We start from the raw sequence: 72089 nt of genomic DNA, 5'->3' as shown, positions 1-72089 counted from the left end.
AAGCAAACTCTGCCCATGGCAGCAAGGATGACCAGTTGTCATGCATGGCAGACACAAAATGCCATAGATAAGTGACCAGTGTCTGATTGGTCCTTTCCACCAGCCCATTTGTCTCAGGATGATACTCAAAAGATAAATTGAGCTCTATACTGAGCAGGCGGCAAAGCTCCCTCCAAAAACAAGATGCATACTGCGGATCCCGGTCACTGCCAATCATGTCAGGCATCCTATAAAGGTGGAATACATGCTGACAAATAGTACTGCCAGAGCCCTTGTGGACGGTATACGAGGAAGCGGAACCAAGTGTACCATCTTTAAAAAATTATCAGAGATGACCTAAATGACCTTATTATTATGGGACTTAGGCATGTCTACTATAAAGTCAATCCTGACCATCTCCCAAGTCCTATCTGCCACAGGCAAGGGAAAGAGCAAGCCCGTGGGTCTCTGCCTGGATGTTGTCCAACTGCCTAGTAGTACAGTTGTCCTCTTGATACCGAAATGAACACGCAATTTGTAGGTGTGTGCCCATGAGAGAACCTCCGGCTGCACATATTTAGTATCGCCGCATCCATAACTACCCGCCCTATAAAACTGTCCCACTAGTTAACCCCTTTAGTTAACCCCTTCAAAAAAAATGAAGCAAAATACAATGCTTTATCATCATACCGCCAAACAAAAAGTGCAATAACGCGAGATCAAAAAGACGAATATAAATAAACATGGTACCGCTGAAAATGTCATCTTGTCCTGCAAAAAATCTGCCGCCACTCAGCATCATCAGCGAAAAAATAAAAAAGTTATAGCTCGCAGAATAAAGTGCTGCAAAAATAATCATTTTTTATATGAAATTATTTTCAATGCATAAAAGCGCCAAAACATAAAAAACAACATAAATGAGGTTTCGCTGTAATCGTACTGACCCGAAGTATAAAACTGCTTTATCAATTGCACCACTCGCGGAACGGTGTAAACACATCCCCCAAAAGAAATTCATGAAATGCTGTTTTTTATTCAAAAATCGAAATAAAAAGCGATCAAAAAATAGCACGTGCCCGAAAATGGTGCCAATAAAAACATCAACTCGTCCCGCAAAAAATAAGACCTCACATGACTCGGTGGGTCAAAATATGGAAAAATTGTAACTCTCAAAATGTGCTAATTATGCAAATTGTCTCTTCAGAGAGGAAGAGGACTAGAACTCTAGTGCCACCTATTGGAGGTAGCAATCCTAAAAGTCAATGTTGACCCTTTAACGAGCCTAGTTACATGACTTAGGATAAAAGCCAAGCCAGAATCTCCTTTTGCAGACACTGTGTTTCAGGGTACTGCCCCTCATCAGTGCAAAGTGGGAGATCTAGCTTGGCTGTGAGAGAGGCGTCTGACCGATATCCAAGAAGTATCATTTCTCCTTGCGGAGAATGACATGCTAAGCATGTCGAGGTGAGGAGACTTAAAGCCACAATGCTCTTCTGGGAAATATGCAAATTGTCTCTTCAGAGAGGAAGAGGACTAGAACTCTAGTGCCACCTATTGGAGGCAGCAATCCTAAAAGTCAATGTTGACCCTTTAACGAGCCTAGTTACATGACTTAGGATAAAAGCCAAGCCAGAATCTCCATTTGCAGACACTGTGTTTCGGGGTACTGCCCCTCATCAGTGCAAAGTGGGAGATCTGGTTTGGCTGTGAGAGAGGCATCTGACCGATATCCAAGAAGTATCATTTCTCCTTGCGGAGAATGACATGCTAAGCATGTCGAGGTGAGGAGACTTAAAGCCACAATGCTCCTCTGGGAAATATGCCAATTATGCAAATTGTCTCTTCAGAGAGGAAGAGGAAATGTGGGGTCTCAAAATGTGGTGATGCAAAAACATTTTTTTTCCAATAAAAAGCATCTTTTAGCGACAGCTGCCAAACATAAAAACCCACCATAAATAGTAAATCAAACCCCCCTTTATCACCCCCTTAGTTGGGAAAAATAATAAAATTAAAAAAATGTATTTATTTCCATTTTCCCATTAGGCTTAGCGCTAGGCCAAAGGTTAGGGCTAGGGTTAGGGCTAGGGTTAGAGCTAGGGTTAGGGCTAGGGTTAGAGCTAGGGTTAGGGCTAGGGTAAGGCTGTGTGCACACGATGCGTATTCTGCTGCGGATTTTTCTGCGCCAATTTGGCTAAATCCGCAGATAAATATGTGGGTCAAATGACCTGCGTTCTACCTGTGGATTAGCCTGTGGTTTTCCCCTGCGTTTTTACACCTGGTAATGGAGCAGGTGTCAAACTGCTGCGGATTCCGCGCAAAGAAGTGACAGTCTGTGGATTTAAAACCGCAGCAAATCCGCATGGAAAATCCACAGCATGTGCACTGCATTTTTCATTTGCCATTGAATATAAAGATACTGTACAATGCAGCAGCCACTGCTGTGGATCCGCAGGGCCAAATCTGCTGCAGATCCGCAGCAGAATCCACAACGTGTGCACACATCGTTAGGGTTAAGGTATAGGGTTAGGGCTGAGATTAGGGTTAGGAGTGTGTTGGGGTTAGGGTTAAAGTTAGAATTGGGGGGTTTCCACTGTTTGCGCACATCACGGGCTTTCCAAATGCAACATGGCATCTTATCTCAATTCCAGCCATTTCTGCGTTCAAAAAGTCAAACATTGCTCCTTCCCTTCCAAGCTCTGCCATGTGCCCAAACAGTGGTTTACCCCCATATATGTCCAACTCAGGACAAATTGCACAGCAAATTTTGGGGTCCAATTTCTCCTGATACCCATGGGAAAATAAAAAAATTGGGGGCAAAAATATCATTTTTAAGGAAAAAATATGATTTTTTATTTTTATGGCTCTCCGTTTTAAACTTCTGTGAAGCACTTGGGGGTTAAAAGTGCTCACCACACATCTAGATAAGTTCCTTGGGGGGTTCATTTTCCAAAATGGCACATTAGGGGCTCTCCAAAGGCAACATGACATCCGCAGACCATTCCATCAAAGTCTGCATTCCAAAACGTCACTACTTCCCTTCCAAGCACCGACGTGTGCCCATACAGTAGTTTTCTTCCACATACAGGGTATCAGCGTACTCAGGACAAATTGGACACCAACTTTTGGTGTCTAATTTCTCCTGTTACCCTTGGTAAAATTAAAAAATTGGGGACAAAAAGATCATGTTTGTGCAAAAAATATGATTTTTTTTATTTTCATGCCTGGGCTTTATAAACTTCTATAAAGCACTTTGGGGCTCAAAGTGCTCACCACACATCTAGATAAGTTCCTTGGGGGGTCTAGTTTCCAAAATGGGGTCATTTGTGTGGGGTTTCCACTGTTTTGGCACATCAGGGGCTTTCCAAACGCCACATGGCCTCCGATCTCAATTCCAGCCAAAAAAGTCAATTAGCGCTGCTTCCCTTCTGAGCTCTGCCATGCGTAGAAATAGTTGTTTACCCCCACATATGGGGTATCAGCATACTCAAGACAATTTTCACAATAACTTTTGGTGTCCTGTTGCCCTTGGGAAAATAAAAATTGGGGGTAAAAAGATCATTTTTGTGGAAAAAATATGATTTTTTTAATTGTACGGCTGTATGTTATAAACTTTTGTGAAACCCTTGGGAGTTCAAAGTTCTCAACACATATCTAGATAAGTTCCTGCGGGGTCTAGCTTACAAAATGGTGTCATTTGTGGGGGTTTTCCACTGTTTAGGCACATCAGGGGCTCTCCAAACGTGATGTGGCGTCCGACCTGAATTCCAGCCAATTTTGCGTTGAAAAAGTCAAACGGTGCTCCTTCCCTTCTGAGCTCTACCATGCCCCAAAACAGTGGTTCCCACCACATATCAGGTACCAGCGTACTTAGGACAAATTGGGCAGCAACTTTTGGAGTCCAATTTCTCCTGTTACCCTTGGTAAAATAAAAAAAATTTGACCTGAAGTAATTTTTTTGTGAAAAAAAGTTAAATGTTCATTTTTTTTAAACATTCAAAAAATTCCTGTGAAGCACCTGAAGGGTTAATAAACTTATTGAATGTGGTTTTGAGCACCTTGAGGGGTGCAGTTATTAGAAAGGTGTCAATTTTGGGTGTTTTCTATCATATAGACCCCTCAAAGTGACTTCAAATGTAATGTGGTCTTTAAAAATGAAATGGTGTTGTAAAAAAGAGAAATTGCTGGTCAAATTTTAACCCTTATAACTTTCTAAAAAAAATTTGGTTCCCAAATTGTGCTGATGTAAAGTAAACATGTGGGAAATGTTGTGTATTAAGTTTTTTGTGTGCCATATCTCTGTGATTTAAGGGCATAAAAGGGGCATTTAAGGGCATAAAAATTCAAAGTTGGAAAATTGCGAAATTTCTGTTTTTTTCACAAATAAATGCAAGTTATATGAATGAAATTTTACCACTAACATGAAGTACAATATGTCCTGAGAAAACAATGTCAGAATCACCGAGATCCATGGAAGCGTTCCAGAGTTATTACCTCATAAAGGGACAGAGGTCAGAATTGTAAAACTTGGCCAGGTCATTAACGTGCAAACCACCCTTGGGGGTTAAGGGGTTAAGGGAACGAGACTACTGCCAGTTCAACACCGACTCCAGCTTGGCAGGGTCCATAGCTAAACCCTTGGCCGAAGCATTGTATCCGAGAAATGGTAGGGACTCCTGCTCAAACAGTACTTCTCCAGTTTGGCCAAAAGAGAATTGGTGCATAAGAGCTCAAAGACTCTACACACATCTTTATGGTGAGTGTCAATGTCTGGGGAATAGATGAGTATATCATCTAGATATACTACCACAGACATGGATAACAACTCCTGAAAGATGTCACCTACAAAGTCTTGAAAGACTGCAGGAGCATTACAAAGACTGAATGGCATGACCAAGTACTCATAATGACCGCCCCGAGTATTAAAGGTGGTCTTCCATTCGTCCCCTTCACGTATATGGATAAGAATATCCTAGCACCCCGCAGCCTATCAAAGAGCTCGGAGATTAATGGCAGAGGATATTCTGTATAATGCTTGCATTCAAACCCCTATAGTCTTATCAAGGATGTAATTCTCCATTCTTCTTTTGAACAAAGAAGGAACCAGCCCCAGCAGGAGACACAGACTTCCTGATAAACCCCTTCGCCAAATTCTCCCTGATGTATTCAGACATAACTTCAGTCTCTGGGAGAGACAAATGGATAGACATGCCCACGAGGAGGCTCTGACCCCAGAATGAGATCTATAGGGCAGTCATAGGGAAGATGGGAGGAAGAGTCTCCGTGGCCTTTTTGGATAATACATCCTGTGAAGAAACCAGATTGTATCTTAACCCCTTACCTACAATTGACGTAATATTCCGTCCATGTGTCCATGGACCTAATTAACATGGACGGAATATTACGTCATCGCGATCAGCGGCGCCCACGTGGTGAGCGCCGCTGATCGCGGCCGAGTGTCAGCTAATTATCATAGCTGACACCCGGCACAATGTGTCAGGGGCGGTCACGGACCGCCCCCGACACATTAACCCCTTGCACACCACGATCAAACGTGATCGCGGTGTACCGGGGGTTAAAGGGAAGCATCGGCAGGGAGGGGACTCCCTCCGTGCTTCCCTGAGCCCCCCATGGCAGCGCAATGTGCAGCGCTGCTGCGGGGGGCTCTTTCCCTACAGGCCCCCGGATCCAAGATGGCGACGGGGGCCTGCAGGGAGCTGACTTCCTCACTGCCTGCAAAGCGCAGGCATGAGGAAGTCTGCAGCAGTGCCTGTGACAGATCGCTGATCTGTCACAGTGATCTGTGATGTGACAGATCAGCGATCTGTCACAGGACAGTGATGTCCCACCTGGGACAAGGTAATAAAGTAAAAAAAAAAAAAAAAAAAAGTGTTAAAAATAATTAAAAAAAAATCGCTAAATAAATCAGTAAAAAAAAAAAAATATTCCCCAATAAATCCATTTTTTCAAAATAAAAAAAACAAAAACAATAAAAGTACACATATTTGGTATCGCCGCGTCCGCAATGACCTGCCCTATAAAACTGTCCCATTAGTTAACCCCTTTAGCGAACCCCTTAAAAAATAAAAATAAAAAACGAAGCAAAAAATAATGATTTATTATCATACCACCGAACAAAAAGTGCAATAACGCGCGATCAAAAAGACGCATATAAATATGCATGGTACCGCTGAAAACGTCATCTTGTCCCGCAAAAAACGATCCACCATACAGCATCATCCGCAAAAAAATAAAAAAGTTATAGCTCGCAGAATAAAGCGATACAAAATAATTATTTTTTATATAAAATAGTTTTCATTGCAAAAAACCGACAAAACATAAAAAAACAACCTAAATGAGGTATCGCTGTAACAGTACTGACCCGAAGAATAAAACCGCTTTATCAATTTTACCGCACGCGGAACGGTGTAAACGCACCCCCCCAAAAGAAATTCATGAAACGCTGGTTTTTGTTCATTCTGCGTCCCAAAAATCGGAATAAAAAGCGATCAAAAAATGTCACGTGCCCGAAAATGGTACCAATAAAAACGTCAACTCGTCCCGCAAAAAATAAGACCTCACATGACTCGGTGGGTCAAAATACGGAAAAATTATAGCTCACAATATGTGGTGATGCAAAAACTATGTTTACAATAAAAAGCGTCTTTTAGCGTGCGACAGCCGCCAAACATAAAAACCGCCATAAATCGTAAATCAAACCCCCCGTTATCACCCCCTTAGTTAGGGAAAAATAATAAAACTAAAAGAAAATGTATTTATTTCCATTTTCCCGGTAGGGTTAGGGCTAGGGTTAGGGTTAGGGCTAGGGTTAGGGCTAGGGTTAGGGTTAGGGTTAGGGCTAGGGTTAGGGCTAGGGTTAGGGCTAGGGCTCAGATTAGGGTTAGGGGTGTGTTGAGGTTCGGGTTGGAGTTATAATTGGGGGTTTCCACTGTTTGGGCACATCAGGTGCTCTCCAAAGGCAACATGGCGTCTGATCTCAATTCCAGCCAATTCTGCGTTGAAAAAGTCAAATGGTGCTCCTTCCCTTCCAAGCTCTGCCATGTGCCCAAACAGTGTTTTACCCCCACATGTAGGGTATCAGCCTACTAAGGACAAATTACAAAACAACTTTTGGGGTCCAATTTCTCCTGTTACCCTTAGGAAAATAAAAAATTGGGGGCAAAAATATAATTTTGCGGAAAAAAATGTTTTTTTTATTTTCACGCCCAGGCGTTATAAACTTCTGTGAAGCACTTGGGGGTTCAAAGTGCTCTCCACACATCTAGATAAGCTCGGTGGGGGGTCTAGTTTCCAAAATGGGGTCACTTGTGGGGAGTTTCAATAGTTTAGGTACATTAGGGGCTCTCCAAACGCATATGACACCCGCATACCAATCCATCAAAGTCTGCATTCCAAAACGTCACTACTTCCCTTCCGAGCCCCGACGTGTGCCCATACAGTAGTTTTCTCCCACATATGAGGTATCAGCGTACTCAGGACAAATTGGACAACAACTTTTGGGGTCCAATTTCTCCTGTTACCCTTGGGAAAATAAAAAAAATGGGGACTAAAAGATGATGTTTGTTGAAAAAATACGATATTTTTATTTTCACGCCCGGTCGTTATAAACTTCTGTGAAGCACTGGGGGGTTCAAAGTGCTCACCACACATCTAGATAAGTTCATTAGGGGGTCTAGTTTCCAAAATGGGGTCACTTGTGGGGGTTTCCACTGTTTAGGTACATCAGGGGCTCTCCAAACGCAACATGACACCCGCAGACCATTCCATCAAAGTCTGCATTCCAAAACGTCACTACTTCCCTTCCGAGCCCCGACGTGTGCCCATACAGTAGTTTTCTCCCACATATGAGGTATCAGCATACTCAGGACAAATTGGACAACAACTTTTGGGGTCCAATTTCTCCTTGTACCCTTGGGAAAATAAAAAATGGGGACTAAAAGATGATGTTTGTTGAAAAAATACGATATTTTTATTTTCACGCCCGGTCGTTATAAACTTCTGTGAAGCACTGGGGGGTTCAAAGTGCTCACCACACATCTAGATAAGTTCATTAGGGGGTCTAGTTTCCAAAATGGGGTCACTTGTGGGGGGTTTCCACTATTTAGGTACATCAGGGGCTCTCCAAACGCAACATGACACCCGCAGACCATTCCATCAAAGTCTGCATTCCAAAACGTCACTACTTCCCTTCCGAGCCCCGACGTGTGCCCATACAGTAGTTTTCTCCCACATATGAGGTATCAGCGTACTCAGGACAAATTGGACAACAACTTTTGGGGTCCAATTTCTCCTGTTACCCTTGGGAAAATAAAAAAATGGGGACTAAAAGATCATGTTTGTGGAAAAAATACGATTTTTTTATTTTCACGCCCGGACGTTATAAACTTCAGTGAAGCACTGGGGGGTTCAAAGTGCTCACCACACATCTAGATAAGTTCCTTGGGGGGTCTAGTTTCCAAAATGGTGTCATTTGTGGGGGGTTTCTACTGTTTTGGTACATCAGGGGCTTTCCTAACGCGACATGGTGTCCGATCTCAATTCCAGCCAAAAACGTCAAATGGCGCTGCTTCCCTTCCGAGCTCTGCCATACGCCCAAATAGTGGTTTACCCCCACATGTGGGGTATCAGCGTACTCAGGATAAATTGCACAATATCTTTTAGGGTCCTGTTACTTTTGGAAAAATAAGAATTGAGGGTGAAAAGATCATTTTTGTGGAAAAAATATGATTTTTTAATTGTACTGCTGTACGTTATAAACTTCTGTGAAGCCCTTGGGGGTTCAAAGTTCTCACCACACATCTAGATAAGTTCCTTGGGGGGTCTAGATTCCAAAATGGTGTCATTTGTGGGGGGTTTCCACTGTTTTGGTACATCAGGGGTTTTCCAATCGCGACATGGTGTCCGATCTCAATTCTAGCCAAAAACGTCAAATGGCGCTGCTTCCCTTCCGAGCTCTGCTATGCGCCCAAATAGTCATTTACACCCACATATGGGGTATCAGCGTACTCAGGACAAATTGCACAATAACTTTTAGGGTCCTGTTACCCTTGGAAAAATAAAAATTGGGGGTGAAAAGATCATTTTTGTGGAAAAAATATGATTTTTTAATTGTACCGCTGTACGTTATAAACTTCTGTGAAGCCCTTGTGGGTTCAAAGTTCTCACCACATATCTAGATAAGTTCCTTGGGGGGTCTAGTTTCCAAAATGGGGTCACTTGGGGGGGTTTCCACTGTTTAGGTACATCAGGGGCTCGCCAAACGTGACATGGCGTCCGATCTGAATTCCAGCCAATTTTGCATTGAAAAAGTCAAACGGCGCTCCTTCCATTCTGAGCTCTGCCATGCGCCGAAACAGTGGTTCCCCCCCACATATCAGGTATCAGCGTACTCAGGACAAATTGCACAATAAGTCTTGCAGTCAAATTTCTCCTGTTACCCTTGGTAAAATAAAGAAAATTGAACCTGAAGTATTTTTTTTGTGAAAAAAAGTTAAATGTTCATTTTTTTTTTAATATTCAAAAAATTCCTGTGACGCACCTAAAGGGTTAATAAACTTCTTGAATGTGGTTTTAAGCACCTTAAGGGGTGCAGTTTTTAGAATGGTGTCACTTTTGGGTATTTTCTATCATATAGACCCCTCAAAGTGGCTTCAAATGTGAAGTGGTCCCTAAAAATAAAATGGTGTTGCAAAAATGAGAAATCGCTGGTCAATTTTTAACCCTTATAACTTCCTAACAAAAAAAAATTTTGGTTCCAAAACTGTGCTGATGTAAAGTAAACATGTGGGAAATGTTATGTATTAAGTTTTTTGTGTGCCGTATCGCTGTGATTTAAGGGCATAAAAATTCAAAGTTGGAAAATTGAGAAATTTTCAAAATTTTCGCCAAATTTCCGTTTTTTTCACAAATAAACGCAAGTTATTTGAATGCAATTTTACCACTAACATGAAGTACAATATGTCACGAGAAAACAATGTCAGAATCACCGGGATCCATAGAAGCGTTCCAGAGTTATGACCTCATAAAGGTACAGTGGTCAGAATTGTAAAAATTGGCCCGGTAGTTAACGTGCAAACCACCCTTGGTAGTGAAGGGGTTAATTTCCCAGTTGACTAAGTTTTTGCAAACCAAAAAAATTGACTTTTTATCTGTATATTTGCTTGTGGATTTAAGGGTTTTTTTTCAGGTGGGTCAAGAAGATAGACTTGCAAACTGATATACTATTTAACATACTGTGTAAATCTGTAATAATCACTTGTACATAGTGTGTGTTTATCTTTGTTTATTGATCTGTGCTGATATGCTAATTATGCATATCTACTTCTAAAGTAGATAGGGAAAGGCTGGGAGGGTGGACTGAAGGACATTGGGTAATTCTAGAAATATCTTACATGCCTCGGGTATAAAAAGACTCAGAGATTTCATCACTCCAACTGAAGTTTCTGAGAGCTACCAGTTGGACATTCCGCAAAACACGGAATGGACGAGAGACAGTACTGCAGCCAATTCATGTCATCATCACGAGGGACACAAATCTATGATTCTATAGGAAACAACCTAGAGGTTTTCGACTCCTATTGGAAGGACACAGATCTGATCCATTGACCATCTTTGAATCATGGATATGTTTGGAGAAAGCCAGGCTTTGGGACCCGCTGGTCACCTGGTTCCATGGAGATGGTCAGATAAGCCAGGTGGTGACTCTCGTGTCAACTGGCTTTGGACCTTGCATGGGCTCTATGGACCTCTTCTCTGTGTGTGTTTGTCACAGGTGGAATAGCAACCCTGGAGCTCTGATGTGTCAACTGGCTATGGACCTTGTACTGAGTCTATGGACTATCTTGGTCATCTTCCTATGCTTGTCGATATCTTTTCTCTTTGTGTATATCACAGGTGGAGTAGCATCCCTAGAAGCTCGGACATAACATCTACCATTATCCCGGCAAGTCAGCGGAAGGATGAGACTCTGTAAGGTGCACCATCTTGGGGTAATCGCTGGTATTGTTCTGTTTGCCCTTGGGTGTTGTGGTTCAGTAAAATATTGCCACACTGTTTTACCCTAACCCTGTGTTGTCTGTGTAGTGTATTGCCCACAGGGAGATAGAGCGAGGTTCAGTGGTATGTGCCCTGGTCCATGCACTCTTGCTAAAGGCAGCCGGGCCAGTGGACGAGAGCACCCACTGACCCCATTTCTCCACACATCCGCGTACTGCCAGTAGTGCCTAGGTAAGGAGGTTAGGTCAGTTGTGACCTCAGTCTACCCAATCTTAACTGGAGCTCCAATACATTGTCCCTCACATGAGCTACTCTATCTCTGTAGGCTCCTTGCTGCCCAATCGATACAAGGTGAATGGCAGAGTAGTGAAGGTATGCCCAGAAGTACCTCATCCATGCCCTCAGAGATTACTAGGAAAGAGATTATCTCCTGGTGTTTGGAGAAATCATGAGGGTAAGAGGCATAGTCTGATGAGTAATTTGATTTGGAAGGATGGACCCATTTACCACCCGGATGGTGGCTGGCTTTGGAGGCATCACTAAGGGGATTGCATGCCATTGGGTGAAGGTGGAAGACAAAATTTTGCCCTCAGCCCCGGATTCTACACAGACCTCTGAAGTGAGAGTAGTCAACCCATAAGACAGGATAACCTTAAAAGTTAGCTTGGAGGACAAATCTATCATGTCTATTGAACCTCCTCCGACAGCCACTAGACATGATTATTCCTGACGCCTGGGACACTTATTGGCATAATGACCAAGCCTACCTACAGAAAAAGCAGGTCAGTTGTTAATGCACAGAACGGGAGTAAGATTCTGCCGCAGAGACCTCCGTGAACCTCACCTTATTGCTCGTCTGAGCCAGAGATTTCAAAGGAATAAAGAAGTTTGGGGCTAACCAAATCCTTCATCTACAGTGGAGTCACTCTAATCCTCGCTCAGCAAGAGGACACAAATTTTAAGTCCTCCCAAAAAGTAGCTCTCTAGTGGCTAAAGCATCCTTTACATGGTTAGCAAGGTCCCTCCAAAATACGGGGATCAGGACCTTATCTGACCACTTCAACTCAGAAGGAAGAGTCCGGAACTGGATGGCAAACTGAATGGTCATTTAAGAGCCTTGGGTTACCGCCAAGAGTTGGAGTGTGGCATCATGGGTAACCCGAGGTCCCAGAAAGACCTGTCCCACAGCACCCAGAAAACGAGAGGTGTTCTGAACCACCAGATCATTATTTTCCCATAACTGCGTAGCCCACTCCAACGCCCTGTCTTTCAAAAGTGATACTACAAATCCCACCTTGGCCAGTTTAGATGGGAATTGTGATGCCAGTAGCTCCAGCTGAATAGAGCACTGTTTCACGAATCCCCTACAAGATTTGCTGTTACCTGTGAACTTATTTGGTAACGGGTAATGGGAAAGTGATGGGAAAGGAGTTGCAGCAGAAACCATAGTAGCTGCTTTGCTGGCTGCTTGATCTGCCACTGCAGCAAGATCCACAGCTGAAATCTTGAAAGTGGACAACCCTGCCCTCAAGCTGCTGGATGTACCATTGGAATCGCTGCTCATCCACCATTACTAGCCAGACCCTGGCACTAGTGTACTATTAGGTTTGGCGGATTGCACTAAATAAAATAAAGTGCAATTGCATTCCGGGGTCCACCGTGCAGAGATGTAACCTGCTGCTACTGTGAACAATCATGGAGCCAAGCAGTGATCATTTTCCTTAGACACGATTAGTTAATGCTACATAGTGTGATAGGAATACTGAGTACCAAACTCTGTTGCTACACAGAGAGGTACTGCACTAAGTATGCTAAGTGCTTTACCCTTTTGACATCACAGGAAAGTTAGCATGTGAGTAGAGCTCGCTCTGCGACTAAGCTGTGCTAACCGTACACAAGAATGAAGCAGATGCTGAGCCAAAAGAAAGAACTCTTAAGACACTGGATACAAAATCCTGTTGCCTTCATAGAGAGGTATAGAAAAAGGGTTGAGCTTGCTCTGTAACTGAACTGTGCCAACCGCACACAAAAATCGAAACAGTTGCTAAGCCAAATTGCTGGTAACCCTTAGTCCTGATAATACAGTACCTGTGTCTAACCAGCACCCTAAGCATGTAGCAAACTAGAGACTCTGGCGTTGAGCCATGGGAATGAAACCACACAAGTGTGCAACCTGCCTGCCAGCGTGTACTGTCTCAGAGCATAAACAGTCACAAACATAAGTAAACGTGCAGAGTGGTAGAGTATCCACACACACACACCAACCATAAATGACACTAGCGTGCCTGCGTGCGCCACTGAGATCCTTTTATGCGCTAGGCTCCACCCCAAACACTCATACCCAGTCAGCTGAGGCATCATCCGTGGGCCAATCTGGAGCTGCCACATCACGGACATGCTAAATAAGGTGATCTCTGGACTTCGACTCTGGAGCACAAGGCTGCACCTGTATATCACTGGTTACCATAGACTTGCCTGGAGAACCAGCAGTAATCAAACGAATAGTACAATCCTGAGCAAGACACTGGGACTGACGTCTGTGCTGAGCAGCACCCGCAGTGGCTGTACCTGAATGGGAGACGACAGTACCAGAAAATGCTTGGGATCCAACACGCACAGTGGGAGAATCCTGAAGCCTTACGCTGGTACTATTAAAAAATTAGTTACGTAAATCTTTTTGGGATTAAGATGGACTTAAAATCAACTCTCAAACCTTCTGCCAGTTTTTAGAACAAACTTTCTTCAAGCAGTGGAATAGGAAAATGTTTGCATTTTAAAGAAAAGCTTGATTTTATGCAGGACAATGCTCCATCACATACATCAAAGTCTGCACTGCTTGGCTGTGAGTAAAGGCCTTAAAGATTATAGAAAATTGTCATGGCCCATTACTCACCTGAACTAAAAACCATTGAGAGCCATTGGGCCCTTATAAAATGGGATATATACAGGGATGGTGTCATCCTCACACCCGGACTGGTGGTCATGAGCCAGGAGGTTGTGGCCCCACTGTGCCACAAACCAGACTACCCTGGAAGGGGCGTGACTAGGACAGCTACCTTGGTCTTCACTGGAGCCTCTGATGGTGAGGTCAGGCTTGTGCAGCAGGTAGCTGCCAGGTGCCACTCCAGAGTGGTGTCTGGCTGTGGCTGCTGATCCCTCTCAGGAAGGTGCAGGCAGCAGGCACGACTGGCAGATGAGCATGGCTGAGACACTGGCAGGTGGGCATGGTTGAGGCACTGGCAGGCGGGCACAGCTGAGACACTGGCAGGCTGGCACGGCTGAGACACTGGAAGGCTGGCATGGCTGGCAGGTGGGCACAGCTGAGACACTGGCAGGCAGGCATGGCTAGCAGGAGGGCACAGCTGAGACACAGGGGCAGGGACTAACTTGAAAGGCACAGGGACACGGGCAGGAAGGAGTGGTGTATGGAATAGGTAGAGACTTGTTCACACAGGAGTTGCAGGTACAGCTACTGAAAGAATGGAAATATAGATGGGTATGAAGGAACAGATTTGGACCTGTTCACACAGGAAAGAACCGCAAGGCTGCGGAGAGAGGCTGCCATTAGCAGCAAGAGGTTCTGCAGCAGAAGACGCAGAACGAAGCAGAACAAAGCAGAAGTGCAGAGCACAAGCAGAACTGCAAGGGTATGGAGCAGGCAGAGCCGCAAGAGTGCGGAGCACAGGCAGAGCCGCAAGAGTGCGGAGCACAGGCAGAACCGCAAGAGTATGGAGCAAGCTGAGCCGCCAGAGTGTGGAGCACAAGCAGAGCCACAAGAGTACGGAGCAGGCAGAGCCGCAATAGTGCAGAGCAAGCAGAACCACAAGAGTGCGGAGCACAGGCAGAGCCACAAAAGTACGGAGCAAGCAGAGCTGCAAGAGTGTGGAGCGCAGGCAGACAGAGAGGACACAAGGTTAGGCACAGCAGGGCAAGGAGCTACAGACAAGGAGACTGACAGACAGAGGTAGGTGTTATGAATGAGTCACCGTAGGAGGCAAAAACAGAAATACTAGCCAAGTCCAGAAAACCAGAGAAGTTGGCAGCTATCGGATTGCAGACCCCTGAACCTATCAACAACAACTAGCAGTAGCCGTGGGGGGTTCCTACGGTGCCCTAGACCCCTCGATCACAGCCGGAGAACTAAATAGCCTAAAGACAGAAAGGGAAATCTAAACTGCCCCAGAGCAGACCCCAAAGCAATAGGCAGCCCCAACATATAATGATGGTGAAGCAAGATGAAAAAACACTCACACAGATAGAAAGATAGGCTGAGCAAATGATGGGGCCCAAGCTAACTAAATAGGACAGGATAGAAAAGCTGCTGTCTGCAATCCGCCCAAAACCCTATCAAAACAAGAGCCAACAGACTGATAGGGAAAAAAGCCCTGAAGACGCTAGGCTTCAAAAAGACTATATCAGTACTCAGGTAATTTCTGAAGACAGAGCAAAAAGGAATTCAGCTCACCCCAGCAGGGAATGGCAGAAATCCAGAAAAACAAGGCAAAACAAAGCACAAATGCAAAAAGCAGAGCAGAAAACTTAGCTTTTGAGGAGCAGGAATCAGACTGGTCTCCTAGAATCCCTCAGAGAAATCACCCGCAAGGCAGAAGGGCGTCGGCTGCCTTATATCCAGTCAGCAATTCCAGTCACCCAGTCATCATCATCCTGCACATGTGCTTGGTAATCAGCCTCACTACCTTCCTTGACCAGAAGAGGGAGTTCATCAGACCTCAATGGTGAAGGGGAAAATGAACTCACAACAGTAACTCCCCCTTGAGGAGAGGTCACCAAACCCTCATCCACGCCACCAGGGCGATCAGGGTGAGCCCGATGAAAGGCACGCACCAATCTTTTGGCATGAATATCAGAGGCAGACACCCAGGAATTATCCTCCTGACCATAACCCTTCCACTTAACCAAATACTGGAGTCTCTGTCTAGCCAGACGGGAATCCAGTATCTTCTCTACCTCATATTCCATGTTACCTTCAACCAATACAGTGTCCGGAGGTGCCACCCCAGGAACAACTGGTTCAACAAACCTCTTCAACAAGGACTTATGAAACACATTATGGATTTTAAATGTGACAGGAAGAGCCAAACGAAAAGAGACTGGATTAATAATCTCCAAAATCTTGTAAGGTCCAATAAATCTAGGCTTAAACTTAGGAGAAGCCACCTTCATAGCAATATTTTTTGATGATAACTAAACCATATCACCAACCTTAAACTGGGGACCAATGGTCCTATGTCAGTTGGAAAACTGCTGGGCCTTTTTCTGGGAGAGAGATAACTTATCCACCACTTGGTCCCAGATCTGGTGCATTCTCTCCACTACAGTGTCAACACCTGGGCAGGCAGAAGGCTCCACCTGCCCTGAAGGAAATCGAGGATGAAACCCAAAGTTACAAAAAAAAGGTGACATCAAAGTGGCAGAACTAGCTCTATTATTTAAAGCAAATTCGGCAAAGGGCAAAAATGAAACCCAATCATCCTGATCAGCGGAAATAAAACATCTCAAATACGACTCCAAGGTCTGGTTTGTTCTCTCCGTCTGCCCATTGGTCTGAGGGTGAAAAGCAGAGGAGAAGGAGAACTGAATTCCCAGCTTGGAACAGAAAGTCCTCCAAAATCTAGACACAAACTGAACTCCTCTGTCAGATACAATGTTCTCAGGAATCCCGTGCAAGCGAACCACCTGTTGCAAATACAGGGGCACCAACTCAGAGGAAGATGGCAACTTAGGGAGTGGTACAAGATGAACCATCTTAGAGAACCTATCACAAATCACCCAAATAACAGTCATTCTCTGAGAGACAGGCATATCAGAGATGAAATCCATTGAAATATGGGTCCATTGCCTCCTGGGGACCGGCAAAGGCATCAACAACCCACTAGAGCGAGAACAAGGTTTAGACCAGGAGCAAGTCCCACAGGACTGCACAAAATTCCTGACATCACGAGACAAGGCGGGCCACCAAAAAGACCGACTCACCAGATCTCTAGTACCAAAAATACCTGGATGACCAGCCAATGCAGAGCAATGAACTTCAGACATCACTCTATTCTTCCACTGGACAGGAACATACAACTTTCCACTTGGACAACGCTCAGGTTTGTCCTCCTGGAACTCTTCCAGAACACGTCTCAAATCAGGAAAGATGGCAGAAAGAACTACCCCTTCGCCTAAGATGGTAGCAGGCTTGGTCACCACAGGAGAATCAGCAAAGAAGCGCCTAGGGAGAGCGTCAGCCTTGACTTTCTTAGTGCCAGGAAGAAAAGAGACCACAAAATCAAAACGTGTAAAAAACAAGGCCCACCTAGCCTGTCTAGGGTTCAAGCATTTGGCCGACTCCAGGTAAATCAAATTCTTGTGGTCAGTGAGGACCACGACTTAATGTTTAGCTCCCTCCAACCAATGTCTCCACTCCTCAAATGCCCATTTCATGGCTAACAGTTCCCGATTCCCCACATCATAGTTACGTTCAGATGGAGAGAACTTTCTGGAAAAGAAAGCACAGGGATTCATTTTAGATGTTACAAGATCCTTTTGGGACAAAACAGCTCCTGCACCAATCTCAGAAGCGTCCACCTGAACCTGGAACGGGAGTGAGACATCAGGTTGCCGCAAAACCGGGGAAGAAGTGAATCTTCGCTTCAGCTCCTGGAAGGAAGAAACAGCCTCCGGAGACCAATTCAACACATCAGTACCCTTCTTAGTCAGATCAGTCAATGGCTTGGCAATACCAGAAAATTTTGCTATAAATTTCTGATAAAAATTAGCAAAACCCAAAAACTTCTGCAGGGCCTTCAAAGAAATGGGCTGAACCCAATCATAAATGGACTGTACCTTGGCCGGGTCCATTTCAATAGTTGACGGAGACAAAATAAATCCCAAAAATGAAATCTCTGTACTCCAAAAAGGCATTTCGATCCTTTGACATACAGGGAATTCTCCCTCAAGATCTGGAACACAGCCCGAACATGTTCCACATGAGAATCCCAATCCTTGGAGAAGATCAAAATATCATCCAGATAGATAATCAAAAATTTATCCACAAAGTCTCGGAAAATATCGTTCATGAAGCACTGGAAGACAGAAGGGGCATTAGTGAGCACAAAAGGCATCACCAGGTACTCAAAATGTCCCTCCGGAGTATTAAACGCCATCTTCCATTCATCCCCATGCTTAATGCGGATAAGATTATACGCCCCCCTGAGGTCAAGCTTGGTAAACCAGCAAGCACCTTTAACTCTGGAGAATAGATCCGAGATCAGTGGTAATGGATACTGATATTTAATAGTAATTTTGTTGAGGGCACGATAATCAATACAAGGCCTTAATGAACCATCCTTTTTGGCCACGAAAAAAAAAACCGGCACCTAAGGGTGAAGAGGATGGTCTAATATGACCCTTCTCCAATGCCTCCTTAATATAGGATCACATAGCCTCGTGCTCGGGTACAGATAAATTGAAGAGCCGACCCTTGGGAAATTTACACCCCGGGTGCAGTTCAATTGCAGTCATAACTCCTATGAGGAGGCAAAGACGCAGACTCATTCTCACTAAATACATCATAAAAGTCCGCCAAATAGTCAGGAACATCATGCGACTGAGGAGAGGTGGAAAAAACCGGAGCCTCACTAAGGGCACACCGACAACCCCAACTCACCACAGACACAGATTTCCAATCCAAAACTGGATTATGAATTTGCAACCAGGGAAACCCCAGAACAATGGTATCATGCAAATTATGCAACACCAAAAATCTGCAATTTTCTTGATGGTCTGGGGCGACCCGCATTACCACCTGGGTCCAAAACTGAGGCTTATTTTTCGCCATAGGAGTAGTATCAATCGCCCTCAAAGGGATAGGCATCCGCAGAGGTGTCATCGGAAATCCACAACGTTTAGCAAAATCCAAGTCCATTAGGTTCAGGGCTGCTCCCGAATCCACAAAAGCCTTGGTGGAAAATGTGAATAGGGAGCAGATCAGAGTAATTGCCAGAAGAAACTTAGGTTGAACACCACCCACAGAAAACGTGTGTGCAAAACGTTTCTCTCGTTTAGGACAGACAGAAATAATATGCGAGGCATCTCCACAAAAAAAAACAGCTTATTATGCCTTCTGAACTCCTGATGTTGATCCCTGGACAAAACTCTATCACATTGCATAGGTTCAGACACTTTTTCATCATTTGGCAACACCTCTCGTGCAGTTCTGCGTTCACGTAAACGCCGATCAACCTGAATGGCTAATGACATAGAATCGTCAAGACCAGAGGGAACAGGAAATCCCACCATAGTATCTTTTACGGCTTCTGACAAACCCTTCCGAAAGAGAGCTGCCAAGGCATTATCATTCCAGGTAGTAAGGACCGCCCACTTTCGGAATTTTTGACAGTACAATTCTGCAGAATCTCGACCCTGGCTCAATGCCAGCAGGGTCTTTTCAGCCTGATCAATAGCATTAGGTTCGTAATACAACAACCCCAAGGCTTGAAAAAATACGTTCACATTAATCAGAATAGGATCATCTGGTTTCTAAGAAAACGCCCAATCCTGGGGATCGCCACACAGCAAAGAGATGACAATTTTAACCTGCTGCGCGGAGCTCCCTGACGATTTAGGCTTCAAGGCAAAAAATAATTTACAATTATTTTTCAAATTCAAAAATTTAGACCGATCCCCAAAAACACATCAGGAGTAGGGATCTTTGGTTCAGCAGCATGTGAATGAGCAAGGTAGGCGGAAATTCCCCGCACTTCCGCAGCGAGTTGCTCCACACGATCAGACAATTGCTTTATCTCCATTGAGAGAAAAAAAAATTCCCCCTATGGCCTCAGAGATATAGAGGAAAAAATATACACACTTTTTTTTTTTTTACAATTTTTTCCTGCTATTGAGTACCCTAGGATTTGCGGTATGGCGGGTGATTCTGTTATGAATGAGTCACTGTAGGAGGCAAAAACAGAAATACTAGCCAAGTCCAGAAAACCAGAGAAGTTGGCAGCTATCGGATTGCAGACCCCTGAACCTATCAACAACAACTAGCAGTAGCCGTGGGGGGTTCCTACGGTGCCCTAGACCCCGCGATCACAGCCGGAGAACTAAATAGCCTAAAGACAGAAAGGGAAATCTAAACTGCCCCAGAGCAGACCCCAAAACAATAGGCAGCCTCCAACATATAATGACGGTGAAGCAAGATGAAAAAACACTCACACAGATAGAAAGATAGGCTGAGCAAATGATGGGGCCCAAGCTAACTAAATAGGACAGGATAGAAAAGCTGCTGTCTGCAATCCACCCAAAACCCTATCTAAACAAGAGCCAACAGACTGATAGGGAAAAAAGCCCTGAAGACGCTAGGCTTCAAAAAGACTATATCAGTACTCAGGTAATTTCTGAAGACAGAGCAAAAAGGAATTCAACTCACCCCAGCAGGGAATGGCAGAAATACAGAAAAACAAGGCAAAACAAAACAAAACACAAATGCAAAAAGCAGAGCAGAAAACTTAGCTTTTGAGGAGCAGGAATCAGACTGGTCTCCTAGAATCCATCAGAGAAATCACCGCAAGGCAGAAGGGCGTCGGCTGCCTTATATCCAGTCAGCAATTCCAGTCACCCAGTCATCATCATCCTGCACATGTGGTGGTAATCAGCCACACTACCTTCCTTCACCAGAAGAGGGAGTTCATCAGACCTCAATGGTGAAGGGGAAAATGAACTCACAACAGGTAGGACTGAGTTCAGACAAGTTAATGGTGCGAGACAAGGAACAAAAGCACAGGGACCAGGATATACTGCCTCCTGGAGGGCAGACAGGAAAGGTACGAGGCAAGGCTAGGAACAAAGACACAGAGACCAAGATATTCTGCCTCCTGGAGGGTGGCAAGACAGGCACAGACACAGGACTAGGAATCAAGCCTCCAGAGAAGGCGAAACACAGGACAGGACCTGGCAACTCAGCAGCAAGACACTAACTGAGTTAAGACATTGCACAGGCAGCTTACACCAGGTGGAGCTGCCCTAAATACTAGAGGTCTCTTGGTGATTGGCCAGGAGCACATTAGGCAGGTGCACACTGATTCCATAAGAACCTGAGAGTGCCGGCGCCGCCCCCCTATGCACACAGCCAGGAAGCAAGAGGCACACAGCATTGAGCCGGCAGAAGACAAAACCCACAGCATGGCCTGGAGTAGTGGGTAAGTTGGTGTGTAAGGCAGGTGGGGGATGGGAGGCCATGCAGTGATGCCAGCAGGGTTGTTACAGATGGAAAGCAGTCACCTCTCTGAACAGTGTTTGGGAGGCTGTGGTTGGTGCTCACCAAAAAGTTGATCATCAAGAGATTAAGAAACTGACAGATTCCATGTATGGAGATTATGACTTCTTGAAAAGAAGAAGGCTTTATTGGTCATTAAAATTTTTTGTTTAAATGTCTGATATGTATTTTTGCACATTTTTGGTTGTTTAGTTATTATTATCACTTTAACAGATGAAGCTAAATAGTTGAGATGGGAAACTTAGCATTTTTTATTTAGCTGGAAAATAATTCTGCACAATAATAGTTGCCCAATACTTGTGCACACATAGATAAACTCTTAAGACAGGCAGAACATCACTTTTACTTGCATAAATATTCAGATTCCAGGTTTATTGACCTTTTAGATTTATCAAAAATGCAAATTGCCTAATAATTGTGTCCACAGTGTATTTTTGAACACCTGTTGTACCAGTTCAATTTAACAACCATACAAACTACACATATTCCACTGACCTACTGCTATATTTTTCTTTCTTTACTTGTACCTCCTCATGTAGCTTTTAACTCATTTTTCTACAATAAACTTGGATTTTATCGTATACACCTGCTGCCTTGCTGGACTTTCGTTTCTCTGTTTTGCCTCAGCCGTTCCCAGGCTTTTCTGTGCGGAGAAGCCAGCAGGATCCATGCTGCAACTTGCGTGAGCTGACTCTCCTTTAGAGTTGAGCGAAACGGGTCGAACAATTTCAAAAGTCGCCAACTTTTGGCAAAGTCGGGTTTCATGAAACGAAACCCGACCCTAGGATGAGGTCGGCCACGAGGTCGGCGACTTAAGCGCCAAAGTCGCGTTTCAAAAGTTTGTTTTGCGCTCTTTTTCAGCCAATCAGGATCCACGGACACTGTGGGCAACGTGATGACATAGGCAGGGGTCACCACCATCTTTCAGAAGGGCATGCAAGTGATTGGCTTGCTTTGGTGGGCGTCACAGGGGGTATAAAAGGGCGTGCACGCCGACCGCCATCTTACTTCTGCCGATCTCAGTATAGGGAGAGGCTGCTGATTCTGTAGGGAGAGCGTTAGGCAGGGAAGAAGACAAAAAAACTGCTTCTGCTGCTAGCGATTTGGCCTGCACAACACACCAGTCACTGTGTGTGCAGTGCAAGGGGAGGCTATATAGTGGTGTATCAGTGGTGTTGGTTGTTGGGCTGCCTTCTAAGTCTTCCTGACATTCCTGCATTGCTGTTTACCCACTGCTCCGCAAACTGCTTTTTTGAAAGCAATCCAATCTCCCTTATCCTCTAGTCACTTTTGTCACAGCTGTGCCATCGAGCCTGTGACATAGTGCTCAGATATCAGTGGGCCTCACACAATCCAAAAGTGTCCAGTGTCCAAAAGTGTGTGCAGAGATTCAAAATCTCCCTTATCCTCTAGTCACTTTGGTCACAGCTGTGCCATCGAGCCTGTCACATAGCGCTCAGATATCAGTGGGCCTCACACAATCCAAAAGTGTCCAGTGTCCAAAAGTGTGTGCAGAGATTCAAAATCTCCCTTATCCTCTAGTCACTTTGGTCACAGCTGTGCCATCGAACCTGTGACATAGCACTCAGATATTCATTGGTCTCACACAATCCAAATGTGTCCAGTGTCCAAAAGTGTGTGCAGAGATTCAAAATCTCCCTTATCCTCTAGTCACTTTGGTCACAGCTGTGCCATCGAGCCTGTCACATAGCGCTCAGATATTCATTGGGCCTCACACAATCCAAAAGTGTCCAGAGTTCAAAAGTGTGTGCAGAGATTCAAAATCTCCCTTATCCTCTAGTCACTTTGGTCACAGCTGTGCCATCGAGCCTGTCACATAGCGCTCAGATATTCATTGGGCCTCACACAATCCAAAAGTGTCCAGTGTCCAAAAGTGTGTGCAGAGATTCAAAATCTCCCTTATCCTCTAGTCACTTTGGTCACAGCTGTGCCATCGAGCCTGTGACATAGCGCTCAGATATCAGTGGGCCTCACACAATCCAAAAGTGTCCAGTGTCCAAAAGTTTGTGCAGAGATTCAAATCTCCCTTATCCTCTAGTCACTTTGGTCACAGCTGTGCCATCGAGCCTGTGACATAGCGCTCAGATATCAGTGGGCCTCACACAATCCAAAAGTGTCCAGTGTCCAAAAGTGTGTGCAGAGATTCAAAATCTCCCTTATCCTCTAGTCACTTTGGTCACAGCTGTGCCATCGAGCCTGTCACATAGCGCTCAGATATCAGTGGGCCTCACACAATCCAAAAGTGCCCAGTGTCCAAAATGTGTGCAGAGATTCAAAATCTCCCTTATCCTCTAGTCACTTTGGTCACAGCTGTGCCATCGAGCCTGTCACATAGCGCTCAGATATTCATTGGGCCTCACACAATCCAAAAGTGTCCAGTGTCCAAAAGTGTGTGCAGAGATTCAAAATCTCCCTTATCCTCTAGTCACTTTGGTCACAGCTGTGCCATCGAGCCTGTGACATAGCGCTCAGATATCAGTGGGCCTCACACAATCCAAAAGTGTCCAATGTCCAAAAGTGTGTGCAGAGATTCAAAATCTCCCTTATCCTCTAGTCACTTTGGTCACAGCTGTGCCATCGAGCCTGTCACATAGCGCTCAGATATTCATTGGGCCTCACACAATCCAAAAGTGTCCAGTGTCCAAAAGTGTGTGCAGAGATGCAAAATCTCCCTTATCCTCTAGTCACTTTGGTCACAGCTGTGCCATCGAGCCTGTCACATAGTGCTCAGATATCAGTGGGCCTCACACAATCCAAAAGTGTCCAGTGTCCAAAAGTGTGTGCAGAGATTCAAAATCTCCCTTATCCTCTAGTCACTTTGGTCACAGCTGTGCCATCGAGCCTGTGACATAGCGCTCAGATATCAGTGGGCCTCACACAATCCAAAAGTGTCCAGTGTCCAAAAGTGTGTGCAGAGATTCAAAATCTCCCTTATCCTCTAGTCACTTTGGTCACAGCTGTGCCATCGAGCCTGTGACATAGCGCTCAGATATCAGTGGGCCTCACACAATCCAAAAGTGTCCAGTGTCCAAAAGTGTGTGCAGAGATTCAAAATCTCCCTTATCCTCTAGTCACTTTGGTCACAGCTGTGCCATCGAGCCTGTCACATAGCGCTCAGATATTCATTGGGCCTCACACAATCCAAAAGTGTCCAGAGTCCAAAAGTGTGTGCAGAGATTCAAAATCTCCCTTATCCTCTAGTCACTTTGGTCACAGCTGTGCCATCGAGCCTGTCACATAGCGCTCAGATATTCATTGGGCCTCACACAATCCAAAAGTGTCCAGTGTCCAAAAGTGTGTGCAGAGATTCAAAATCTCCCTTATCCTCTAGTCACTTTGGTCACAGCTGTGCCATCGAGCCTGTGACATAGCGCTCAGATATCAGTGGGCCTCACACAATCCAAAAGTGTCCAGTGTCCAAAAGTTTGTGCAGAGATTCAAATCTCCCTTATCCTCTAGTCACTTTGGTCACAGCTGTGCCATCGAGCCTGTGACATAGCGCTCAGATATCAGTGGGCCTCACACAATCCAAAAGTGTCCAGTGTCCAAAAGTGTGTGCAGAGATTCAAAATCTCCCTTATCCTCTAGTCACTTTGGTCACAGCTGTGCCATCGAGCCTGTCACATAGCGCTCAGATATCAGTGGGCCTCACACAATCCAAAAGTGCCCAGTGTCCAAAATGTGTGCAGAGATTCAAAATCTCCCTTATCCTCTAGTCACTTTGGTCACAGCTGTGCCATCGAGCCTGTCACATAGCGCTCAGATATTCATTGGGCCTCACACAATCCAAAAGTGTCCAGTGTCCAAAAGTGTGTGCAGAGATTCAAAATCTCCCTTATCCTCTAGTCACTTTGGTCACAGCTGTGCCATCGAGCCTGTGACATAGCGCTCAGATATCAGTGGGCCTCACACAATCCAAAAGTGTCCAATGTCCAAAAGTGTGTGCAGAGATTCAAAATCTCCCTTATCCTCTAGTCACTTTGGTCACAGCTGTGCCATCGAGCCTGTCACATAGCGCTCAGATATTCATTGGGCCTCACACAATCCAAAAGTGTCCAGTGTCCAAAAGTGTGTGCAGAGATGCAAAATCTCCCTTATCCTCTAGTCACTTTGGTCACAGCTGTGCCATCGAGCCTGTCACATAGTGCTCAGATATCAGTGGGCCTCACACAATCCAAAAGTGTCCAGTGTCCAAAAGTGTGTGCAGAGATTCAAAATCTCCCTTATCCTCTAGTCACTTTGGTCACAGCTGTGCCATCGAGCCTGTGACATAGCGCTCAGATATCAGTGGGCCTCACACAATCCAAAAGTGTCCAGTGTCCAAAAGTGTGTGCAGAGATTCAAAATCTCCCTTATCCTCTAGTCACTTTGGTCACAGCTGTGCCATCGAGCCTGTGACATAGCGCTCAGATATCAGTGGGCCTCACACAATCCAAAAGTGTCCAGTGTCCAAAAGTGTGTGCAGAGATTCAAAATCTCCCTTATCCTCTAGTCACTTTGGTCACAGCTGTGCCATCGAGCCTGTCACATAGCGCTCAGATATCAGTGGGCCTCACACAATCCAAAAGTGTCCAGTGTCCAAAAGTGTGTGCAGAGATTCAAAATCTCCCTTATCCTCTAGTCACTTTGGTCACAGCTGTGCCATCGAGCCTGTCACATAGCGCTCAGATATTCATTGGGCCTCACACAATCCAAAAGTGTCCAGTGTCCAAAAGTGTGTGCAGAGATTCAAAATCTCCCTTATCCACTAGTCACTTTGGTCACAGCTGTGCCATCGAGCCTGTGACATAGCGCTCAGATATTCATTGGGCCTCACACAATCCAAAAGTGTCCAGTGTCCAAAAGTGTGTGCAGAGATTCAAAATCTCCCTTATCCTCTAGTCACTTTGGTCACAGCTGTGCCATCGAGCCTGTCACATAGCGCTCAGATATTCATTGGGCCTCACACAATCCAAAAGTGTCCAGAGTCCAAAAGTGTGTGCAGAGATTCAAAATCTCCCTTATCCTCTAGTCACTTTGGTCACAGCTGTGCCACCGAGCCTGTCACATAGCGCTCAGATATTCATTGGGCCTCACACAATCCAAAAGTGTCCAGTGTCCAAAAGTGTGTGCAGAGATTCAAAATCTCCCTTATCCACTAGTCACTTTGGTCACAGCTGTGCCATCGAGCCTGTGACATAGCACTCAGATATCAGTGGGCCTCACACCATCCAAAAGTGTCCAGTGTCCAAAAGTGTACAGAGATTCAAATCTCCCTTATCCTCTAGTCACTTTGGTCACAGCTGTGCCATCGAGCCTGTCACATAGCGATCAGATATCAGTGAGCCTCACACAATCCAAAAGTGTCCAGTGTCCAAAAGTGTGTGCAGAGATTCAAAATCTCCCTTATCCTCTAGTCACTTTGGTCACAGCTGTGCCATCGAGCCTGTCACATAGTGCTCAGATATTCATTGGGCCTCACACAATCCAAAAGTGTCCAGTGTCCAAAAGTGTGTGCAGAGATTCAAAATCTCCCTTATCCTCTAGTCACTTTGGTCACAGCTGTGCCATCGAGCCTGTCACATAGCGCTCAGATATCAGTGGGCCTCACACAATCCAAAAGTGTCCAGTGTCCAAAAGTGTGTGCAGAGATTCAAAATCTCCCTTATCCTCTAGTCACTTTGGTCACAGCTGTGCCATCGAGCCTGTGACATAGCGGTCAGATATCAGTGGGCCTCACACAATCCAAAAGTGTCCAGTGTCCAAAAGTGTGTGCAGAGATTCAAAATCTCCCTTATCCTCTAGTCACTTTGGTCACAGCTGTGCCATCGAGCCTGTCACATAGCGCTCAGATATTCATTGGGCCTCACACAATCCAAAAGTGTCCAGAGTCCAAAAGTGTGTGCAGAGATTCAAAATCTCCCTTATCCTCTAGTCACTTTGGTCACAGCTGTGCCATCGAGCCTGTCACATAGCGCTCAGATATCAGTGGGCCTCACACAATCCAAAAGTGTCCAGAGTCCAAAAGTGTGTGCAGAGATTCAAAATCTCCCTTATCCTCTAGTCACTTTGGTCACAGCTGTGCCATCGAGCCTGTCACATAGCGCTCAGATATCAGTGGGCCTCACACAATCCAAAAGTGTCCAGTGTCCAAAAGTGTGTGCAGAGATTCAAAATCTCCCTTATCCTCTAGTCACTTTGCTCACAGCTGTGCCATCGAGCCTGTCACATAGCGCTCAGATATTCATTGGGCCTCACACAATCCAAAAGTGTCCAGTGTCCAAAAGTGTGTGCAGAGATTCAAAATCTCCCTTATCCTCTAGTCACTTTGGTCACAGCTGTGCCATCGAGCCTGTCACATAGCGCTCAGATATCAGTGGGCCTCACACAATCCAAAAGTGTCCAGTGTCCACAAGTGTCTGCAGAAATTCAAAATCTCCCCTGTCCTATAGACACCTTGTACCTTGTTTTACATTACTATATAGTTTGTTGGATTTTGTCTACATTTCTACCAAAAATGAGGAAGGCTGATGGAAGAGGCCGTGGAATTGGGCGGGGGTTGGCAGCTGGTAATGATGGTGTTGGTGGTGGATCTGATGGTAGTGGCAAGAGCAAAATAGGACCAAATGCAGGAGGTGTTGAGCCTGTGTCATCGTCTGGCTACATAAGGCCTCGAACGCTTAGTTTTCTAGGAGTTGGCAAACCGCTTTTAAAGCCAGAGCATCAGGAAAAAGTTTTGTCTTACATTGCTGACTCAGCCTCCAGCTCTATCGCCTCCTCTTCTTCAGTTGTAAAAAGTAAAAGCACTGAGTCGTCATTGGAGGCTCATGTTCATGAACCACACCTTTCCTTGTGTCCTTCACCCCAACCAAGATTGAAGGATGACGCAGGGCATACTACTGATTACTCCATGGAGCTGTTTTCACATACCATGCCTGGATTATCAAGTCAAATGGTGAATTACCCAGGCCAAGATGAATCTGACATGGAGTGCACTGATGCACAGCCGCTGATGGATGATTCTGCTGGTACATTCACTCAGAGCACTACATTGTCCTCGCAGTGTAAAGAGCCAGATTCTGACCCTGATGAGACTCAGGTGCCCCTTCCCGCACACTATACCACCATACACGGTGACACAGAGGAAGATGCACATGACATTGAAGAGGAGGTGATGGATGACCCAGTTGTTGACCCAGATTGGCATCCATTGGGGGAAGAGGGTGCTGCTTCCAATAGCTCAGATGAGGAGCATCCACAGCAGACATCGACATCGCAACAGCTGTTATCTGGCAGGCCCGTAGCACTCCAAAGACAGGTTCCAAACATCAAAAGAGTTGCTGGACAGCTTGTCCAGAGGGTCAAAAGATCACAGCGTGCTAGGCCGCAAAATGTCTGCCAAAGTAGGAAGAGTGCAGTGTGGCACTTTTTTGAACAAAATCCTCATGATCAGGCCAAGGTTATCTGTAAGAAGTGCGCAAAGACCTTTAGCCGAGGGAAAAATCTGAAAAATTTGAATACCAGTTGCATGCTTAGACATTTAACCAGCATGCACTTGCAAGCGTGGACACAACACCAAACCTCAAGTGCCACATGTGCAACTGATCACAACGAAGGTAGTCAAGCAGTCAGTGAGCGGAAAGGTGCACCTCACAACTGATGCATGGTCCAGTCGGCATGGCCAGGGCCGTTATGTGTCCATCACTGCGCACTGGGTTAATGTGGTGGATGCAGGGTCCACAGGGGACAGCGGTGGTGGGACAGTGCTGCCTAGCCCACGGTATAGGAAACAGTTGGCTGTAGGCGTTCGACCCTCCTCCTGCTCCTCCTCCTCCTCCTCCAGAAGCAAAAGCTCGTCCACAGAGCGCAGTCGTACGAGCACTCCATCTGCAGCTGCCACTGTTGCACACGATGTGTCCCCCTATCGAGCAGCTAGTGGAAAGCGTCAGCAGGCTGTGTTGCAGATGATGTGTTTGGGCAACAGACACACCGCCGAGGTGCTGGCCGAGTACTTGAAGCGACAAACTGAGTCATGGCTGGGCAGTGTACATCTTGAGGCAGGCAAGGTAGTTAGTGATAACGGCCGTAATTTTGTGGCAGCCATAGCCCTTTCAAAACTCAGCCACATACCTTGCTTGGCTCACACCTTGAACCTGGTGGTGCAGTGCTTCCTCAAAAATTATCCGGAGTTAACAGCCCTGCTCCAGAAGGTGCGAAGACTGTGCGCGCACATCCGCCGGTCGCCTGTACACGCCGTTCGTATGCAGAAGCTGCAGCGATTGCTCCACCTTCCCAACCACCGCCTCATTATCGACATTGCAACAAGGTGGAACTCCACCCTGCACATGGTGGAGCGGCTGTGCGAGCAGAGGCAGGCCATAATGCATTTGTGGGAGGATACACGGCCAGGCACTTTGAGAGCAGACATGGAGTTGACAGGTGTGCAGTGGTCGAAGCTGAAAGACCTCTGTAAAGTCCTTCAGTGTTTTGAGGAATGCACACGGCTGGTAAGGGCAGACGACGCCATCCTAAGCATGAGTATCCCACTTATGCGTCTGCTCATGCAAACTTTGATGCACCTTAAGGAGCAGGCGTCTGCAGCCAATGTTGATGAGGAGGAAGAGGAGGAGGGAATCCTTGATGACATTCAGCCATTGTCTGCTCAGGGACCTCTCCTGGACGAGGTGGAGGAAGAAGAGGAGGAGGAGGATGATGATGGGGTTGATTACTTAGGGGAGGAGGATGCATCTCGTGGGGCAAGTGAAAATGTTGGCGTGGCAAGGTCTGGTACAGGGTTTGTGTGTGACTGGAGGGATGTGGATTTGCCAGAAAGTGCTCCTCCACCCAGCACTCGCAGTGCATCATTGACACCGGGAACATTGGCCCACATGTCAGATTATGCCTTGCAGATCCTAAAAAGGGACCCCCGCATTGCCAAAATGATGAACGATGACGACTACTGGTTGGCCAGCATCCTGGATCCACGCTATAAAGGCAAATTACAAAACATCATGCCACAGGAGAACCTTGACCTAATATTGGCTAATAAACAAGCAACTCTGGTAAATCGGTTGCTTGAGGCATTCCCAGCACACAGCAGCGGTGATGGTTCTCACACGAGCCGTACGGGCCGGGGGCAGCTTGGCAGAGGTGTTCGTGGTGCACACAGCAGAAGTGGCGTTGGAGACAGGGGTTTCATGACAATGTTGTGGACTGATTTTTCAAATACCGCTCACACAACTGGTAATACTGCATCGATGGAAAGTGACAGGAGACAGCAGTTGTCAACTATGGTTACAAACTACTTTTCCTCCCATATCGATGTTCTCCCACACAGGTCATTCCCCTTTGACTATTGGGCCGCTAAACTGGACACCTGGCCTGAATTGGCCCAATATGCCTTACAGGAGCTCGCTTGCCCAGCTGCAAGTGTGCTATCGGAAAGAGTCTTCAGTGCAGCTGGATCAATCCTGACAGAAAAAAGGACCCGTCTGTCAACCCAAAATGTGGATGATCTAACCTTCATTAAAATGAACCATGCATGGGTTTCCAAGGATTTTGTCCCACCTTCCCCTGATGACACATAGGGTGACAGAAAAATGGCTTGCTTTGGTCCACCTCTTCCTGGGACTTCACCTATTTCGCCTTTTGCATCAGCTGACTGTCCAACATCAACATATGCCACTTTCTAAAACTCCCTAACTGTGCTGCCTCCCCCCCATGGCCGGGGTCACCACCTAGCGCACGACACCGTGCGAGTGCCGTTGCCCTGGACAGGTGGGTAGGCCGACTCTTGGGTGCGGGCACTGGCACAGGGTCCCTCATAGTGCAATCAAGTGTCTCTGACGGTGGTGGTGCACACCCGCCGTCAGACACACCGCTGTACTATGAGGGGCCCAGTGCCAGTACCGACGCCCACGAGTGGGCCCCCCTTGCTTGGGCAGGGCCCCAGCATTTGCAATCTTTACCTCTCCCTGCTCCTCCGCTGTGTAATCTGGGCCGTCAAATCCATACTGTGCCTGACACCGTCTGAGCCTGCCTCCTGATGTATAAACATATATTTTGAATGTGTACGCTATCCATACATGTTATCTGGGGATACGGTACCCTTTCTAACCTTTGTGCAATCACGTGCAATCCATACTGGGCCTAACACCGTCTGAGCCTGCCTCCTGAGACATATATTTTGAATGTGTACGCTATCCATACATGTTATCTGGGGATACGGTACCCTTTCTAACCTTTGTGCAATCATGTGCAATCCATACTGGGCCTAACACCGTCTGAGCCTGCCTCCTGAGACATATATTTTGAATGTGTACGCTATCCATACATGTTATCCGGGGATACGGTACCCTTTCTAACCTTTGTGCAATCACGTGCAATCCATACTGGGCCTAACACCGTCTGAGCCTGCCTCCTGAGACATATATTTTGAATGTGTACGCTATCCATACATGTTATCCTGGGAAACGGTACCCTTTCTAACCTTTGTGCAATCACGTGCAATCCATACTGGGCCTAACACCATCTGAGCCTGCCTCCTGATGTATAGACATATATTTTGAATGTGTACGATATCCATACATGTTATCTGGGGATACGGTACCCTTTCTAACCTTTGTGCAATCACGTGCAATCCATACTGGGCCTAACACCATCTGAGCCTGCCTCCTGATGTATAGACATATATTTTGAATGTGTACGCTATCCATACATGTTATCCGGGGATACGGTACCCTTTCTAACCTTTGTGCAATCACGTGCAATCCATACTGGGCCTAACACCGTCTGAGCCTGCCTCCTGAGACATATATTTTGAATGTGTACGCTATCCATACATGTTATCCGGGGATACGGTACCCTTTCTCACCTTTGTGCAATCACGTGTAATCCATACTGGGCGTGAGAACGGCTGGCGAGCTGATAAGCAAGCTACAGCACCTGTGGTTTGCACACGTAAGTTTTTCATTTTTTCAGGAATGACGGTTAGGCCTAATTCCGGAACTGCGGTTGACCTGCACTTACTGGGAAATCATTGTTCGCGGGTAATAATTGTAATCAGTGATCCCCATCACTAACGTTGTTCAGCAGGTTATCTGCACCTGTAAGCGACAAACGCTGGCCTTTTCAGTGTAGCGCACATGCAGCCACGGACATGTAAGGGCATGACACACCAGTTATTGGCCAATCTCATGTGCCAGAGCCTCACGTGTCCCTCTAGTAAGCCGGACTCGGACCGCGGGGCATGACGGAGTCTCGTTCGTTAACGGAATTAAGCTTGCAATGTGTGCATCTGTTCTGTAGCTGGCATGGTTGAGGTTTCCCAGGTGGAGTCGAATTTAACCGTAGACTCCACTCCTGGTGGTGCCCTTCTGGACATTCCTTTAAGGTTCAGCTTTACAACCATACTGCCCACGTAAAACAAACACTTTGCCTTCATGAACGCTGTTTGGAGGGTCATGACTCGTGGGAATAACGCCGCCCAATCAGTTAACCTGCTAGAGAGATCCTTCGTTGCTCCCAAGCATGACATCACACTCCCTAGGAAGAAGGTAATGCCACTGTGGCGACCGTACTCCTGGGGACGACACAAGTGCACTGATGCCCAGCCACTGCTCGATGAATCTGCTGGTACATTGACCCAGACCACTACATTCCCCTCGCAAGCTACCCGGCCTGAATCTGACCCTGATGAAACTCAGGTTACCCTTCCCATATACAGTTCCATCTTACACGGTGACAAAGAGGAAGCTGCAGATGAAAGTGCAGGTTCGGCCCACCCGCCATCAGACACACCACCGTACTATCAGGGGCCCTGTGCCAGTGCCGTCGCCAACGAGTGGGCCCCCCCTGCTTGCCCAGGATCACAGCACTTGCAAAGTTGAAATACTGTGCAGTGAGATGGAAGATGGGGACGACGAGGAGTCTAGACTAGTACAGGGATTCCCTAGCGAGGAGACTTATTTGATTGTTTTCAATGTTGGGACAGCAATTTTTGGGGAGCACTATACTCTGGAGAATGATAGATGGGGCCCACCATACACTGGAACATTCCAAGGGTGGACATCAGACACTGGAGCAGCATTTACAGGGCCCATTATACACTAGAGCATTAGAAATGGGGCCCATTATGTTTGGAGCATTATTTGGGCCCATAAGACAGTGGAGCTTCATCCATGGGGACCAACATATACTGTAGCATTATGTGGAGCTCAACATATACTGTTTCAAACATTATATGGGACCAATGATTCTGTATGGAGAAATAGATGGGCCTCGTCATGAGATGTTAAAAGCGAGGTATTTTTCATTGTACTATACCGCTATTTCTCTGCCGTATCGGAGCATGATGAGTTGTGGTATGTGTTAAAGGGGCGCTCTTTCGCCCAGGGCACATGAAAACCTGCAGCCAGCCCTCCCCCCCACAACTTTAGCCAAATAACCCCCATTTTTCAGTGCGTAACTTGTATTATGAAGTTAATTAAGGTTGACAAGCTTAAGTAAGAAGAATTGATGCTTTTGGCATTCAAATGGGCACTGTAGGTGTGTTTCCTGTCCTCCTCTCACTGCCGGCTTTTATTCCCCATTGACTTACATTGGGTTTCGTGTTTCGGGACGACCCCGACTTTTCCCTATAATCGGACGATCTTGCTCGACCCGACTTTTGGAAAAGTCGGGTTTCACGAAACGAAACGCGACCCTAAAAAACCAAAAGTCGCTCAACTCTACTCTCCTTTCTTCCCCTCTATGGCTTTGATAGACAGAGACTCATTGTGATTGATTAGTAATATAATATAGCTTATATCTGTCCAGACACATTTGAATTACCATTACATGTTTTTTTTTTCTTCATTCCAAATGATGACATTCAAATTGGAATTTACTGGAAATTTTTATTTGCGCTGGATTTTTTCTCCACTAATGAAATGTCCCTTATTATATTGTGGGGTCTGAAGAGAATAAATTTAAGATGTAGGAAAAAAAACTAATACTTATCTCATCACTTTCCTCTGCTGCTCACTGTCCTCTGGTCCTCGGCAGATCTTCTTACTGCCATTGTGCACGCCATCTTCACTCTAGGCTGTAGCTTTGGTCTTATCCTCCTTTCTGTAGATTTTTGCTTACTTGTTTTGGATACTCTGTGAGGTTTTTTATAGTTGAACGTATAGGTATGCTAATACATATTAATCATTTATTAATCTGAAATCTGCCATAAGCAAATATATAGAGAAGGCTGGTAGTGCAATAAGAGACTGCGCTGCTGTGGTAGAATTCAAGATATCTTTATTGCCAACGCATTTCCTGAGCCAGATGCCCTGATGAAGTGAGCTGGGACTGGCTCAGGAAATGCGTTGGCAATAAAGATATCTTGAATTCTACCACAGCAGCGCAGTTTCTTATTGCATTACCAGCCTTCTCTTTGTACCAAGTCCTTGGACCTCGTGCAGACTGCTGCAGCTGTTTTATGCGATTATAGGTGTTGTGACTCTCGCAACCCTATCAGGTGAGCCTAACATTTGCTGTGCACTCATCTACTTTCCATACAGACCTACGCATTGGAAGCGCCCTGTCTCCCCCTTTTCTTTTCATAAGCAAATATATGGCTTCCACATTTTTATGTTTCATTTTGATTTTGATGGGAAATGCCATGTTTAGTGATGGGAAAATCAGGGTTATTAACAAATTATGAAGATTCGGTAGAAAGCAGATCATTTGTAAGATTCAGTTGACTTTATTACATAAAAACGTAAATGGCATCATTACATGGTAAAAATCTTGATGTATGCAATTGTTTATTGCTGCTAAAATTGTTTATATGATTGTTAGCTAATACTAATGGAATTACATTTATCTTTATTTTATTAATTATATTTTAATAGCTACTCTACAGTTAAATCAGAATTGAAAGATGTAATGTAAATAGGGAACATTATTAAATGGTCATTATTGTATGCTGCCAGACAATACTTGATTAATTGTGAAACAGCACTTCGTAATGGCTAGAAAAATGTCAACATTTTCATATTATGTTTAAAGATAATTGTACACATCAAGGATATATATGCCTAATTCTAAGGCATGAATGGCACACCAAGACTAATATGCTTTCTTGATATTGACATTAGAGACAAATAGTAAGAAGCACAGAAAGCTCCAAGTCTTATTGTGGGTGAGTCTGACATTCTGAACATTAGCTGAAGGCAATTAAAATGTTTCAGTTTGAACAGCTTCTGGCTATTACAGTTTTTCATGATAGAAAGAGATCATCAATTCACACTTGATAGGAAAGATGGGCCTTAAAAGCCTCAAAATCAATCACTTTGTTCAATAATGTTTGGACTTTATTTTTGCTATATTATTGCATCTGTATTTTTCCAATATGCAAAATATTAAAAGGGAAATTGTTTCTGTGAAAAATATTGAATGGACACATGAACTAGATTCGTTATCTCTTGGATGACATAAAAAATAAAGGTTTATATAAGGTTTATTAAATTTCTCAAAGGATAAGGCAGCAGGAGTCATTGTTCTCATTATAAAGAGGGAAACAAATAAAAAATAATAATCATTTTTGAAAATTTCTAAGTTTAATCTTCAGAATAATCAATGGAAATATTTATTAGTAATATATCACAAGAACAAATATAAGTGCTTGTTAAAATCTGATCAATTTTGGTTACATTGTACAAAAAAACATACATTTCTCCCATATAAATTACACTAAACACTAAACAGACACAAGTTTTTTTTCAAAGAATAGAAGTAGGAATAAAAAAATAAAGAAATGACTTATGTCTGCAAATTTATTAGCATGACTTTTATTTTCCAATGGAATTTCCATGTTCTGAACTATAGGAGACCAAAGCAAGGTCTCCTACCTTTGAAGAAAATCAGTATATATTTTATTTGACAATAATCTGATGCAAGAAACTTAAACCTGTTTGAGTCACATTCTAATAGCTGCTGTCAATGGAAAAGGATATGAAAAGATTGTCAATAACTGCATTTATCTATTTTTTTGCTTTGTAGACCCATTTTTTGGGTTGCGCAACTTTGAAAGCAGTAAAACTTACAAATACACCATATTTATTAGGTTTTCTTAAATTTGAGGTCAAAGATGATAATATTCATTTAATTATATTTGTCAAAAGAGTTATCAGTGAGATAGAAAATGCATACAACTGGTATATTATAAAATGTTATGTGAGAGTGCAGTGCTTAAAACTGATCTGCATAATGCTGAAAATATGAACAGATATAACACTTCTGCACAATAAATCCTTGGATCATGGATGAACTTCAAATTTGCAGGATCCAGTACTCATAAATTGTAATATTATATTTTTTAAGAAAAGTATCCAGGCCCTTTTTAACCTTGTTCAATTAATTAACCTTCACACTATCATGGGTATAAAGCTGTGTTGTTTCACTGCTCTAACAGTAAGTTGAAGACAGTCAAGGGAACAACAATAAATGGTGTAGAGCATGCAATGATACCCAGATCAAGGTTGTTCATGCCCGCAGTGCAGCCCTCCTAAATGTGCCAATTTCCATTTTTTTTCCATTTTTGCCATTATACTTCAGGAAGAAGCTTTTACTCCAGTCATGGGGCAGAAGCAGAGGCTTTCCACACATTTATATGTGTTATTCCTGCACACAACACATGAAATCGATGGTGCGTGCCACCATGGATTATACCTATCCCTTACCCGATAGTGTTTCCCTAATTTGTGTGCACTTCTGCCAATCTCCAGAGCTTTCCAAGTGACTACAATTGACCTATTTGGTTGCAACCTATTCTACCTAAAAATAATTCATAAATTCTGAGTACTCATAAAGGATTTATGTGATTACTAGCACAGTTCGCGACCATATATTCCACAAATATAATGTGGGATGTTGCCACATTTGTAAGCCATGCTGCTCCCTCCTGCCTTTTTTTGTACATTTATTTAATTTGAAAAAATTAGAAACACGTATACACCACAAGAATATTACGGCCAGTCTGTTGCTACATATCAAATAAAGAAATGGTTGCACTCAATTGCATTAAGGCATATCAAATATGAAATATATGAAGTATGAATGGCATAATGGCTTTTGTAATCTAGAAAAAAACATATGAGATACTTAGCACAAAATTTGGCCAAAAGATGTGAGCCCATTCATCAAGCCAAAGGGACCGTTTGGGCTATTTGGGATCCAGGGTCCGGGTGCAGCTGCAACCCCTGCACCTATTATAATTATAACCCTGAGTACAGTACTTCATTATATCACTTGAATCTTTGTATTATTATTCACAGATTACCACTCTCATTTTCAATGTGGTGCAGCACAGTACAATTAGTCCTCTTGTGAATTGAGCTGTACTCTCTGACCTCCTATCCCTATACTGTACAATAATAATATGGTGCTTTTCTGCTGGCCCCTATCTTTAATAGTAGCTGTAATTGCCCCCTTGATTGGCTGCACTACAACCATCTTACAGTGGTGGACACAGAAAGAAGGTGACCCTTGTGCAAGTACGGTATATTGGCCCCTCTTTATCAAGTTGTCATGTTGCTGCACAGGTTGCTCCAATGTTATGTTCGATCACTACCTGCAATAAAATGCTGAAGGAACTGAGAAACAATTTAGTGTGGACCTTATATTGTAAAATGCAGTGAGAAAAGCAGATCTCAATGGTAATGTATTACTTTGTTCAATAATACATGTAGCAAAATGTTTTGTTTTTGTTTTTTTTAGAAAACCCAAAAGGACCGATAGTAGGGCCGAGTTCCTAGTGTTTCAAAAATAGGTTAAGCAATCATGGTATTTTAAAACATAACTTCTTATATACTATTAAAGCAAACAATTAAAAAACAGATACAAGATATATAGCAAAAACCTGATTTTGTAAGCAAGATAATTTTATTGTTACTTACTGTCATTATAGCCACAAAGAGCCAAAAGGGGAAAGTAAAAGAGAAAAATAATCACTTTTACCTCTTATTGCACATATGCCTAAAGGTACAAATTAATTATATACAATAGCATAGTGTACTTAAAGTGTCAAAAGGGTAGGTGAGTAATATACACCCAGAAGAGAAGAAGTAGCTGCAAAAATGCTTTCCAATGAATCAAGGAGAGCAGAGTACATGCCGTATACATAACATCTCAGAACCTCTATATGAGGAGTGTAATCAGTTTAGAAAAACTGCAGCACCTATGATGTCAGGGTGAGTTTAATTGTAACTACTATTAAACTACTATGCATGTAACTATTAGTCCCTCTAAAAAAAAAAGGTCAACTCATTCTTTTGACAAACAAGATGGACTACCAGAAGTGTAATGTGTCAAATTTAGCCTATTATATTCTATGGAGAGGGGAGGGAGTGAAGTAGTGTTGAGCAGAGTGAGGAAACAAGCAGAGGCAGGCACATAAAGATTGTCCTAAGCTTTCTAAAAAGTCTTTGATCTCATGCTGGTGCTGAAACCCAATCTACACTGATGAGAACTGCTTTCCCCCACGCTGATGCTGCTTCTCACTGTGTGCTAACTATGGAATGAAGAGCAGAAATCCCTTTTTGTGTGCTATGTAAACAAGACTTTATAGCAGCTAGTCCCCTCACACCAGATAAGAGTCAATTGTATTTTAAGAGGTAAAGTCTGTGTGAGGTGGCGGATTCCTGGCACTGCACAGCGGGAATCCAGAGCCAGACATCCTGCGGTCTCCCATTCTTCCTCGACCGCTCCAGGTGTTGCTCAGCAAACACGGCAAGCCAGGCTTGCTGCTCAGACTCGCTCTGGCAGCCTGGATGTTGCTGCCACCTCTGGTGCAGCAATGGCAGTGCAACCTGCTTTGCAGGGAACCGCTCCTGAGGCTAAGTCCTCATGCCGTGCTACTGGGCATGCCCGCAACTTGACCTCTCACTGGAGAGCAGGGGTCACATGCTCAGGTCCTGCGTCGGATCTGATTGGTCCTTCCCAAGCTAATGGAAGGTTCCGGAAGCACATCGCTATAAAAAGCCCGCAGGGCGGCTCGGCAATGCGCTAGTGTAGACTTATCTTGCTATGTGTGTGAATGGTGATGGATGCATGGACTGGTGGCTGACTCATTATGAAACCCCTTCCCTCGGATAATACGATTGGTGACAGAGTGTGTTCTTAGGTCAGCACCAGGTAGAGGCAAGCTACGCCACAGTGCTCCTTCGCCTACACTAGCGTCCGTCGGTGCCCGGTCCTCGGCGCCGACGCTTGCGGCTATAGTTGCCGCTGCGCTGCATTAACAACAGCTATTGGTGTTCGCGGCTGCGACACAACACGCTGACTCCTGTGACGATAACAGGGCCAGCACCTTTGTATATATTTCTGGCAAGTGACTCTGTCTGAACAGAGCCGCTCCTAGCGTTCGTGTGACATTAACCCGTGCGCACTACTTCACCTTCTGGTGCATCTGCCATTGCCCAGCAGCGGTCTTACCAACTACCGCACGGTGGACCCCAGGCGGCGAAAGCACCTCTTATTATTTTATATCTGGTGCGTTCCGCCGACCATAACATTACACTAGCGCCAGGGTCTGGCTGGCAATGGCAGACGTGCAGCAGCTGCAGCGCTACATTCGGCAGCTGGAGAGCAGGTTGGCGGCTATTGAGAGCACCAACTCAGCTGCGAATGCTGCGCTAGCTGCCGCCCAGATGGTCGCTGAGGCCGTCTCACGTGTACCCACACTCTTGCCCTCGCCGACAATCTCTTCCCTCCCGCTCCCCGATAAGTTTTCGGGTGAAAGCGCCACCTGTAGGGGATTCGTCAGTCAGTGCTCCATTCACCTGGAGTTGCTGGCTGCACGGTTTCCTACAGAGCGGGCTAAGGTGGGCTTCATTGTCTCCTTATTGTCTGCCGGGCATTGCAGTGGGCCACGCCATTGTGGGAACGTGATGATCCTGTGGTTCAGGGGCCTACTCAGTTCCTCGCGGCTCTGAAGCAGGTCTTCTTAGGACCACGGGTCACGCACGATACGGCTCTCCAACTGTTGTCGTTAACACAAGGGTCACTCTCGGTTAGCCATTATGCTGTCCGGTTTCGGACATTGGCTTCCTAATTGGAGTGGCCGGACAAAGTATTAGTCCCAGTGTTCTGGAGAAGCCTAGCTGAGCACGTCAAGGATGCTCTAGCTACCCGAGATATTCCCACAACTCTGGAGGAATTGATCGCCGTCTCCACCCGTATTGATCTCCGGTTCACGGAGCGCGGGTTGGAGAGGACTCTATCCAGACGTAAAATTAACCTGGCTCCCACATTTATCGAACCGCTGAGCCATTCCGCACAGGAGTCTCCCTCCACCGAGCCCATGGAGGTATCTCGCACCGGCACTAAGCCACGTCAGGTGCGGGGCTCCATGCGCTGTTATCACTGCCAACACTTTGGCCACACGGCTGGCACATGTCCTCAGCGGCCGAAGGGACGACCCCGTTCCATGGTTGTAGGTGGTGGCCAGTCCCAGATGGAGTCCTTTTCACCTAAGCCGGTATTCCGGGGTACCCTAGATAACGGTTCCTCCACCTGGGAGGCAGAGGTCACTCTGGATTCCGGTGCCGAGGGGAACTTTATGTCCTCGAGTTTTGCCCAGAGTCACACTATCCCTCTGGTATTACTCCCACAACCTCTGACCATCAGGGTGGTGGATGGGGCACCATTGCGTCTCGAGTGACCCATCAGACGGTCCCACTCAGTCTCGCCATGTCCCCCTCACATCGGGAGACCCTGTCCTTGCTTATTATGCCTCATGGCATCGATCAGGTACTCATTGGGGTTCCCTGGCTTCGTTGTCACTCCCCTCACATTGATTGGGCTTCGGGGAGAATATTGGGCTGGAGCAAGGACTTCGAGGGTAGGTGTCTTAGGGACAGTCTTCAGGTAGCATCTACGGAGCTGCCTACAGACCTCTCCATGCTCCCTGAACCTTACCATCAATATGCGGACGTCTTCTCTAAGAAGTCCGCGGAGACACTCCCGCCGCACCGTCCCTATGACTGCCCGATTGACCTCCTGCCAGGCACAGAACCTCCTTGAGGTTGTGTTTACCCATTATCTCTCCCAGAGACGGAGGCAATGTCCCAATACATCCGGGAGAACCTGGCACGGGGCTTTATCAGGAAGTTGGTGTCACCGGCCGGGGCAGGCTTCTTCTTCGTTCAGAAGAAGAGCGGAGAGTTACGCCCTTGCATCGACTACCGGGGTCTCAATGACATCACGGTAAAGAATAAGTACCCTCTCCCGTTGATCTCCGAGTTGTTCGACAGGTTGCGTGGGGCGCGACTCTTTACTAAGCTAGATTTACGAGGGGCATACAACCTGATCCGTATTCGCGAGGGAGACGAGTGGAAGACAGCTTTTAATACTCGGGATGGCCATTATGAATATCTGGTCATGCCCTTCGGCCTTTGTAATGCGCCCGCTGTCTTCCAGGACTTCGTCAACTACGTCTTCCGTGACATGCTTTCTACCTCGGTGGTGGTCTATCTGGATGACATCCTCATCTTTTCGCCAGATTTGCCCACCCACCGGAAAGATGTCTGCAGGGTATTTGACCGCCTACGGGCGAATTCCCTGTTCACCAAGCTGGAGAAGTGTCAGTTCGAGCAGGAGTCCTTGCCATTTCTGGGCTACGTCATCTCGGCCCAGGGGTTGGCTATGGATCCGGCCAAGCTGCAAGCGGTTATGGACTGGCAGGAACCCCATTCTCTTAAAGCGTTGCAGCGCTTTTTAGGGTTCGTTAACTATTATCGCCAGTTTATACCCCACTTTTCCACCCTGGTAGCTCCTTTGGTTGCTCTCACGAAAAAAGGAGCTAATCCTAAGGCGTGGACCGAACAGGTTTCTAAGGCCTTTTCCTCCGTAAAGTCCCACTTTGCAGGTGCTCCCATTTTACACCATCCCGATGTGGATAAGCCGTTTATCCTTGAGGTAGACGCTTCTTCCGTCGGTGCAGGAGCAGTCCTTTACCAAAAGGATGCTCAAGGTCGGAAGCATCCCTGCTTCTTCTATTCTAAGACCTTCTCACCGGCGGAGAAAAATTACTCCATCAGCGACAGGGAGCTGCTGGCCATGAAATTGGCTTTTTCCGAGTGGAGACATCTCCTGGAGGGAGCCCTGTTCCCCTTTCAGGTCTTCACGGACCATAAAAACCTGGTCTATCTTCAGACGGCCCAACGCCTGAATTCCCGTCAGGCCAGGTGGTCGCTCTTCTTTTCTCGCTTCCGCTTCACCCTACACTACCTCTCCGGGGAGAAGAACGTCCGAGCAAATGCCCTCTCACGCTCGGTGGTCTCAGCGGAAGAGGGAGAAGCGGAGCCTCGGTTAATTCTCCCTCTGGAGAGTTTTACGACCGTGGCTCCTATCGCACTCAAGTTGGTACCGCCAGGCAAGACCTTAGTGCCCCCTCGACTACGGCCAGAGGTTCTTGCCTGGGCACATGCCTCCAGGCTAGGTGGCCATTTTGGTAATAAACGGACCACCGAACTCCTGGCAAGGTCATATTGGTGGCCGCATATGGCTCGAGACGTCAAGGCATACGTGAAAGCATGTGTCTCGTGTGCCCGGAACAGGCCCGCTAGACAGAGGCCGGCGGGGCTCTTGTTTCCCTTGCCAGTAGTGGATAGACCATGGGAAATGGTGGGCATGGACTTTATAGTTGGCCTGCCCAAGTCCAGTGGCAGTACGGTCATCTGGGTGGTTACCGACCATTTTTCCAAAATGGTACATCTGGTGCCACTCGCACGCCTACCCTCCGCCCGAAGTCTGGCCGTCCTGTTCATTAAGCATGTATTCCGTTTACATGGTATGCCGGACAAAATCGTAAGTGACCGAGGTCCCCAGTTTGCGTCTCGTTTTTGGAGGGAGCTCTGCAGCTTACTCAGCATCGAGCTAAATCTGTCTTCCGCCTACCATCCCGAGACGAATGGCTTGGTCGAAAGGGCCAATCAGACCTTGGTCACCTATCTACGACATTTTGTCTCTGCCAGGCAGGATGACTGGGCATCCTTGCTGCCTTGGGCTGAGTTTGCCCTAAACAATGCGGTGGCCGATACCACTGGTCAGATGCCCTTTCTCCTAAATTATGGTCAACACCCTCGCGTCCCTGTCCCAATGCCGGTGTCCTCCGCTGACTCCAGGGTGGCAGACTGGGCAGTGGAGGCCCGGGACATTTGGGATCGCACGCAGGATGCTATCCGGGCATCTAAAGAAAGGATGAGGACGTCCGCCGACACGCATCGGCGACCCGCACCAAGCTTCTCCCCTGGCGACATGGTGTGGCTCTCCACCCGGAATATCAAACTGCGGGTCGAGTCTCCCAAATTCGCACCACGTTACATTGGACCGTTCAAGGTCCTCGAGCGACTTAGCTCAGTGGTCTACCGCCTGGCTCTTCCTCCACATTTGGCCATATCGGACGTGTTTCATGTGTCCCTCCTCAAACCAGTTCACATGGTCTGGTTTTCTGAACCATCCACCGGGTCATCAGACTTATCGTCTGACAAGTTTGAGGTTAACGCCATCGTGGGGAGCAGGTTTGTCCGTGGCAAAAAGTTTTATTTGGTGGACTGGAAGGGTCATGGTCCCGAGGCTCGGACCTGGGAGCCGGTGGAGAACATTCATGCACCGCTCCTGATCGTGGCTTTTGAGCACAGTGAGGCTCAGAGGGGAGGGGGCCTTGGGGGGGTAATGTTAGGCGGCGGATTCCTGGCACTGCACAGCGGGAATTCAGAGCCAGACATCCTGCGGTCTCCCATTCTTCCTCGACCACTCCGGGTGTTGCTCAGCAAACATGGCGAGCCAGGCTTGCTGCTCAGACTCGCTCTGGCAGCCTGGATGTTGCTGCCACCTCTGGTGCAGCAATGGCAGCGCAACCTGCTTTGCAGGGAACCGCTCCTGAGGCTAAGTCCTCATGCCGTGCTACTGGGCATGCCCGCAACTTGACCTCTCACTGGAGAGCAGGGGTCACATGCTCAGGTCCTGCGTCAGATCTGATTGGTCCTTCCCAAGCTAATGGAAGGTTCCGGAAGCACATCGCTATAAAAAGCCCGTAGTGTAGACTTATCTTGCTATGTGTGTGAATGGTGACAGATGCATGGACTGGTGGCTGACTCATTATGAAACCCCTTCCCTCGGATAATACGATTGGTGACAGAGTGTGTTCTTAGGTCAGCACCAGGTAGAGGCAAGCTACGCCACAGTGCTCCTTCGCCTACACTAGCGTCCGTCGGTGCCCGGTCCTCGGCGCCGACTCTTGCGGCTATAGTTGCCGCTGCGCTGCATTAACAGCAGCTATTGGTGTTCGAGGCTGCGATGCCACACGCTGACTCCTGTGACAATAACAGGGCCAGCACCTTTGTATATATTTCTGGCAAGCGACTCTGTGTCTGAACAGAGCCGCTCCTAGCGTTCGGGTGACGTTAACCCGTGCGCACTACTTCACCTTCTGGTGCATCTGCCATTGCCCAGCAGCGGTCTTACCAACTACCGTACGGTGGACCCCGGGCGGCGAACGCACCTCTTATTATTTTATATCTGGTGCATTCCGCCGACCATAACAGTCTGCAAAGGAAGAAAATGATGAAAATGCAGAATATATGTCATACTAAGTCCAGAAATAGTGTTACTCCTTATTTACACACAGTACAGATGATTCTGAATAGTTAATTAAAAATGTTATTCTTTAAAGTATTCATTATACCACAAACCAATCAAAACAGTCAAAATTCATACCGAAGATGACTATAAACGCAAGCCTATAAATGATCCTCCCCTTCAATGTTTCTGTAATATATTGTTCTTTGCAGTGTATGGGTGGATTAGTTTATTAGTTTCCAAATTATTATTACTATTATTTTTTGTTATTATAGTGCCATTTATTCCATGGTGCTTTACATGTGAGGAGGGGTATACATAATACATACAAGTACAGTAATCTTTAACAATACAAGTCACGACTGGTACAGGATGAGAGAGGACCCTGCCCGCGAGGGCTCACAATCTACAAATGTTATTTAATATATTTAATCATACATTAATATGAATTAATCTTTAATCATACATTACATTGAAAATCCATCTTACTAACAGGGCTAAATAAAAAGTGTTAGTGTTATTTTAACTTAGTGTTAAACTCTAAAGCCAAAAAATGAAACCCTTTAAATATTTATTTGACTATCATTTAAACTCTAGATGAACTCAATATAAAAAGACGTATGGGAATAGATTTCTATAACTGATTTACTGTATCTTGATTCTAAAGGTAACCATAAAGTGGATTTTTGTCATCCTTATAATATTTTATGTCCTTACTTTTTCTCTTTTAAGTTCATGGGTGAACTTTTTATCATTAAGATCAGCGAAGTAGGATGAATCTGTTGATATTAAAAAGGAACTTTGTATTTGTTATTCAGTAAACTCTAAGCATATTAACACATCCGAAAATTATGTTTTTATTGCATTTTGTTACCTGAAGGTAATTGTAATTTAAGTAGAGATGTTAAAAAAGATAATGAAAACCGTAATAAAACTGTTAGAATGTTGTAATTGGGTTTAATAATCAGATATGGCAATGGCATATTGTACTAACATAATTATCACAGAGATCTTAAAAATGCTCAAAAGCACCTGAAAATTAAATTGTTTCACAATAAAAGAAGGGTTTTGTTTTTATTTCATTAGTTTGTAAACCTAATATTATTAATTTAACAATTTTTATTTAAAGGTATTATCCCATAATTAAACATTATTTTCCAATGTTACATTGGGCAAAACATTACAATGTTTCAAGTTCAATCATTGCAATCAAAAATGCTTCTTTGTGTAGATATGTATATTACTTGCTATGGTGCCCCCTTGTGTTCTTATCATTTGATCTTTGATCTTTTGAAATCAACCTAATGTGTCCTGTGCTAGTGAGAAAAAGCTGGTTCTTACGTGCGGATTTTTATTTATTGGCCTTAAAGCTGATATCATAAGGCTGTCTGTGCATATGAGAGTCTGGATAGTTGAATGAGCTATGGCGAATGCTATCCATTATCACTGAACAGTTTTGGATGATTTGAGAGGTTGTTAAAAGAACATGCGGCATATTTTGCTGCAGACATTTCATAATGGAAATATTCATGTGCCACCCAATCCATCTATTCAGTTGTGTCCAGAACTTTAGTCTAATTACCTTTCATTGATTTAATGAAAGGTATTTTCCACATATAACAGATTTGAGGAAAACATTGTTCCTTTTTTAAAATGATGTTACAAAGATATAACAGAAGCAACCCCATTAACATATATGAAAGGTATATTGTGCCACAGATATTGCAACAAATCTGCCATGTGTGAGTATACCATTACTAGATGGAGGCCCGATGCGAGGGCGGTAATGTCACAATGGGGGCAGGCTTTGAAGGGTTGAGAATCTCTCCCCCCATGTGCTCAACCACCTATTCACTCTCTCTTTCCCAATGTGCTGACTTCTCCCATCTGTGCTCTCTTCTTTGACCTGTCTACCGCATGGTCTTTCTACTGACATTACAGCAGGAGATCACAGAAGATACATTTTGTGAGGTAAAATATTGTTTAAAAACAGTCAGTGAAATATTTTAACTCATAAAATGAATCCTCTGTGATCCCCTGCTGTAATGTCAGTATTGTCTTTTGCTTCTTCCCCTGCCCAAGAGATGTGGTATGCTCCGTACAAGGTCAGACACAGACAATTTTTTAAATTAACTTTTGTTCTTGTAAAAACCCCTTTAATGTGACCGGCTTTCTCTGTCTGAAGAGATGTCACGCATCTGCCACCGGGATCAGCTGAATGATTCACTGCGCCTGTGCAGAATTTGTGCAGGTGCAGTAAATCAGACCGCCGCCATCTTTGTGCAGATAGTGGAGGTCACATTAAAACTGCGCATGCGCTCTTCCTGTACAAAGATGGTGGCAGTCAGTGAATCATTCGGCTGATCCCGATGGCGGCGTATTCACGACCGTGTTCTTCTGGTGGTACCACGCAAGAGGCTGCATATGGCATATACAGTATGTGTATGTGTGTGTGATGCTTATGGCATATATAGAGTGTGTGTTTGATGTATACGTTGTATATATTGTGTGTTGTGTGTACGGCATATACAATGTGTGTGTGGCATATACATTGTGTGAGTACGGCATATACAGTGTGTGTGGTGCATACGGCGTATACAGTGTGTGGTGCATACGGCATATGTGTGTGGTGTGTACGGCTTTTACAGTGTGTGTGTGTGTGTGATGCGTACAGCGTATACAGTGTGTGTGGTTGTACGGTATATACAGTGTGTGTGTGTGGTGCATGTGGTGTTCTGCTGGTGTTAACGCGCAAGAGGCTGGTACCACCATCAGTTTCCATATCAGCAGTTTCCATATTGAGACACCCATCAAATGGGTGTCCCAATATGGCGGTCGGAGAACTTCTACCGCTTGGAATTCTGGGATCCGGACACATCTGGATGGAACAGGAAGTAAAGACATTACAAGGTAAATATATATTAGAAAGGTTTGAGCTTTACTTTTTGTGATACAACTGTTACAAATCCTTTTTTTCTGTTCACACGGCTTTAAGGATCACTGAATCAAAAGGGCTAGTCTCAACTTTAATTCTGTGGATATATGTCAGCTTTCTAAATAGTTAGGGTATGACCACTAGGACCACTTATGGCACAATCCCCAAATATTTAACTTGGGGGGGTCCCTGAGATAGAGAAAAGTGTTGTGTGCAATGTAATGTATCCTGCTGCACTGCATAAAGTTGTGGTCAGGAGGTCAAAGAAATTGCACTCTAAATTCCTATCTAGTTGATGTAGTACTCTAAGCTAATTTCTAAAATGTTTGCATTAAAAATTCTCTGCCATTCCTTAGCTACATTGCATGAGAGCTATTGTACATTTTTTCCCTACTTCCTGTGTGACGATGCTTCATTTGAGAATCCCAGTGCATGCCTGGTTACTCAAATAAAGAGTCATCAAAGCTGGGAGCAGAGACTGAGGTCACTGCCACAGCCTCTGCCTCCTCCCTGAAATGAAGCATCATTGGTGACACTTGTTTCAGGGGCAGGGATAGTTCCTGCTGTGTCCCTGTGCGTTTTCATTGTGCGATGTACACAGTGACAACACTCACTCTGTATTGCCAGCACAGATCAGTAGTAATGAGCCTGCAACAAAGAGGAAAGTGTGGTGTCAGAGTATAATGTAAGGATACCTAGCATGCAGAGACCAGCGCCACCCCCACAGTATCTGCATGCCAGGTACCTTGACACCACACTGTTACACTCTACTCTGTCTTGCCGGTTTGTTAATACTGTTCTGAGCTGGCAAAAAAGAGTGTGCTCTGTCACTGTGCACATAGCACAGTAACAGCACGCAAGGATCACCGATGACTCTTTATTTCCAGGAGGAGGCAGAGGCTGTGTCAGTGACCACAGCCTCTGTCCACAGCTCTCATGGCTCTTCATTTGAGTATCCCTGCATGCGTTTGGATTCTCAAACAATTAATCACCCCTCAGGAAGACAGCGTAGTTAAGGAACTGTAGGTAATTTTAAATGCAAGGATATTAGAAATTATTTTTAGTAATAGCATTAAATAAATGGGGATTTAGATTAAAATTTATTTGACCTCAGGAACACCTCTTTATATGTACAAACAAGTAAAAGAGATGCAAGCACTCTAGTTAATCTATTGCAATACATTTATTGCCATACTAAACCACCATGTAAGGCAATGTGTGTATGTCATGTGTTAGGCCATTATTTAAGGTGATATGCCTTATAACTATAGCTGGCAACCTTTAAAGGGAAGCTGTCACCAGGTGTTCTCAACATAAACTACTGCCACCGCTTTTACCATCTGTTTTACAGTATTATAGGAAGGTTTATGAGTCTCCAACCTCCTAAGCATGCCCCACAAAATATATTTTAAAATGTCCCTACACAGAGTCTTTCTGTTCAATGGGCATCTCTGGTCTTGAGCCGACGCCTTTGCCCTGGTCACAAATGCCATCGTCCTTCATGTGAATGATAGATCTTATGTCATCCACTAAAAAGTGTCCCCCAATCAGCCTTTGCTCTGCCCGAGAGAGGCCAGAGAACGCAGTTGTCCCAGAAGTAAAGCTGGGACATGAGCATTAAATCACTTTGCTCTGCACTCAGCAAAGCAGAGTTAAATGAGCCTGTGCAGGAGTACGATTGAGGACACTATGTAGATGATGTAACATGCATCATCCTTATGAAGGAGGACGGTGTTTGCGACTGGAGTGGAGACATTAGATACAAAACAGAGATGTCCGTTGAACTGGAACGCACTGTATGGGGCATTATAAAATATGTTTTAGGGGTTATGCAGAGGGGATTTCATATAGTGTACATCTTCCTAGAATACTGTAAAACAGGCTGTAAAGGTGATGGCAGTCCTTTATATTGGTAAAACTTGATGACAGGTTTGCTATATGAAAGACTTTTGCAACACATTAAAAGAAAGATGTGAAGGCAGAAATAAGTATTTTATTTAAATTTATTTTTCCTCAAATTTGAAATCGTTGATTTTGAGCATCTACCTCACAAAGTGTGCATCTCACAAGCAAAACATGTGTATTGAATATTGGTTTTGCTAATCATATTTTACACCTGTGTATAACCCAGAGCCATATACAGTAGTGTCCTCTTGCAAGTGCTGTGTCTTTGGATGTGTAAGTACCTCAAATCAAATCATCTTTTGGGAAAATAAAAAAGTAGACATTTAACTGTGTATATCTGTTTTTGCACATTTTGTTTTACTAGTCCAAATACAACAAAACACACTACACCTATGCTGTGGCCTGTTGGCACATTATGCTAGCTAGCATTACTTGTTATGTTCTTTGTTTTTTTTTTATTTGGGTTGAATAATTGAGGTTGAAAAGATTGGCAAATATTAATTATAGAGTTGCGCAAAATATATGTTGAAATGAAGAGTGGCAATGGCAATGGTTACATCTTTTCAGGGCAATTCGAGAATTTTGATTTGATTCTGATCGATTCACTGTGAATCAAATAAAAAAAATTATGAACCTTAAAAATTAGAATTTTAAATGATTCAATCAATTCTTTTCACTACCTACCCCATAGTGTTTCACTCACAAAGAGTGCATGTAATCCCATAAAACAGACACCAAAATGAATACACTCAGAATCACAAACTCCTTAAACAAACTACACACATAGGCAGAGGAATCAGTTATTCTATCTTTTAATAAAATAGTCTATTATCTCTATATATAAAAATGAATGTGTGTGTGTGTGTGTGTGTGTGTGTAAAGTTTACAGAAATTAAAATTACTATGCCTTTCAATTACTCTGGACTGCCCATTTGATGATTTCATGTGTTTGGAAGCTTCTGATGTTTTTTGGCAACATCTGAGTTAATTAGAGACACACCAGTGGATGTATTTAATGCACACCTAAAACATACAGCTTCTTTGTGTAGTATCATGGGAAAGACTCAAGAAATGAGCCAAGATATCAGGAAGAGAAATTTGTATTTTCACAAGTATTGCTCATCCTTGGATACAATTTCAAGATAACTTAAGGTGTCTCATTCATCTGTACAAATAATTATATGCAAGTACAAACAAGATGGGAATGTCCAGCCATCATGCTCCTCAGGAAGGAGACAGGTTCTGTGTCTCAGAGGTGAACCTTCTTTGGTTCGACATGTGCATATCAACCCAGGACAAAAGCAAAAGACATTGGGAAGATGATGGTGGAAGCTTGTAAGATTGTGTAAAAATCTGCAGTGAAATAAGTACCGTATCAACATGGGCTGAAAAGCCACTCTGCCAAGAAGAAGCTATTACTCCAAAAGAAACATAAAAAAGCCAGATTAATGTTTTCAAATGCACACAGGAACAAAGAAGTTATGATCTTTTATAGGTTTTGGGAGTTTTAGCTACAAACCTCAGGGGAAAGGAATTAGGACCATCCCAGGAACGGAACAGGGAGTAACTGACCAAGGAGTTAAAAGCTTGTGCAAGGCCATGTGCTCTCTCTCTTTGTCATGCTTGCTGGTAACTTTTAAAGGGGACCACATAGAGTAACGTGCTAGAAAGAACTTGAACTAGATGGCAACTGACATCCCCATGCGGTCCAGCACATGCTTGAACATCAAACCAGCTGTTTCTGCATTTATGACCATTATATATGTATAGTTAATATGTATATAGTATTTTTTCTAGTGTGCCCTTAAGGCAATTGAATTTATAATTTAAGCTTGTACTGCTCTTTTATATTGATCCTCAAATCCACATGTAGGTGTTCTCGGCTTTAACTTCATATGCTACTTGGGCTGGTTTTTGGACCAATATAATCCTGTTAACAGACGGGGCTTATACAGTGGGGCAAAAAAGTATTTAGTCAGTCAGCAATAGTGCAAGTTTCACCACTTAAAAAGATGAGAGGCGTCTGTAATTTACATCATAGGTAGACCTCAACTATGGGAGACAAACTGAGAAAAACAATCCAGAAAATCACATTGTCTGTTTTTTTTTTCATTTTATTTGCATATTATGGTGGAAAATAAGTATTTGGTCAGAAACAAAATTTCATCTCAATACTTTGTGATATATCCTTTGTTGGCAATGACAGAGGTCAAACGTTTTCTGTAAGTCTTCACAAGGTTGCCACACACTGTTGTTGGTATGTTGGCCCATTCCTCCATGCAGATCTCCTCTAGAGCAGTGATGTTTTTGGCTTTTCGCTTGGCAACACGGACTTTCAACTCCCTCCAAAGGTTTTCTATAGGGTTGAGATCTGGAGACTGGCTAGGCCACTCCAGGACCTTGAAATGCTTCTTACGAAGCCACTCCTTCGTTGCCCTGGTGGTGTGCTTTGGATCATTGTCATGTTGAAAGACCCAGCCACGTTTCATCTTCAATGCCCTTGCTGATGGAAGGAGGTTTGCACTCAAAATCTCACGATACATGGCCCCATTCATTCTTTCATGTACCCGGATCAGTCGTCCTGGCCCCTTTGCAGAGAAACAGCCCCAAAGCATGATGTTTCCACCACCATGCTTTACAGTAGGTATGGTGTTTGATGGATGCAACTCAGTATTCTTTTTCCTCCAAACACGACAAGTTGTGTTTCTACCAAACAGTTCCAGTTTGGTTTCATCAGACCATAGGACATTCTCCCAAAACTCCTCTGGATCATCCAAATGCTCTCTAGCAAACTTTAGACGGGCCCGGACATGTACAGGCTTAAGCAGTGGGACACGTCTGGCACTGCAGGATCTGAGTCCATGGTGGCGTAGTGTGTTACTTATGGTAGGCCTTGTTACATTGGTCCCAGCTCTCTGCAGTTCATTCACTAGGTCCCCCCGCGTGGTTCTGGGATTTTTGCTCACCGTTCTTGTGATCATTCTGACCCCACGGGGTGGGATTTTGCGTGGAGCACCAGATCGAGGGAGATTATCAGTGGTCTTGTATGTCTTCCATTTTCTAATTATTGCTCCCACAGTTGATTTCTTCACTCCAAGCTGGTTGGCTATTGCAGATTTAGTCTTCCCAGCCTGGTGCAGGGCTACAATTTTGTTTCTGGTGTCCTTTGACAGCTCTTTGGTCTTCACCATAGTGGAGTTTGGAGTCAGACTGTTTGAGGGTGTGCACAGGTGTCTTTTTATACTGATAACAAGTTTAAACAGGTGCCATTACTACAGGTAATGAGTGGAGGAAAGAGGAGACTCTTGAAGAAGTTACAGGTCTGTGAGAGCCAGAAATCTTGATTGCTTGTTTCTGACCAAATACTTATTTTCCACCATAATATGCAAATAAAATGAAAAGAAAACAGACAATGTGATTTTCTGGATTTTTTTTTCTCAGTTTGTCTCCCATAGTTGAGGTCTACCTATGATGTAAATTACAGACGCCTCTCATCTTTTTAAGTGGTGGAACTTGCACTATTGCTGACTGACTAATACTTTTTTGCCCCACTGTATCTAACAACGAACTGATGGCAGTCCAACTGGGCTAGCAGGGCTCTGTTTCACTGGTGCTAGTGAAAGTGATCTTTCAGTCTATCAGGTTTGTTAGTGAAGGTGCTGCCACATCAGCAACTGCGTGGGCCACCTTCTCTCACTTCATGTGCCTCCCTGTGCCCTTGTAGACAAGGTGTGTCTGTGTAAAACTGTGCCAAGCTGACGTTACGTATCCGCAGAGGGTGCGGAACGTAATGTTGCTGCAAGTGAGGAGACCCTACCGTGTGATACTTCTGACGTAATAGTGGCGTCAGGTGGGGTTGTGAGTTCAGGTTCTTTACATGAGGTGGCAGCGGTGGGATTCCCCAATATCTGTCCAGTATCATCCTTCACATAGATGATTCAGTCAATCAATGACATTCATCAGTAACACGGCAGTGGTGAGGAACAGAAAAGACAAATGCTATAGCAAAGCAATCCGGGCGGTGATGGGTAGTGTTGCTGGATAGAGAGAGAGCATGCACTGCTATTCTATAGTGTTTGTGTTCTATGTTCCTTTTTTCAGCAAATTTTGTTACTGATAAAGGTCATTGATTGACTGAAGCATCAACATTTTAGATTGCTTGAACCCACCTAATAAATTTTCATCTAGAACTTACAATTGTTAAGACAACGTTACCTATTGAAACTTTAAGTATTCATGCACACTGGGCATCTAGAGTGCAAAGAGTTATGAATAGGTGAAAAATGAGACTTGAACACACCATATCTGTAACAAAAGAAGCAGTTGCATGTCCATTGCAGAAAATTCTGTGTACGTTTTCCAATAAAGCATACTACTTTTACCATTCGTTTTATATTGGAAAGCTGTGTTTTAATTTGCTCCATAAGCATTTATGTAGCTAGACAAATTGAAAAAAAAAATTGCTGAGTATTTTTACTAATTAAAAAACATTTAGATTTATAAAAACAATGGTAACTTGGTCTTGAGTAAGTAGATATGTTTTGAAAAGTCTTAAAATGATTGTGGCACAAAAGAAAATTCCGATTTCCATTAACCCTGAAATAATTTAGAGTACAGTACAGTAACTTTTATACATTTTACTATCATAAGAGACATTGCAAGGAGAGATATAAAAATGTTTTAGAAAAGTTGGTAAAATGGATAACCTCATTAGGATAAACATACTCAACATGATTAACACAATTTATCTCTTCACATTACAGTAACACTTTTAATTGAAAATCTTGTAATGAAATGCTGCTTTCTGATTAGTAAACAAATGAAAATGTTGGATGATTTATCTAGGTATGTTAATCAATTGACCATGTAATAAGAGTTTAATGTGTTTTTCCTCTTATTGTATGTGAAGCAATTAGTACATATCAGAAAACAATTTTACATAAGCCATTAATTGCTATTCAGGATTGCAACTCACTAGACTAGCAACTATAATGTGCAACAGCAAATCTGAATAATTTTATACGCACAATTTTGCAATCTTAGATAGTATTATATTTGCAGAAATAGGTCCAAATATGAAATCATGGCAGTGTACTTAACTTTGTACATATTAAGTCTACCTAACTTATGTGAGCCCAAGATTCATTCATACACCTCAGGTTTATTCTACATTGATTTTAAAGGATTGTATCACTCTTCACTGTATCATTTTTGTTGCTAAATATAATTCTCAAGTCAAAAACAATATAGATATTTATGAAACTCAGCAGCAAAACAGCAAAAATTTTGTCAGACATTGCACTGCAAACTGATAATGGTGTCAGCTTGGCTCTGCAATATGTGGGAATTCGATAAGAAAACGCTTTGCTTTTGATACATTTTGCTAGCAGCATTTTGACTTGTGTTCTGCCCATTAGGGCAAAAGATGAAGTTAAATACAGAAGTTTTCTTCAGCCAGAGAAGTCCATTAAAAAACTAGAAAATTTAAAAGCAGATATAGATATATTCACACGTGGAGATGAGAAGAGGACACAGAGGTAAGGGATTGATTGTATGTCTAAAATGATATGTTTGCAAGGCCTTCTATATCTTCTCTACCTGGCTGAATAGGATGGCACCCTACAAAACAACGCCAGAAATGGTGCCCACACTCATTGTTGATTGTCCTTTTTGTTCCCTGTTAATCCGTATAGATCATCTCTCAAACATTTTCTACACCACACAATAACACAAGACACACTAAGAAAAACAAAACAATGATATGGTATATCAAATATGCTACCATAGTTGCTTAAACAATCACGGGTAGATATAACTACAGTACCAATGCAGTGATATCACAGAGAATGTACACATACATCTCACAAAATACTACATCATATACAGTGCCATGCAAAAGTATTCGACTCCCTGGAACTTTTCAACCTTTTCCCACATATGCTTCAAACATAAAGATACCAAATGTAAATTTTTGGTGAAGAATCAACAACAAGTGGAACACAATTGTGAATTTGAATGAAATTTATTGATTATTTTAAATTTTTGTGGAAAGTCAAAAACTGAAAAGTGGAGTGTGCAATATTATTCGGCCCCTTTACTTTTAGTGCAGCAAACTCACTCCAGAAGTTCATTGTGGATCTCTGAATGATCCAATGTTGTCCTAAATGACTAATTATGATAAATATAATCCACCTGTGTGCAATCGAGTCTCCGTATAAATGCACCTGCTCTATGATAGTCTCAGGGTTCTGTTTGAAGCACAGAGAGCATCATGAAGACCAAGGAACACAACAGGCAGGTCCGTGATACTGTTGTGGAGAAGTTTAAAGCTGGATTTGGATACAAAATGATTTCCAAAACTTTAAACATCCCAAGGAGCACTGTGCATGCGATCATATTGAAATGGAAGGAGTATCATACCACTGCAAATCTATCAAGACCCGGCAGTCCCTCTAAACTTTCATCTCAAACAAGGAGAAGACTGATCAGAGATGGAGCCAAGAGGCCCATGATCACTCTGGATGAACTGCAGAGATCTACAGCTGACGTGGGACAGTCTGTCCATAGGACGACAATCAGTCTTACACTGCACAAATCTGGCCTTTATGGAAGAGTGGCAAGAAGAAAGCCATTTCTCAAAGATATCCTTAAAAAGTGTTATTTAAAATATGCAACAAGCCATCTGGGAGAGACACCAAACATGTGGAAGAAGGTGCTCTGGTCAGATGAAACCAAAATCGAAATTTTTGGCAACAATGCCAAACGATATGTTTGGCATAAAGGCAACACAGCTCATTACCCTGAACACACCATCCCCACTGTCAAACATGGTGGCAGCATCATGGTTTGGGCCTGTTTTTCCTCAGCAGGGACAGGGAAGATTGTTAAAATTTATGGGAAGATGGATGGAGCCAAATACAGGACCATTCTTGAAGAAAACCTATTGGAGTCTGCAAAAGACCTGAGACTGGGATGGAGATTTGTCTTCCAACAAGACAATGATCCCAAACATAAAGCAAAATCTACAATGGAATGGTTCACAAATAAACGTATCCAGGTGTTAGAATGGCCAAGTCAAAGTCCAGACCTGAATGCAATCAAGAATCTGTGGAAAGAGCTGAAAACTGCTGTTCACAAACGATCTTCATCAAACCTCACTGAGCTTGAGCTGTTTGTCAAGGAAGAATGGACAAGAATTTCAGTCTCTTGATGTACAAAACCGATAGAGACATAGCCCAAGTGACTTGCAGCTGTAACTGCAGCAAAAGGTGGCACAGCAAAGTATTAAATTAAAGAGGCTGAATAATATTGCACACCTCACTTTTCAGTTTTTGACTCTCCACGAAAATTTAAAATAAGCAATACATTTCGTTCAACTTCACAATTGTGTTCCGCTTGTTGCTGATTCTTCACCAAAAATTTACATTTGGTATCTTTATGTTTGAGGCATGATATGTGGGAAAAGGTTGAAAAGTTACAGGGAGCCGAATACTTTCGCAAGGCACTGTATGCCCTAATGTATCGTGGACCAGCAGAATGTCCATGTGTCACCATGCAGAGGAGCAAGAAAACATTTTTAAAATAGCTTAATGTTTAACTAGCTTAGCCCATGCAAAATTTTTCGCACATTGGTCATTGGGGCGCATGCATTTTCAGAAAAGCAAGATGGTCAAATGTAAATGTATTTCATGAGATGTTGAACTCAGACAGGTATTTATAAATGATAATACAATCCACTGATACAAATCCATTACCTATACAGGTCAATAAACCACTACACTGGACACCTGGGTCTCCTGCATAAATGCCTGGAGTTTTCAACACACAGGCACGCACAGCCCCCCGAGGAAGCCCACGCGAAACGTGCATTGGGGCTGCTTTTTTCGTGCCTCGCTCATCTGCAGATATTTATGGGTAAGACATCCATCTTTTTTACAGTGACTTTTTACTCATGACATGCTGTTGACAGATATTTTTTAGGTCACTGTGGTTCCTTGAGTGACTCAGCCTTGCTTGCCTATTTTGGTTACTCATTATGCACTATGCACATTTTGAAATTTATTTTTTGACAGCCTGCTATCAATTAATTCACTCAGGGTATTTTTGTCTATATCGATTCTGCTATTTAGTGTGATGCTGTGGCTACCATACATGAGCTTTGTTTAAGTGCTTTGTCTTTTGTCTGTACTACCTGTGATTTTATTCAGATTATATTAATAAAATATATACTTTTATTACATATATTTCGGATTATATCTCCTTGGTTTTTTGTAGGATAGGTATTTATATATGTAGCTTGGTAATACAATAAAATGGTTTATTAAGTAGAGGCCAAAAATGTCTTCCATTTGAGTTACCATCTGCAGGTCATTGTGTCTTTCTGTAGGTTTATGAAAATAAATGTTTAAACTGTATTTAGTGATAAAATCGTGAATGTTTGGTTTGTTTGGCTCCTTTCTTGCTGAATGGAGCAAGTTTACCTTTCAAATGATTTATCATTTGTGTGGGTGGGGCCAAGTAATCAGTGAAAAAGCAGTGCATGTTTACAAATGTGTTTGTATATGTGAGTCACCATTTGTCTGTGTGGGTCGAGGAAATCACCAAAAAAGCAGTGCATGTATGCAAATGTGTTTGCATATGTGACTCACCTACAGTGAAGTGTGCAATCCTCCAATGTGCCTGAAATAGGCTGTGCAAGCACTTGAGAAAGCTGGAAAGACCCAAAGGCAAATGTTTGGATTTGTTTTTGATGTCTGTAAGCAGCTTTGTGGTAGTGTGCTTTGGTGTAGTGTGCTGCCACCTGCAGGTAATTTGACCTTTCAAATGGTGCATCATTTGTTTGTGTGGGTGGAGTATGAAAGGAGCAAGTGTGCAATTCAATAGGCAGTGCATGTTTACAAATGTCTTTGCATATGTGCCTCACCTGCAGTGATGTGCGCAATCCTCCAATTTGGCTAAAATAGGCTGAGCAAGCAGTTCAGCAAGCTGGAAAACCCCCAAGGAAAAGTTTGGATTATTTGTGATGTCTGTAAGCAGCTTTGTGGTAGTATGCTTTGGGGTGCTGTGGTGCCACCTGCAGGTCATTTTTCCTTACTGCAGGTTTATGAATATTAATGGTTAAACTGTATTTTGCGATCAAATCACGGATGTGTGGTTTGTTTGTCTATTTTATTGCTGAAAGAGGCAAGTTTACCTTTAATAATAATCTTAATAATAATATTTATTTTTATATAGTGCTAACATATTCGGCAACGCTTTACAGTTTGCACACATTATCATCACTGTCCCCGATGGGGCTCACAATCTAAATTGCCTATCAGTAGGTCTTTGGAATACACCTTTCAAATGGTGTATCATTTGTGTGTGTGAATGCAGTATGAACGGAGATACAAAGTAATCCCCGAAAAACAGTGTTTAGAAATAATAAAATAGATACTTCTCATATACATAAAAGAAACAAAAGTACCAAATCAGCAATAGTCAAGAGTCATAAATAAAGTGAAAAGACGCTAGATGTTCTTCTCTTAGTGGATGTCCAAGGTTATGGCCTCAATGTGTTTTCCGTCTCTGGTGTGGTTCATCTGGAGGTTAGAAAGAAGTGAATAAGACATGCTGTCAGATACTACTAGATCCTGTGGGGTAGCTTTAAATGACTGCTAAAATTCCCTTCCTGATAGTAGAGGGAACAGATGCTAGTGAATAAGGAAATTTAAGACTCCTAGATGCTCAATGCACATGCCCAAGAATGGACTGCAAACACTAGAGGGCTGTCAAGTGACAGGATAGTCACCTGATGCCGACTGCATAGAGTACTACTTGGATGACGCAAATAGTATCAGAGATCACATGACCACAGTCTAAGGGTGGCTCATTTGTGTTTTGTCAAATAATAGAAGACGCTGCACCTAGAGGGCAAGCACATAAATGCAATCCCCTCCGGCTATGCGTCAGATTGTCAGGTGATCAGGTGACACACAGTTTTTACAATCAGTTAGTATAGCCCACAGGATAGAGCATGTCTTAGTCATTGAGAGGAATCTCCAGTCTCAGCACTGGGAATGGTGGTCACATGACCGCAAGTATTTCCATAAACTGCTAAAAGATGATTTATCAACAGCAAAGCATCTTATTTGAAGCATGTAGGTGTCACTCTTTTCAGCAGACTGTAATCTGTGCTCCCATATTAAAGAAAGCATGAGAGGTCCAACATGCCCTCCAATCCACCACTATTTATATATTTGTTGCTAGCTAGCCTGACTAACCAGCCTGCTATAGGGTTTAAAACCTTAAAACATGTTTAAAAATATTTTAATATAGTTTGCATTTTATATATTTAGCCCTTTGTCAAGTCCATGGGGTGCTTGCTTCCCCTGACTAGTCATCCCTCTCAAACCAAAAAATAATGAGTCAATATGTAACAAAGTTCAAGTAGACACCACAGCACTGTATTGGAAAAAAAAACTACCTGAAAAAATAATCATCAAGGATCATTCAATGTAACAAATTTTTATTTTATTAAGTAAGGACACCAATAAGGACAAAAATATATTAAAATATTTGACATGACAAAAGGAAAAAACATAATAAAAACCAAGGGGAGCGCGTCAGCACATACTGCACTATTGGTAATCAATATATCAAATGTAAACACTAGAGATTGAAAACTGTAGTATGAGCAATTAGGAAACCAGATAACAAAAAAGAGAGAGAGAAATTAAAATTAAAATAAAGTGCAGTGTAACGCATTGTGTGTGTGTATATATATATATATATATATATATATATACACTACTGGTAGTTATTTGTATTTTATTTATTCATTACCTATAGAAGCTCATACCACAGGTACAATCAATAGTAATCATGATCATCAATATGTACCATTACCGGTAGGAAAAGTGCACAGTGCGATATAATATGAAAATTTATTTTTCCATAGGTACTGTATAAATAGAAGAGAAGGTAATGCTAACTGGAATTCATGCTGTATGTGCTGGCACCACCACCCCACACTCCAATGCGCATTTCACACATTGCTTCATCACTCCTACATGTAATCTATGAATGTAGCCTACACCGCCGCTTATGTACCACCACATATAGCCTGCAAACCCATATGTACCCCCTCAGATAAGAATCATGTCTATTAATATCTCTATTTATTTCTTCATCTGTTGCCCAATTATATTTTCATGTTGGTTTGTTCATCTGGTGATTCCTCACACTTCACTTATCCCCAGGACTTTGCTCTGTCTTCTTTGAGTTTTTCAAATTCTTGTACACTATGGTGTCTAATCTCCATTAGTCCTTTTAGCCATTTCTCTACTTTTATTTCCTTTATTATTTTCTTCTTTATTCATTTCTTTTGTGCATCTTGCATATTTCTCACTACTCTACCTTATTTTCATTATTTCCTCTCCATTTTTATTATTTTTTTATTTTTAATTTTCAATTATAATTTTTCCTCTTTTTCATTTTTATTTTTGTTATTTTGGCCTTTTTCTTTACTGCCACTCTCATTTATTGATTTGTTCATTTTCTATTTTCTCAAGTACTGTATTTTTTTCATTTTTGTGAAATATTCTTTCATTTTTACTATTTTTTCCACATGTCAAGTATTGTGTATCTGCATTTTATATATTTTTCCCACTTCACACAATTAGAGACTTCCCTCTCAGGGCATTTCACCATGTACCAGCCTGTCATCCAGGAATCACCTCATAACACTGATCCTGGCACACACTGATAGGAATGACATGATCCCCCGGCTTAGGATAAAGGAATGCACGTGGGCCCACATGTATTCCTCACTAACCCTTTCTCAGGAGGCTCTGACTGTGTCCGAGTTCTTTCTCATCCCATGCACATTGTCCTAGGAAGCTTCACATTCAAGCCAGCCCTCACTATGCTATGTATCCACACTGAAGACTTCCTAAACCACACACACATTTCTTTGTATGCCATTGAATAAGCAAGACTTTGCTTCTAACACTGCCTCAGGATGCATCCTGAGTTAAGTGGGTGGAGAAAGGGCAGACCTGCATGATGCTGGCTCATGGACATCTCCCAGTTAATACAGCTTGTGACAAGAGCATGGTCACATGTCAGTAACGATGAGTCCCGAGCACAAATTCCGTGTGACATCTTCTGCCCCTGCATAGTGAGATGGCTGAGTTGTGCAACAATGCAGACTTATGCCCTAGCACCGCATGGACCCACACTTCCTGTGTGGGCATGTCTTATTCAATCTCAAGCAGTGACGCCTCTCAGTATTTCCCATTAAAAACCCTCCATTCTATTCGGTACCCCTGAGGAAGAACTACCTAAACATGCGTTAAGGGGGTCCACTGTTGCAGATTGGAGTTTTGGTAAATATGCCAGTCTATATGCCTATACTGAGTGTTGCTTAGATATCTGCTTAGTAAGCCATATTTGTCTCACTGCCCCTGGTCTGTATGCTACCAGATGGTTTGAAATCATGCTATTATAGCCCCATTTCTCAAATCCAAGCCATCTGGTCTGCACCACACACATGGGACAGTCTCCAGCATTTTCCAGCATCATGTAGATGTATATTAAGCACTCAGCACTTTGTTAATTGCACATTAACCCTTACTGTCTTGGATGTTCATTATGATGTTTATTGCATTGTTAGTGTGATTAGGACTGCAACATATATTTCCATCATCAATATTAGGTTACAGGCTCTATTTGTATAAGAAAATAGGGGGGGGAAGCCAGCACTGCTTAAGGTTAGAACGCATAAATTGGAGTGCATATGCACATAATGTCTAGCTGTATTCAAAAATGAGATATTTAGCAAAAAAATTGATCAATTCAATTGAGCCACCCCGCCGCGCCAAGGCAATCTCATATGGGGGGTCCTACTCTATATATTTTTAATAAATGCTGTGCCATTACGGCCTCCTAAATACATTTAGAGCATGACCACATCAAGTGCAATCTGTACCTGAACATTACTGGATCGCTCCCATGAAGCCAGATGGAGCAAGTGCAGATGAAGGCCAACCAGGTCTGAACATAGACATATCAGGAATGGCCTCCACACATTGCCTGACCAGCAAACATAGATGAAGGGCGATGTTGGTCCAGACACAGGTGCACAATTAAATAAAGCTTGGGGCAGGGCGGGGCTGCCGTATGTGTGCACAGCAGCCTAATCCATCACAATGAACACAGAAAAATTATGGCGGACATAACCAAGCGTGCACGGCAACAGTGTTGGTGAGCCACAAACCAACAACAAGAAAATAGGGGGGGAAGCCAGCACTGCTTAAGGTTAGAACGCATAAATTGGAGTGCATATGCACATAATGTCTAGCTGTATTCAAAAATGAGATATTTAGCAAAAAAATTGATCAATTCAATTGAGCCACCCCGCCGCGCCAAGGCAATCTCATATGGGGGGTCCTACTCTATATATTTTTAATAAATGCTGTGCCATTACGGCCTCCTAAATACATTTAGAGCATGACCACATCAAGTGCAATCTGTACCTGAACATTACTGGATCGCTCCCATGAAGCCAGATGGAGCAAGTGCAGATGAAGGCCAACCAGGTCTGAACATAGACATATCAGGAATGGCCTCCACACATTGCCTGACCAGCAAACATAGATGAAGGGCGATGTTGGTCCAGACACAGGTGCACAATTAAATAAAGCTTGGGGCAGGGCGGGGCTGCCGTGTGTGTGCACAGCAGCCTAATCCATCACAATGAACACAGAAAAATTATGGCGGACATAACCAAGCGTGCACGGCAACAGTGGTGGTGAGCCACAAACCAACAACAAGAAAATAGGGGGGGAAGCCAGCACTGCTTAAGGTTAGAACGCATAAATTGGAGTGCATATGCACATAATGTCTAGCTGTATTCAAAAATGAGATATTTAGCAAAAAAATTGATCAATTCAATTGAGCCACCCCGCCGCGCCAAGGCAATCTCATATGGGGGGTCCTACTCTATATATTTTTAATAAATGCTGTGCCATTACGGCCTCCTAAATACATTTAGAGCATGACCACATCAAGTGCAATCTGTACCTGAACATTACTGGATCGCTCCCATGAAGCCAGTTGGAGCAAGTGCAGATGAAGGCCAACCAGGTCTGAACATAGACATATCAGGAATGGCCTCCACACATTGCCTGACCAGCAAACATAGATGAAGGGTGATGTTGGTCCAGACACAGGTGCACAATTAAAAAAAGCTTGGGGCAGGGCGGGGCTGCCGTGTGTGTGCACAGCAGCCTAATCCATCACAATGAACACAGAAAAATTATGGCGGACATAACCAAGCGTGCACGGCAACAGTGGTGGTGAGCCACAAACCAACAACAAGAAAATAGTGGGGGAAGCCAGCACTGCTTAAGGTTAGAACGCATAAATTGGAGTGCATATGCACATAATGTCTAGCTGTATTCAAAAATGAGATATTTAGCAAACAAATTGATCAATTCAATTGAGCCACCCCGCCGCGCCAAGGCAATCTCATATGGGGGGTCCTACTCTATATATTTTTAATAAATGCTGTGCCATTACGGCCTCCTAAATACATTTAGAGCATGACCACATCAAGTGCAATCTGTACCTGAACATTACTGGATCGCTCCCATGAAGTCAGATGGAGCAAGTGCAGATGAAGGCCAACCAGGTCTGAACATAGACATATCAGGAATGGCCTCCACACATTGCCTGACCAGCAAACATAGATGAAGGGCGATGTTGGTCCAGACACAGGTGCACAATTAAATAAAGCTTGGGGCAGGGCGGGGCTGCCGTGTGTGTGCACAGCAGCCTAATCCATCACAATGAACACAGAAAAATTATGGCGGACATAACCAAGCGTGCACGGCAACAGTGGTGGTGAGCCACAAACCAACAACAAGAAAATAGGGGGGGAAGCCAGCACTGCTTAAGGTTAGAACGCATAAATTGAAGTGCATATGCACATAATGTCTAGCTGTATTCAAAAATGAGATATTTAGCAAAAAAATTGATCAATTCAATTAAGCCACCACGCCGCGCCAAGGCAATCTCATATGGGGGGTCCTACTCTATATATTTTTAATAAATGCTGTGCCATTACGGCCTCCTAAATACATTTAGAGCATGACCACATCAAGTGCAATCTGTACCTGAACATTACTGGATCGCTCCCATGAAGCCAGATGGAGCAAGTGCAGATGAAGGCCAACCAGGTCTGAACATAGACATATCAGGAATGGCCTCCACACATTGCCTGACCAGCAAACATAGATGAAGGGCGATGTTGGTCCAGACACAGGTGCACAATTAAATAAAGCTTGGGGCAGGGCGGGGCTGCCATGTGTGTGCACAGCAGCCTAATCCATCACAATGAACACAGAAAAATTATGGCGGACATAACCAAGCGTGCACGGCAACAGTGGTGGTGAGCCACAAACCAACAACAAGAAAATAGGGGGGGAAGCCAGCACTGCTTAAGGTTAGAACGCATAAATTGGAGTGCATATGCACATAATGTCTAGCTGTATTCAAAAATGAGATATTTAGCAAAAAAATTGATCAATTCAATTGAGCCACCCCGCCGCGCCAAGGCAATCTCATATGGGGGGTCCTACTCTATATATTTTTAATAAATGCTGTGCCATTACGGCCTCCTAAATACATTTAGAGCATGACCACATCAAGTGCAATCTGTACCTGAACATTACTGGATCGCTCCCATGAAGCCAGTTGGAGCAAGTGCAGATGAAGGCCAACCAGGTCTGAACATAGACATATCAGGAATGGCCTCCACACATTGCCTGACCAGCAAACATAGATGAAGGGCGATGTTGGTCCAGACACAGGTGCACAATTAAAAAAAGCTTGGGGCAGGGCGGGGCTGCCGTGTGTGTGCACAGCAGCCTAATCCATCACAATGAACACAGAAAAATTATGGCGGACATAACCAAGCGTGCACGGCAACAGTGGTGGTGAGCCACAAACCAACAACAAGAAAATAGTGGGGGAAGCCAGCACTGCTTAAGGTTAGAACGCATAAATTGGAGTGCATATGCACATAATGTCTAGCTGTATTCAAAAATGAGATATTTAGCAAACAAATTGATCAATTCAATTGAGCCACCCCGCCGCGCCAAGGCAATCTCATATGGGGGGTCCTACTCTATATATTTTTAATAAATGCTGTGCCATTACGGCCTCCTAAATACATTTAGAGCATGACCACATCAAGTGCAATCTGTACCTGAACATTACTGGATGGCTCCCATGAAGTCAGATGGAGCAAGTGCAGATGAAGGCCAACCAGGTCTGAACATAGACATATCAGGAATGGCCTCCACACATTGCCTGACCAGCAAACATAGATGAAGGGCGATGTTGGTCCAGACACAGGTGCACAATTAAATAAAGCTTGGGGCAGGGCGGGGCTGCCGTGTGTGTGCACAGCAGCCTAATCCATCACAATGAACACAGAAAAATTATGGCGGACATAACCAAGCATGCACGGCAACAGTGGTGGTGAGCCACAAACCAACAACAAGAAAATAGGGGGGGAAGCCAGCACTGCTTAAGGTTAGAACGCATAAATTGAAGTGCATATGCACATAATGTCTAGCTGTATTCAAAAATGAGATATTTAGCAAAAAAATTGATCAATTCAATTAAGCCACCACGCCGCGCCAAGGCAATCTCATATGGGGGGTCCTACTCTATATATTTTTAATAAATGCTGTGCCATTACGGCCTCCTAAATACATTTAGAGCATGACCACATCAAGTGCAATCTGTACCTGAACATTACTGGATCGCTCCCATGAAGCCAGATGGAGCAAGTGCAGATGAAGGCCAACCAGGTCTGAACATAGACATATCAGGAATGGCCTCCACACATTGCCTGACCAGCAAACATAGATGAAGGGCGATGTTGGTCCAGACACAGGTGCACAATTAAATAAAGCTTGGGGCAGGGCGGGGCTGCCGTGTGTGTGCACAGCAGCCTAATCCATCACAATGAACGCAGAAAAATTATGGCGGACATAACCAAGCGTGCACGGCAACAGTGGTGGTGAGCCACAAACCAACAACAAGAAAATAGGGGGGGAAGCCAGCACTGCTTAAGGTTAGAACGCATAAATTGGAGTGCATATGCACATAATGTCTAGCTGTATTCAAAAATGAGATATTTAGCAAAAAAATTGATCAATTCAATTGAGCCACCCCGCCGCGCCAAGGCAATCTCATATGGGGGGTCCTACTCTATATATTTTTAATAAATGCTGTGCCATTACGGCCTCCTAAATACATTTAGAGCATGACCACATCAAGTGCAATCTGTACCTGAACATTACTGGATCGCTCCCATGAAGCCAGATGGAGCAAGTGCAGATGAAGGCCAACCAGGTCTGAACATAGACATATCAGGAATGGCCTCCACACATTGCCTGACCAGCAAACATAGATGAAGGGCGATGTTGGTCCAGACACAGGTGCACAATTAAATAAAGCTTGGGGCAGGGCGGGGCTGCCGTGTGTGTGCACAGCAGCCTAATCCATCACAATGAACACAGAAAAATTATGGCGGACATAACCAAGCGTGCACGGCAACAGTGGTGGTGAGCCACAAACCAACAACAAGAAAATAGGGGGGGAAGCCAGCACTGCTTAAGGTTAGAACGCATAAATTGGAGTGCATATGCACATAATGTCTAGCTGTATTCAAAAATGAGATATTTAGCAAAAAAATTGATCAATTCAATTGAGCCACCCCGCCGCGCCAAGGCAATCTCATATGGGGGGTCCTACTCTATATATTTTTAATAAATGCTGTGCCATTACGGCCTCCTAAATACATTTAGAGCATGACCACATCAAGTGCAATCTGTACCTGAACATTACTGGATCGCTCCCATGAAGCCAGATGGAGCAAGTGCAGATGAAGGCCAACCAGGTCTGAACATAGACATATCAGGAATGGCCTCCACACATTGCCTGACCAGCAAACATAGATGAAGGGCGATGTTGGTCCAGACACAGGTGCACAATTAAATAAAGCTTGGGGCAGGGCGGGGCTGCCGTGTGTGTGCACAGCAGCCTAATCCATCACAATGAACACAGAAAATTTATGGCGGACATAACCAAGCGTGCACGGCAACAGTGGTGGTGAGCCACAAACCAACAACAAGAAAATAGGGGGGGAAGCCAGCACTGCTTAAGGTTAGAACGCATAAATTGGAGTGCATATGCACATAATGTCTAGCTGTATTCAAAAATGAGATATTTAGCAAAAAAATTGATCAATTCAATTGAGCCACCCCGCCGCGCCAAGGCAATCTCATATGGGGGGTCCTACTCTATATATTTTTAATAAATGCTGTGCCATTACGGCCTCCTAAATACATTTAGAGCATGACCACATCAAGTGCAATCTGTACCTGAACATTACTGGATCGCTCCCATGAAGCCAGATGGAGCAAGTGCAGATGAAGGCCAACCAGGTCTGAACATAGACATATCAGGAATGGCCTCCACACATTGCCTGACCAGCAAACATAGATGAAGGGCGATGTTGGTCCAGACACAGGTGTACAATTAAATAAAGCTTGGGGCAGGGCGGGGCTGCCGTGTGTGTGCACAGCAGCCTAATCCATCACAATGAACACAGAAAAATTATGGCGGACATAACCAAGCGTGCATGGCAACAGTGGTGGTGAGCCACAAACCAACAACAAGAAAATAGGGGGGGAAGCCAGCACTGCTTAAGGTTAGAACGCATAAATTGGAGTGCATATGCACATAATGTCTAGCTGTATTCAAAAATGAGATATTTAGCAAAAAAATTGATCAATTCAATTGAGCCACCCCGCCGCGCCAAGGCAATCTCATATGGGGGGTCCTACTCTATATATTTTTAATAAATGCTGTGCCATTACGGCCTCCTAAATACATTTAGAGCATGACCACATCAAGTGCAATCTGTACCTGAACATTACTGGATCGCTCCCATGAAGCCAGATGGAGCAAGTGCAGATGAAGGCCAACCAGGTCTGAACATAGACATATCAGGAATGGCCTCCACACATTGCCTGACCAGCAAACATAGATGAAGGGCGATGTTGGTCCAGACACAGGTGCACAATTAAATAAAGCTTGGGGCAGGGCGGGGCTGCCGTGTGTGTGCACAGCAGCCTAATCCATCACAATGAACACAGAAAAATTATGGCGGACATAACCAAGCGTGCACGGCAACAGTGGTGGTGAGCCACAAATCAACAACAAGAAAATAGGGGGGGAAGCCAGCACTGCTTAAGGTTAGAACGCATAAATTGGAGTGCATATGCACATAATGTCTAGCTGTATTCAAAAATGAGATATTTAGCAAAAAAATTGATCAATTCAATTGAGCCACCCCGCCGCGCCAAGGCAATCTCATATGGGGGGTCCTACTCTATATATTTTTAATAAATGCTGTGCCATTACGGCCTCCTAAATACATTTAGAGCATGACCACATCAAGTGCAATCTGTACCTGAACATTACTGGATCGCTCCCATGAAGCCAGATGGAGCAAGTGCAGATGAAGGCCAACCAGGTCTGAACATAGACATATCAGGAATGGCCTCCACACATTGCCTGACCAGCAAACATAGATGAAGGGCGATGTTGGTCCAGACACAGGTGTACAATTAAATAAAGCTTGGGGCAGGGCGGGGCTGCCGTGTGTGTGCACAGCAGCCTAATCCATCACAATGAACACAGAAAAATTATGGCGGACATAACCAAGCATGCACGGCAACAGTGGTGGTGAGCCACAAACCAACAACAAGAAAATAGGGGGGGAAGCCAGCACTGCTTAAGGTTAGAACGCATAAATTGGAGTGCATATGCACATAATGTCTAGCTGTATTCAAAAATGAGATATTTAGCAAAAAAATTGATCAATTCAATTGAGCCACCCCGCCGCGCCAAGGCAATCTCATATGGGGGGTCCTACTCTATATATTTTTAATAAATGCTGTGCCATTACGGCCTCCTAAATACATTTAGAGCATGACCACATCAAGTGCAATCTGTACCTGAACATTACTGGATCGCTCCCATGAAGCCAGATGGAGCAAGTGCAGATGAAGGCCAACCAGGTCTGAACATAGACATATCAGGAATGGCCTCCACACATTGCCTGACCAGCAAACATAGATGAAGGGCGATGTTGGTCCAGACACAGGTGCACAATTAAATAAAGCTTGATGCAGGGCGGGGCTGCCGTGTGTGTGCACAGCAGCCTAATCCATCACAATGAACACAGAAAAATTATGGCGGACATAACCAAGCGTGCACGGCAACAGTGGTGGTGAGCCACAAATCAACAACAAGAAAATAGGGGGGGAAGCCAGCACTGCTTAAGGTTAGAACGCATAAATTGGAGTGCATATGCACATAATGTCTAGCTGTATTCAAAAATGAAATATTTAGCAAAAAAATTGATCAATTCAATTGAGCCACCCCGCCGCGCCAAGGCAATCTCATATGGGGGGTCCTACTCTCTATATTTTTAATAAATGCTGTGCCATTACGGCCTCCTAAATACATTTAGAGCATGACCACATCAAGTGCAATCTGTACCTGAACATTACTGGATCACTCCCATGAAGCCAGATGGAGCAAGTGCAGATGAAGGCCAACCAGGTCTGAACATAGACATATCAGGAATGGCCTCCACACATTGCCTGACCAGCAAACATAGATGAAGGGCGATGTTGGTCCAGACACAGGTGCACAATTAAATAAAGCTTGGGGCAGGGCGGGGCTGCCGTGTGTGTGCACAGCAGCCTAATCCATCACAATGAACACAGAAAAATTATGGCGGACATAACCAAGCGTGCACGGCAAGAGTGGTGGTGAGCCACAAACCAACAACAAGAAAATAGGGGGGGAAGCCAGCACTGCTTAAGGTTAGAACGCATAAATTGGAGTGCATATGCACATAATGTCTAGCTGTATTCAAAAATGAGATATTTAGCAAAAAAATTGATCAATTCAATTGAGCCACCCCGCCGCGCCAAGGCAATCTCATATGGGGGGTCCTACTCTATATATTTTTAATAAATGCTGTGCCATTACGGCCTCCTAAATACATTTAGAGCATGACCACATCAAGTGCAATCTGTACCTGAACATTACTGGATCGCTCCCATGAAGCCAGATGGAGCAAGTGCAGATGAAGGCCAACCAGGTCTGAACATAGACATATCAGGAATGGCCTCCACACATTGCCTGACCAGCAAACATAGATGAAGGGCGATGTTGGTCCAGACACAGGTGCACAATTAAATAAAGCTTGGGGCAGGGCGGGGCTGCCGTGTGTGTGCACAGCAGCCTAATCCATCACAATGAACACAGAAAAATTATGGCGGACATAACCAAGCGTGCACGGCAACAGTGGTGGTGAGCCACAAACCAACAACAAGAAAATAGGGGGGGAAGCCAGCACTGCTTAAGGTTAGAACGCATAAATTGGAGTGCATATGCACATAATGTCTAGCTGTATTCAAAAATGAGATATTTAGCAAAAAAATTGATCAATTCAATTGAGCCACCCCGCCGCGCCAAGGCAATCTCATATGGGGGGTCCTACTCTATATATTTTTAATAAATGCTGTGCCATTACGGCCTCCTAAATACATTTAGAACATGACCACATCAAGTGCAATCTGTACCTGAACATTACTGGATCGCTCCCATGAAGCCACATACACGGCAGCCCCACCCTGCCCCAAGCTTTATTTAATTGTGCACCTGTGTCTGGACCAACATCGCCCTTCATCTATGTTTGCTGGTCAGGCAATGTGTGGAGGCCATTCCTGATATGTCTGTGTTCAGACCTGGTTGGCCTTCATCTGCACTTGCTTCATCTGGCTTCATGGGAGCGATCCAGTAAATGTTCAGGTACAGATTGCACTTGATGTGGTCATGCTCTAAGTGTATTTAGGAGGCCGTAATGGCACAGCATTTATTAAAAATATATAGAGTAGGACCCCCCATATGAGATTGCCTTGGCGCGGCGGGGTGGCTCAATTGAATTGATCAATTTTTTTTGCTAAATATCTCATTTTTGAATACAGCTAGACATTATGTGCATATGCACTCTAATTTATGCGTCCTAACCTTAAGCAGTGCTGGCTTCCCCCCCTATTTTCTTGTTGTTGGTTTGTGGCTCACCACCACTGTTGCCGTGCACGCTTGGTTATGTCTACCATAATTTTCTGTGTTCATTGTGATGGATTAGGCTGCTGTGCACACACACGGCAGCCCCGCCCTGCCCCAAGCTTTATTTAATTGTGCACCTGTGTCTGGACC

The sequence above is a fragment of the Dendrobates tinctorius genome, unplaced genomic scaffold, assembly GCF_039654945.1.
Source record: "Dendrobates tinctorius isolate UK_male_01 unplaced genomic scaffold, ASM3965494v1 ptg000154l, whole genome shotgun sequence".
Taxonomy (NCBI): Eukaryota; Metazoa; Chordata; class Amphibia; order Anura; family Dendrobatidae; genus Dendrobates; species Dendrobates tinctorius.
The sequence above is the reverse complement of the archived record's forward strand: the minus strand, read 5'-3'. Positions refer to the sequence as shown.